The sequence below is a fragment of the Hypanus sabinus genome, unplaced genomic scaffold (genome assembly GCF_030144855.1).
Source record: "Hypanus sabinus isolate sHypSab1 unplaced genomic scaffold, sHypSab1.hap1 scaffold_306, whole genome shotgun sequence".
In the NCBI taxonomy this organism is placed as follows: domain Eukaryota; kingdom Metazoa; phylum Chordata; class Chondrichthyes; order Myliobatiformes; family Dasyatidae; genus Hypanus; species Hypanus sabinus.
In genome coordinates, this window is record NW_026781218.1 from 51,493 (window position 1) to 123,581 (window position 72,089).

General features: G+C 43.9%; 2 protein-coding genes across 2 annotated transcripts; one reads left to right on the forward strand and one right to left on the reverse strand.

Moving 5' to 3' along the window:
• Positions 1-40,717: 40,717 nt before the first annotated feature.
• Positions 40,718-56,147, reverse strand: LOC132388366 (zinc finger protein 420-like). Its single transcript, XM_059960703.1, has 3 exons — positions 55,613-56,147; positions 54,302-54,452; positions 40,718-43,242 (listed from the first exon to the last, which is right to left on the reverse strand). Exon 3 carries the CDS (start codon positions 42,918-42,920, stop codon positions 41,448-41,450), a length of 1,473 nt encoding a protein of 490 aa, XP_059816686.1. The 5' UTR covers positions 42,921-43,242; positions 54,302-54,452; positions 55,613-56,147; the 3' UTR covers positions 40,718-41,447.
• Positions 56,148-63,099: 6,952 nt separating this feature from the next.
• LOC132388371 (zinc finger protein 239-like) lies at positions 63,100-71,472 on the forward strand. The gene is made up of 2 exons (XM_059960708.1): positions 63,100-63,246; positions 68,135-71,472. The coding sequence occupies exon 2, from the start codon at positions 68,491-68,493 to the stop codon at positions 69,193-69,195; it is 705 nt and encodes a 234-aa protein (XP_059816691.1). The 5' UTR covers positions 63,100-63,246; positions 68,135-68,490; the 3' UTR covers positions 69,196-71,472.
• Positions 71,473-72,089: the final 617 nt, after the last annotated feature.

The following is a 72,089-nucleotide window of genomic DNA, read 5'->3' on the forward strand; positions in this document are numbered from 1 at the left end:
AATAAGTACTGTATTTTTAGTACTGTTGGGGAGATGAGCTACCGGATGGAAGCAAACGTTTGGCCGTGACTCTGTCACTGAGTCTGGCCCTCTGGCAAACAGGAAACACGGATTATAGTTTGCCTCGCAGGTGCCACGATCCAGGGCATTTCTGGACGTGTCCTGAAAATTGAGTGTGAGCAAACAGAAGTCCTGGTACATATTGTAACCACCGAAATAGGAAGAAAAAGGGAGATGGTCCTGATTATAAATGGAATATAGGAAGTTAGGAAAGAAGCAGCGAAGCAGAACCTCAAGGGTAGTAATCTCGTGTTTACCGCCTGAGACTGCGACAGTAAGGATGGGGATTGAATGAAGTGGAAGATATATGCGTGGCTGAAGAATTGAAGCAGGGAGCAGGGATTCGGATTTCAGGATAATTGGGAACATTTCTGTGGCAGGTGGGACCTCTTCCACAGGGAGAGTTGCACTTCAATCTAAATGGGGGGGGGGCATTATTCTTGCAGGCAGATTTACAAGAGCTGCATGCAGTGGTTTAAACTAATATGGCAGGGGGTGCGAACCAGGCTGACAGAGCTGGGGATGTGAGAGAAGGTTAACAACCATATGGTGGGTGTTACCTAAATGTAGGAAAGGACAAACCAAGGACTTACTACATATGCAGCCAGAGCAAAGAGTTAATTTGTACCGCAGAGACAAAATTCAAAATGGCGAAGAATTCAGGACTGAGGGTGCTCTGTTTAAATGCGCGTAGCATTCAGGATAAAGTGGGCGACCTCGTAGCGCAGTTAGGGATGGGTGGGTAAGACATTGTGGGCATCAATGAGTCAAGGATGAAGGAAGGCCATAGTTGAGAGCTTAACATCAAAGGATATACTCTGTATGGAAAGAACAGTCAGGAAGGCATAGGCGGTGGTGTGACTCTGTTGGTCAGAGTTGGAATTCCATCTTCAAAAAGAGGTGACATGGGGACAGAGAATTTTGCAACTTTTGGTTGCGTGGAGTTAAGAAATTACAAGGGTAAAGAAAAAAAAATCATGAAAAACATCTAAGACCTCCGAATAGTGGCCAAAGTGTGGGTTGAGATTGCCAAGGGTGCTCGAAAAGGCATGCAATAGGGTAATGACAGAATTGTAACGGGGGATCTCAATATGCAGGGCGACTGAGAAAATCAGGTGGGTTTCGGATCGCCAGGGAGTAAAATCGTTAATTACCTACTGGATGGCTTTTTAGAGCAGCCTGTGCTTGAGCCTACTCAGTGAAAGGCTGTCTTAGATTGGGTGTTGTGTAATAACCCCGATAGTTATTCGGGAACTTAACACAATGGAACCGTTAGAAGGCAGGGATCATAATATGATTGAAGTCAAACTGCAGTTTGAGACGGAGAAGCATAAGGGACATGTATCTCTGTCCCAAAGAAATAAAGGACATTGTGGGACATGAGAGACGAGGCTGCGACTCCGGTGGATTGAAAGGGAACAGTAGGGATAACGTCAGTGCAGAGCAGACTGAAGTTTCTGCGAATAGTTCACAAGGCTCAAGATAGATATACCAAGCAGAAGAAGAGGTTTACAAATGCAGTGGTCAGCAACCGTGTCTGACAACGTTAAAGGGTGCATAGAAACCGCATCTAAAGTAGGAAAATGGATAATTTCGAAACTTCTAAAATACAACAGAAGGTAACTAAAAAGCTGTAATAAAGGTAAAGATGACATATGAGGATAGACTCGTCAATAATATAAAGCAGGATACCAAGCTGCTTTTCCAGTTATATAAAGAGTAAAAGGGATGTGAGAGTTGGTAGTGGAGAATGATCCTCGTGAGGAGGCAGTAGGAGACTGAGAAATGACAGATGAATGTTATGGGCATTTAGCATCTGTCTTCACGGTGGAATATACTAGCCGTATGCCAGAGTTCCGCGAGCGTCTGGAAGCAAGACCGAGTGCTATTGCAATTACAAAGGAGAACTTGCGAGACAAACTCAAAGGTTTGAATGTAGATCAGACCCCTGGGCCAGGTGACCTCCATTCCGGAGTTCTGAGATAGGTTGCTGATAGATTGAATCCTGAAACCAAACCGAAGCATGATCTTTGGAGAATCACTTGATTCCAGCACGGCTGCGGACAACTGGAAGATTGCAAATGTCACTCGAGTCTTTAAGACGGGAGGAAGGCAAAAGAAAGGAAATGACTGGCTCGATAGCCTAAACGCAAAGGCGGGGAGACTGTTGGAATCTATTATTAAGTATGAGGATACGAGGTACTTGGTGACTAATGATGAAATAAGACAAAGACAGTATGGTTTCTTTCAAGGGAAATCTTGCCTGAGAAAACTGTTAGCCTTCTTCTAGGAAGAAACTAGCAGGGTGGACAAAGGAGCGGCAGTGGATGTCATTTCAGAACGCGTTTGATTAGCTGCCACAGATGAGGCTGCTTCAGAAGAAGGAGAAGAAGAAGAAGAAGAAGATATGGTGTTGCAGGAAAAGTGCCGGTGTGGATAGCGGGAAGGGTGACAGCCAGGAGGCAGCTGGTGAGAATACAAGGGCCTTTTCTGGTTGTCTGTCGGCTAGTAGAGGTGCTCTTCAGTGGGGTCAGTATTGGGACCACTGTTATTCACGTTGTTTGTCAAAGATGATGGAATTTATGGCTTTGTGCAAAGTTTGAAAATAGGTGGAGTGGTAAGTCGTGCTGACGAAACAATGCGATTGCAGAAATTGGAAGAATAGGCAAACAATTGGTAGTTGGAATACAGTATTGGGAAATATATGAGAATGCATTTTGGTAAAAGGAACAACACTGCAGACTATTATCTAAATGGGGAGAAAGTTCAAACGTCATAAGCGCAAAGGGACGGATGAGTCCTCCTGCAGTCGCATCGCTTCCTCTGTCCGACTGACCCGTCCACCCAGCAAGACTCCCACACGGTGAACCTACAGGCTGAGTCTGTAGATAGGAAGGCAAGTCCCATGTTCTATTTATTTCCAGGAGTACATAACATGAAAGCAAGGATATATTGATGAGCACTGAGAAGGCACTATTTAGGCGGCACGAGGAGCATTGTCAACCGTTTTGGTCACCATATCTCAGAAAGGAGGTGTTGTCAATGGGGAGGGTCAGGGCGAAATTCCCGAGGAATGAAGGGGCTCGAACATGAGGAGCAGCTCGAAGATTCAGGCCCGTACTCACTGAAATTTCGAAGAATGCGTGGGGATATCATTAAAACCTACGGGATGTTGAAAGAGCTAGATAGGATGGATGTGGGGAAGATTTCCCTCTGATGACCTTTTCCAAAAATAAGAGGACAAAGCCTCAGAAATGAGGGGAGACCCCCTTTAAAACAGAGGAGGATTAATTTTAGCCAGAGAGCAAAGTCATCTGGACTCCTGAGGTGCAGGCTAAGTCCGCGTCTATATTTAGGGCGGAAGCTGATTTTTTTTTTTCTGATCCGGCAGGGCACCGAATGATATGAGGAGAAGTCAACTGTATGAGGTTAAATGGGGTCCTAGATCAGCCAAGATGGAATGTCAGAGTAGACTCGATGGGCTAAATGGCCTTATTCTGTTCCTTTGTCTCATGGTCTTAAAAGACCTTGCAGTAGATTCGGATCTGCGGGCATATCTGGGTCTGAAAACTCGATAGGAAGTTTGGAAATGTGAAGGGTCTGAGGGCCGAGAGTTTTTACTGATCAGCAGTGGAGCGGTACGGAGTTTGTGTAATAGATTGTTTTGTTTGTTATATTTATGATCTCACAGATCGTTACTGTGAAGAGAGGATTGTCGAGGAGGAGAGTAAACGGGGAAAATACCCGGAGATGAGCAAGTCGGACAAGGTATCGGGAAAGTGACGGTGATGTGGTTTCCTGCGTCAAGGGTATAGGCAACCTTTGCAAGTGAGGAGTTTGCGTGAAGATGCAGCTTCCCTGGAGGTGGAGGAAAGAGGACACACTAACAGGTGGAACCAGTGGTGGGAAAACATGGTTTGCTGGTCTGACAGCGACCTTAATATACCATAACCACGCAGAATCAGAAAACCATATTGAGGCGATTTGAAATGTCAGAAGCAGGAGTGATGTGATCACATGTGCAGAGTGCAGGGTTTCTGACTCCTTCAGACCTGAGTTACAAGTTACAATGTGCAGGGATGAAAGTTCAGCGCTGGGGCCCCTGATTTCATCACTAATTCTGACACAGTGAGGTGGTTAATGAAGAAACGTTAATTGAAGACATATAAAGTGCATCAATTGCCAGAATGATATGTACATTAGTACACGCAGTAGGCGTTTCGGGTCGAGATCTATTTTCATGACCGGATAGGGAGCGGGAAAGACTGGAGAGGACGAGTTACAAGCTCGCTCTCCTCTCAACATTGATACTTCAGTACGGTCTGGCTCTCTCGATACAGATATGTGCCTACGACGTCTGCATGTTTCCCTATGTTCGAAGTAAATAGGCAACTCCATGTTTGCCTGTCGGGTGTGGGGGTGGAATCGACACCACTGGCCTCAACGAAAATCTTTATATAGAAACGCAGAAAATGATCGAAGTGTTAAATGAAATCATCTCATCTGCATTTACTCCTGAGACCGACATAGTTTGTGAGTTCACGGGAGAGGATGGTACTGCCTGAGGCATATCAAAATTAGAATGGATGAAGTGTTGGAGTTTTTCATGAATGCCCTCAGATCCTCGCCATCCTTAACCCAGGATATTATGGGGAGGAAGAGCAAAAAATGTTGTGACGTTGGCAGTGATCTTTGTGCCTTCCTTATCAAAAAGTATCGACCCGAAATTCCAGGAAATAGCTAAGTTATGCGGTCTTATAAGGGATGCTGAGACAAGCCAGGGATTCTCTGGGAGATGAGATTTACACGGTGGCGAGTCAGCTAATGGATGGGATTCAGACTGGCAGAATTTACCTGCAGAGGCAAATCGTGTCGCCGGCAGGGTGCTAGTTTGACCGAGTGGACAAATAAGGGACAGGTGGAATACAACGTATGGCCGTGTGGGGTGTGCAATATGGAGACATCGAGTAAAATCGAGAGAAGTTGCCAACAGAAAATAAAATTCAGAATTAAAAGATGTATATAGAGATATGAGTCTTTGTCTGGATTCCATGAAGGCTAACTTGCAGGTGAATTTTATGGTAACGTAGGCAAATTCAATGCTGACATTCATTTCAACGGGGGTCGAATTTAATGTGACAGAAGGTGCGGTACACAAGCCATTGGATGTAGCGAAGCAAATGGTTGAAAAGTTCTTGACTGGTGTCGGGGTCAATGGCTTCCGACAACAAGAAGGATATTGTGGCTGTGCAGGAGAACACACAACAAAGAAAGGCTGAAGAGTTCCCTGGAATGAACAGCCCAATCCCGCTCCTGTGTCCTGTCGATTTGACCGTCACCTCATGCTAAATGACAATATGACTTAACCATCGGGCCCTCGCTTAAAATCTTGCTAAAGAGGCTACGGACGGCTTCGACAGTTGGTGTTCGTTCAACTTCTTTGTTAGCTCCTATATATATATATATATTAAAAAAAAAACAAGAAATGAGAAATTACGGCGCCAACCTCACAACGAGGGAGCTAGGGCTTTACTCTTTGGAGAGAAGGAGGATGACAGGGGACATGATAGAGGTGTAGAAGATATTAAGAGGAATGGACAGAGTGGACTGCTCAGTACAAGAGGACACGGCTTTAAGTTAAGGGGAGGGAAGTTCAAGGGGGATATTAGAGGAAGGGTTTTCACTCAGAGTGGTTGGTGCGTGAAATGCACAGCCTGAGTCAGTGGTGGAGACAGATACACTAGTGAAGTTTAAGAGACTGCTAGACAGGTATATGGAGTAATTTAAGTTGGGGGTTATATATGAGGCAGGGTTTGAGTGTCAGCATAACATTGTTGGCAGAAGGGCCTGCAATATGTTGTACTATTCTATGTTCCATGTCGTGGAAGCAGCCTTGTTACATCGACTTTCTGCAGAGAATAATTGGACCCTGCGCAAGCAAAACTATCATAAAGTTGATACCAACTCACTGGAGTTAAAGTTAAGAGCTCTGTAAAAGTAAATGCAGTCTGCTCATAGCCGTTGAATAACATGCCGATGTTGGCTGTAATCAGCACAATTAACTTGTAACGCTGCCTACTCAAACCGAGCAGGAACCAGTGACGACCTGCTCTTCGCAGCACTCAGTGTGAATTCCGCCATTTATTCTTATGATCGCAATATTTTCCCGAGGAAATTCGTTTCCTCTCTGGTACCGAGAAGCAACGGCTTTCAGGTCACCTGACCAATGAACAATCGCACTGGAGTGCGGGATTCATCGTGGAAATGGGGTGTGGCGGTAAGGAGAGAGGGCATATCGTGAGAAGATAAACAATTGAAAGGTAGGGTGAAAGGAGATGGAGGTCGCGGACTGCGGGTGCTGAAGGATCTGTTTCCGAGCTGTGTCTCTATCGGGCTCTAAACCAAGTTTATCCTCGCCTCTGCCACGTTTCCTGATGTCCGCCATTTCTGTTGTATCCAAATGGAAAACACTGCAACAGCCTCTGAGAAGATCTCAGGTATTTATTTTATTAATCAGTTGAATAATTGACGTGAGCGGATATTTCGCTGCGCTGATGAACTGCTCTCTGAACTTGGACTGAGTTACCCCATAAATAAACGTGTTTGTGCAGCAACTTAATATCAGCAACATGCCTCCCGATTGTTGAAATATAGTTTCCGATTCATTGTAATTATTTGGATCCCGTCCGGCAATGAGGTAATAAAGGAATTCGGTAACATACACCGACCACAGGATGATGAAGCTTCCGGAGATGGAGAGAAGTAAGATCACAGACCTCCTCCTGCTCTCCATCTCCGGGTCACTGCGGTTCTCCGCCTTGTTCTGACCCCTCAACCCCTTACGGACGCGACTTGTGACTAAAATGTGTCTGACTGTCAGAGCGTTGAACAGTAGTATTAACACGAACGGGAGTAATGGCGTTAGGACTGTGGTAAACCAGTCATATCCCATCCACCCCGGATCCGTATAGTAGCCCTGCTTTATAAGACAGTCCCAGGGTATATTGTCAATCACTTTCACCTGATGATATATGAAGAAGATGGGCACATTTGTAATACAGGACAGAACTCCAGTTGTTGTCAGAACCGCAGCCGCAGTTTTCCCGGTGCAATACTTTGCTTTCCGCTTCTGACAGCAGATGGCGACAAACCGATCAAACGTGAAAGTGACGGTGAACCAGACAGAGCAGTCTGTTGATGCCTCTCCCAGGGTGGAGATCGCACTGCACACCGGGGTGATGTCCAGGAATGTTCCGGGGAAGTAATGATAACTGACCCGCCACAATATGAGTTGAAAGATGATGGTAAGAAGGTCCGCCGTTGCCATGGCCACCAGGTAGCGAGTGGTGCAGGTGGAGATGCCGCATTTGCCCCGGGACAGGATCACGATTGCCACTAAATTCACTGGGGGAGCAGCAAAAAAAAAAACAAGAGTTAATGGCCGTTTCCTCGCTCTCTATGTCGCAGGGCAGAAATAAGCGGGTAACTGAGAACAGTGAAACTTTGCAGGTAACTCGTTTCTGGAGGATTCAGAGTCGCAGAGCGGGAGACCCGAATGCCTCAGTCGAGTACAATCTGCGCCATAGGGTCCGGTATTCGGTTCAGGGAGGATAAGCCATCCAACTTCCAAAGGAAAGACAATATAGACATTTCAAAATATTTGCCACTTTTAGTGGTTACTCCGAATGACCGCAGCATTATTCCAAATGCTTCGACGCGTATGGTTCCGGAGCGGAGTTTCGCATATCCTTAACCCGACTGACCTCTAAAGGAAACCCCTCTTCACTTCATGAATGATAAGGCGCGAAGAAAAACAAATTAGGTTGACTAAAATGCGGGCAGACACTTATTCTAATGTTAGAACCTCCTCACGATGATACGGAGTCAAACTCGCAAGTGATTTCTAACGTTCTCCCCGAATCACAGCGGTGATCCGCTTCCCGCATTCCCATCAACTCTCAGCAAATCCTCAGAATACAGCGCAATCCGCTCCAATTGGAATAAAAGCGAGTTTCACTTTAATACGGAGAAAAGCAAGTCGGCCGTAAAGGTGCCGAGTGCGCAGGGTTGTCGGAGTTAACTTCGACAGCGGCTTTACGCTGACAAATGAAAGTTCCCTTCAAGGAATCCATCTCCCAGATCTTCCGCTCCGCGTCCATTGCAACGGCCAGTTGAATTTTATCTGAGAACACAGATTAAATACCAAGGGAATTTCTGAACAAGCACTGAGTTTCTTCACAACGTCTGCACCGCACTCACTGATATATCGGCCTCACAACTCGGTCACTAACTGAAGGAGTTCAAAGAGCGCGCACACGGAACTGCAAACATTTGTTCACCTATGTTCTTACCAGGAACACCAGTAACGGCAATGATCATGTAATATATCTTTCTCGCACGGTATAACGCTTCTAGCATGCTGCGTGAGATTCCGCCTGTCTTCCAGCTACCCGCGATCTCGCCCAAGGAACTCTGAGCTGATGAATCTCCACGGTCATTCATTTATACTCGCTCCTGCACACTGACTCTTCAATTCTACACAAGGATGACGTGTCTTCCAACAGCTGGGGTAAAAATAAAGATGATGCTATTCAATTAAATTCCCAGTTGTGATGAGGTATGGAGAGGTTGACACGAAATTGCAACATCTCAAAGATGAAGAAATGACGATTAGTGAAGTCAGTGAATGTTGTTGTGAAACACTGTCAGGCTCATCTCTCGTTTCTATGATTGTTATTGTTGATTTTGGCCATTTCGAGGATCCATTGACTTTGTCACCATAGAGCAATGTTATACGGTCAATGGGCTGTTCTGTTACACTCTGAGAATTGTCTCGGTTATAGATTTTGCAGTAGAAATATAGAATAAGGTATAAGATATTTGCACGTCCCTGTAACACAGTGAAGAACCTAAAACTAATATCATATTCAGGCTTACACAGATAGTGAATGCACATAAACGTTTAATCAAATTTACTGCAACACGCTCAAAATGCTGGAGGAACTCATCAGGTGAGGCAGCATCTATTGAAATGATTAACCTGTCCACCTTTCTGGTCATGAACTTACTTCAAAGTAATTCACACTTCGTCGCACCTCACCTCCATCAACAGAAGCGAGATTTTCCAGTGGCAAACCATTTTCTTTCCGATCCCCGTTCACGGTCCGATATGTCGATCCGTGGCTTCCTCTCGTGCCACAATGAGGCTACTCTCAGGCCGGATGTGCTACACCTCAAATTCCGTCCCGGTAGCCTGCAATCTCATGGCAAGAACATCCGTTGAGTTCATCACCCAGACTGTTATTTCGCCAACCTGGCAACACCCATTCCCTTCTAGCTTGTCCTTCCCTCTCCCCAAGCGGTTCTTATTCTGCCATCTTCCTCCTTCCTTTGTATCCCCTGATGAAGGGTCTTGGCCCGGAGCGTCGTCTGTTTGTTCATTTCCATAGATGCTGCCTGACCTGCGGAGATGCCCCAGGCATTTTGCATGTGAATACAATTGATATGCATGCAGTATTTCGTGTAGTAAACCAGCAGCCACCAATACTCGCACTGGTATGAAGCAAAGTAATTCAACCGCCGTACACATGACCCTCGAATTTGTGTATATGTTTAAACCGACATAGCAACTGCATTCATTACATTTGTAACAAGAATTGTTTGGCATTTGCGCTAAATTGCTAGCGTTGTTAATAGTGTTGTAGACAATGGCATTTGCCTATTTGACACTTCCATTGTAAACACAACACAACATTGTTTATTCTGTTTTTATGTTCCTAATATGCCACCTCGGTTTACTTACGTATTGAATGGCCTGAACAGAATGGCTCATGAGAAAAGCCCTTCACTCAATGGGTCGTCGGTTGTGGGATTAAATTAGTCATTTTGTCAGCTAGTCAAAGAAGGGCAGACAGGGGTCAACATTGAGGTACGAGGTTACCTTCCATGGGTGAGTGAGTATGGCTGGGATATTCACAAAGTGTGACGGCGTTCTCGGGAGCGCTGATGTGGACACGAAGAAAGAAATGGAAGTCCAAACATCAATAAAGGTATGGAAGCAGATTGACAATGGGGCATCCAGTACGTTCTGAGCAGATGCCGTCACCGACGGGAAAAGTCATGATGTAATAATATATAATAGTAGTCTGATTTTCTGCTCCCCGTGAGTGATGGACGTGATTGTTGTGGAGCCGCTGCACAAGTGTTTCACCAGGAAATTGCCGAACATGGAACATTTCCGATATCAGCGGAGAATCTGTCATTCTCTCCTTGAAGCGGAGGACCAGGGGCTGTGTCACACAGAAGCTAAACAAGTATAAGCGACATGCAGAGGCTTGCAAAAATCTGGAGCACCACTGGTCAAAATTTATGTTACTGTGAATATTTAAGTGAAGAAAAGTTGAAATGATCTTCAGAAGTCATAAAGTTAAAGATGAAACTTTTTTTTCAACATTTTAAGCAAGTTCAGTATATTATTTTTGTTTTGTACAATTTTACAGTGAAAAGTAGGAAAGGAGCACCATTCAAAAGTTCGGGCACAGCAAGAGATATGAGCTCTGAGATAACTTTGACCACGGTCTCAGACCTTAATTAGCTTGTTAGGGCTATGCCCTGCCGACCGAGCCTACTGCACTTTCAGGGTTCACAATGATGTCTCCACTACATTGGAAAATAAAACACAACCTGGATTTGATCGGACTGCGAGCATGGTTGATCCTGAGCTCATCACAATTTAATGCTTAATCCACTGATATTCGGACTTCTTTGCTCTGTCTGGGGCCTTCTCCACTGCCATCGTAGGCATAACATAAATGAGGAGAACGGCATCTCATCTTCCAATAGACACCTCACAACGACAGAGAACACACTGCTTTTTTTTTCTTATTCCGGCTGACTTATCTTTCATTGTTTGTCCGATGTTGCCCATGACACCTTCCTGCCCCGATACCGTATAATCCTAAATAACGGCCTATATTTCGCATAAAGTTCCATGGTCTAATTGATCTTTCACCGCCCTGTCATCTCCATGTTGAAAATTAGCACACTTACACCCTTGAATCAATCATGTGGGTTAGGGTTAACGGGGATTCACTTTCTACAGACTCTGCTACTTTGGAGGTGTTCTAACAATTTTTTCTCTTTCACACCTTGGAATGACATCGTAGCGATACACACTTTGTGGAAAAATAATATGGTCTACATTGTCAAATCCCTGAGGCCAAAACAGGCCGACCTATGGAAGTGGGTAAAGTGGAGGCATTGGTTGATGTGCAAACACGAGGAAATCTGCAGATGCTGGAAATTCAAACAACCACACACACAAAATGCTGGAGGAACCCAACAGGCCAGGCAGCATCTCTAGTGAGAAGCGCTGCCGACGTTTCCAGCCGAGACCCTGTTTGACGTGGTGTAATGACAGGTGAATCACATTCAAAAAATCGCGAGAATTCCTCGAGGATGAAATGCACATTATGGAAAGCGACTGTGTTATAAAAGAAGGGTAAATACCTGTGTGTGCGCCCAGTAAGTTTGTACCCGCCACAAAGAGTCAACGCATGGGAAAGGTAATACTGGGGGAAAATAATCCACGCTGGCTGGGCGCTCCTCGTCATCCTGATACAACCTTCAAGATCCCAGTTTTGGGTAATTCACTTCCGCGATGGCTGGACTCCACAGAGTTGTCGCTGCGTGTACTCCTGAAAACCTCTATTCCTATCTTTCCCTTATCACATTAATCTAATAGCTTTCAATTTCGTTGACTCAAACTTTATGGCCCTTTCCCCCGACATGTGAACTTGGTAACTGATTTTGTCCTTCCCAACTTAGACTGGTTCAAGCCAAACACTCGGCGCAGACCACCAAGTCACAGGCTGTTCCTTCTCATCTGAAAATGGTTTGCTTTCGATCGGCAAAAACAAAACAACTCATTGTGTCCACCTGTAGTTGTTTTGTTGAAGCCGTCCCTGAGAACGGACCTCCATTCCTGCGATCACATGGCAAGAACAAAAGCATCTTCTTTGACTATTTCGATTGCCATTGCCTCGTTTCTGTCAATTGATTTGCAGATTATGGTTTTCTGAACAACATATATGTTCGTCTGTCGATATGCGTGACTGCACATCTACCTATCTATCCATCTATCTCTCTATCTATCTGGCCATCTGCCGGTGTGCCTGTCCTCTGCCTGCCTGTTTCTCTGTCTGTCTGTCTGTGTAACTATATATCGTTCATCTACTTCTTCCCAGATATTGTGACTTTGTTCAAGCGCATTTCACAAGCAGGTGGACAATGAGAAGCCGTTTTGAATATTTAAATACCTCTTTTCTCAATCTTACTGGATTGATATCCACAATATAGATCCGCGGTGACATGGGAGTGATGTCAGTTCATCATTCAATTGTCACTTCAAGGGTATTTACAAAGGCCGACTGAATTTCATGATCCAGCGGACAGCGAGTCGGCAGAGTGCAATCCCTCACTTGCTGTCCCAGTTTTAAATGTATTGATGATATATGGTTTGTTGGACATGGAGTACAACAATGAAGTGAAGGTTCACGTTAACTGGCTGAGAAAATGAAGTACAGTGAGTGGACAATCAGCTCAAATGAAAGTACAAGTTCTCAGCCCTAATGTGGTGTCTGGACATACAACGTGATAATGTAAAAGAATGAATGCCGTTCTCCCATATCAGACTGCCTATTATTGCTGTCATGTTTATTCATGGAAAGTCCCTGCATGAAGTCCTCGTACTGAGCGCTCAGAGCTCAATCGGAAGAGTTGCATTTTTCGTATTACTGTTTGTTATTTCACCAATGGATTGTGTTTATATCGTTTTGTTAATTTTTAGTCTGAGTCTGAGCTAATTCCAGGCTTTTCTCTGCATTTGAGTTCATCCTGTTCCAAACATCTCTCTTTACGTTCACAAGATCATACGGCTCCTTTGTCATCCAGTCTCTAGATCGCTGTGTCGTTCGTCCCACAACCGATATAAAATCTGACCAGGAAGTGGAGGACTTTTAAGTGGAACCGAATCAACAAACTACTAGTGGCCGCGAACGTAGCAACCTTGAATGACTCCCCGAAAGCCTTTTGAAATTTGGAGGAAAATAAAATGCCTGTGAGAAACACAGACGACGGCAAGTCGAATACGCTGCACAGTAAAATTCTGATGTCAAGATCTAATGTGATAGTTGTCTATATGGTCGTAGTTTTGCATGTTGCGACATCCCGAATCCACTAGCAAAGATTATCCTTGTTAATACACACACACACACACACACACACAGACACACACACACACACACAGTAGTGGACTTGGATCAATTGTGTTAATTACTTCGTCAAAACACAACGCCGACGGGAACCATCACAGCTGGTACACGTAAACATGGTAAAACCGTATTTCGGTAAATCATGCACAACTGTGACCAGGTTGCAAAATAACAAGGAGTCGGACAACCTTGGGAACGAATTGGTTGACCTGTCTGAGGCTCATCATAAACCGAACATTGTTTCAGCTAAACTAACGAACTCAAGTATATTGAATTCGATTGAAGAGAAATCTGCCGATTTACAGCAAGACACTGACTGGAGATGAAACAGTTAGCTTTGAAGTTTAAGAATTTATTTTCCGATCACCCAAAACGAACGGCAATAGCTTTACTTGATGTCGATGTCGGTCATGCTAAACTGATTAAACAATATGCTTGTCACATGACATGTAAAAATGTAAACTTGCTGAACAAGAAATTGTGTATTTGCTGAAAAATGGTATTATTCGGCCTTCTAACTCAGAATGTTCGCCTTGTGTTATTGTGCCTAAACCAGGTGGTAGTGTTAGGTTTTGCATTGATTATAGAAAGGTGACTACTTTAACAAAAAAAAACGCTTATCCTATCCCCAGAGTGGATGATTGCATAGACAAGGTTGGAAAAGCTAAGTTTCATACAAAGATTTGCCTGTTTAAAGGGTACTAGTGTGTTCCATTAATGGATAGAGGTAAATAAATTTCAGCATTTGTAAGACCTTCTGCGTTGTATGAACACAATATTTTGCCGTTTGGAATGAAAAATGCACCAGGGACATTCCAGAGAACGACTCATTCTGTAATTCAGAGGTTCAAACACTCAAATGCCTATATTGATGATTTAATTACAGAAAGTAACAGATGGGAAACACATACTTCTGCAGCGGAAAAGTTGTTTGAAAGGCTTTCGAAGGCCAATCTTACAGTTAACTTAAATAAGAGTGAATTCGGCCGTGCCGCTAGTTTAGGAAAATGTCTAAGAAGGCAAACCAAACGCTAATTAAACAACAAAATTTGATTCTGTAGGAATATGATATCATGATAATTCAGATTAAATGCCAAGATAATATCATCGCCAGTTGTCTTTCCAGATGTGAAGTTCACAATGTTCTTTGTATGATGATATTTGTATACGCTTCTGCTATGTATTGTATTAGTCTGTAGTATGCTGTACATAATTACCAAACATGTACTGTATCTGATACTGTAATTTGCAATTAAAAGTTTGCTCTTTTAGATGAAAATTTTCCTTGAGGTCTTTAAGTGCGCCTGAGTGGAGCTGGACTCTGACGTCAGTCACAAGATGTCTGTGCAGATGTGAGAGAGAGAGAGAGAGAGAGAGAGAATGGAAGCCGATAGGTTCAGCTTGTCGCAGCTGGGTTCGGAACTCTCCTTTGCAGTGCATAACGTAAAAGTGATTGTCACCGTATAATACAGAGGTGAGTATTTTTAGGTTATCCAGTGGGACAACTTATGCCTTGATCCTTGCCTGGATATGTTGTGTGGTAACCCCTCGAAGGCGATATTCCTGTGACAGGTCACTTTTTGTGATAATCCGTATGTGGATTCGGAGCGACTCGACAGGCAAGATCTTTAGTGACTGTTATCACTTAACCAGCGTGGAAACTGTGGAATTCGACGTGAAGTGAACTCTGTCTTCATTCCACTCTGAAGAACAAAATCTCGCTCCAATCATCAGCTATTGCGTGCCTTACTGAACCTTACTAATTTGCCGTTTGAATCTTAAGACTTTAATAACTGTTCTTAAGGTTGATAGTTACACACGTATACACGGAACACTGTTAACTTTAATTATATAGTTAAGTGACCATGTCATGAGTAGATACTAATAAATATAATAGTTTTAACATTGAAACCTGACTCAGTGCATAATCTATTGTTGCTGATTCGCTTCTAAACCCTTATGATTCGAAACAGTAACTACGTTGTTCTGTGCAGCACCGAGAGAGTTTTGGAGTAGGATTGTCAGGGAAGCTCAAGTTTGACATTTGGAATCATCCAAAGTTCCACATTGCAGCAGGTGGTTGACTGATGAACTCTGGGAAATTGCTGTCACTGCTACGTCACTGCTCATTCGGGAATGTTCCGCGGGTCAGGGACAAGGCTGGTGGGAGAGTTTGTTCCGGTGATACAAGACACCATGTCCTATTTTACACACGTCAGTGCAGATGACATAGATGAACAACAACACACACAAAATGCTGGTGGAACACAGCAGGCCAGGCAGCATCTACAGGGAGAAGCGCTGTCGACGTCTCGGGCCGGAACCCTTCGTCATAAATGAATGTAGGTGAATGGACAGAAGATGCTGAATAGATTGACATTACAATGTGAACACATCACCTGGACATGTTGGGATCATGGAACAGTAGAGAACAGGAACAAGCCCTTTGACTCACTACTTCTGCACTGAACAAGATACCGAACAAGACTAAACTCTGATGACAGTACATGACCCATCTCCCTTCATTCACTGGATGCTCATGTGCTTTGACTGAAAATTTACCGTTATGGGAATCGAGAGGTTGTATCCCAATAAAAGGCAAACCTTCATCATCACATTGATGGGTTTACAAGGTGGAGGCTCACTTAAAGACATCCCGGAAGTGAGCAGGGGTGCTGGTGAGTTAGCCAAACTATAATCTAGATAGATCGTGAAATTGAATCCAGATATAGAGGGAGGAATGACAGAAAAACCAGCAAACTGTACACATATGGACTTTGTCATGACCCAGCAACAGGATCAGGACTTAGCAAAGGCTCAAACAGGAGAGAATTCTGAAGATTATGGGAAATATCGATGGATACAGGCACGGATTTGGATTATACTTGATAGTGGTAAATTTGAGGTGCGGAATTGTGAAACAAACCAGATGATGTATTGGCACCATGACATTTGTAGGCATCAAGGATCAGATAGATCTGTGGAACAGTTGAATAATCTGTGTTGGTGGCCAAAACTGCGAGGGGATGTACATTAATGTAAGATTTGTTTAATTTGTGCCCTGTGAGAACCCAGATAAATCGGCTAGAAAAACAGTTTCAGGATACGTCCCGTAGAAGGACCATGTGTTATCTTGCAGGTTTATCTTGTTGGATCGACCGCTCCATCCTCTGTAGGACTGAAATATATCTTCGAGATAGTGTATGCGTTCACCAAGTGGAGAGAGACTTTCCCAAATAGTTAATGAAAACCGCTGACGTTGCAGCCAGGATTTTGATGGACAGAGTTTCTACCAGTTGGGTATTGCAAAGCTCTCTAGCGACACAAGTTGGTATCCCTTATCGACCATAATAGAGTGCAATTGCTGGACTGGTGATGAGAAATTTAAGGACAATGTTATCTAAAATAAAACGGTTAGAATCCCTCTTTGGGCTAGATTTTTCACAGACCGTTTATGATGTTATTGGAAAAGACAAATGCAAGCAGCAATTAATTGCCTCTATTAAGTAGGCTCATTATGATGCCGTCCATAATAAGGGACGGAAGCAACAGCAAAACAAAGCTAATTTCGAGGTGCGAACAAAACAGCGTGAGTCGGAAATAGGACAGCAGTTTAGGAACTCACTACATCAGACAAACCCCGTTACAGCTTCGCAATTTGCAGGGACACATGATGTCGCTGACAAAACAAGTACATCAGTATATTGAATCCAGGCCGCTCCAAACAAGTTAGGGTGATATCATATTGACTAACTCAAGCTCATTGGAGATAGTCAATGTCCTCTAGTAGCTGAGTTCCAGAAAACATATTGTCAATAGGATGCCCTGGACCGAGATGAGATGATCCTCCTGGAGTTATGTCTCAGGTAATTAACGGTGATGTGGATGAAGGAGCTGGGTAACCACTTCCAGATTGCCCCCGGAGGATGAGGATAATTCACATCTTTACACTCACGCGAGCTAAGGTGGAGACACTGGAAGAGAGAAACAGATGGGAGAACGTGTTTGTTGCGTGGTCTTCTGGAAATAAAGTGGGGGTTAATTGATCAGATGTTAATGGATTTTAACATGGCGTTAAGGTTAGTCGTGATAGGACCATTCATAACGTCAGAAGGTTTGGTATCCAGGGATACAGAAGGCAAAGTAAAGGCAGGGGTGATACTTTCTCGAGTTAACCGATTGCTGCACAATAGTACGAGATCCATAATGGAAACAGAGTGATGAGACTTTCTCCAATGAGCCGAGGCCCGCTCATCGGTACGAGAACCACAATCGGCACGGAGCGGTGCAATGCAGAAGCCGAAGGAAGTGTGATTGACAGGTGTGCTTGAACACATCCGCGGTTCTGCACATACTGATAGTGACGCTCGAAAGGCAACATACCTGACAGTAAATCAGGGGGAAAAATACAACTTCATGGCAAATGATACAACAGCCCGGGAACCTGCGGTTAGCTCACATAATTGAATTCATACTGAGAATGGATGGAGAAATAATAATAGTAGAATGTGGCTGGTTTGAGAATATAAATAAAGTTAAATAGACGGCATCTCACATCACGGGAATGGGAGGTCACGTCATTCACTGGCAGGGATCAGGACCCTGCCAAACGGCCCATGTGTGCGCTGGAAAACATTGTTCTTCCATCTGTCCTCAGCCCTCGCTAATCTCCCGAGCACACGCTCCCTTTTTTTTCACAGGTCTCTGGAATATCGATGTGGATCTTTTTCAGTGTTTGTAGGAATATGTACAGTGTATTTTATTTTAACACGTGTCAGCTGTTACTGTGATTTCCATCACTCAAGCCGCCCGGAATGACTGGAACGAAAGAAGAAAAGATGATGAATGATCCCCTTTAATAAAGAAATGTTCTCCATTTCCCCTCTCAGAACAAATTCCTTCCCTCAATTTCAGAAGCGAATGTACTCCGTCAAAGGATACAAAATAAATCGACTTCAAGGTGAATGTCTACTTTAAAAGCAACAATGAAATAATCGTATCCTATTTGAATAGCTAAAGCCAGGTATCATGGAAAATAACATGGGAAATTCGCATCATATTTTATTTTAAAGTACATAGATTAGAATATCCCTTGAGGAGTCAAATTCATGATGGGGACAATGAGTAAAAATAGCTTAACGTAAGTGTTTGTGCATTTGGTTGTCACTAATGTCCCTGACGTGATCGTCACGCTAATTGCCTCAGTAGAATTGCTCTCTCCTCAATAGAAGTCTGCTAAACAGATCACCAGTCCATCTGAGCAGATGAAAATTTCCGTACCACTGAACGCTGCTTCTGACGGAATATGGGATATTCGACGATTTACTACATCGCGAGCATTTTCTATCCCACTCTTGTAGCGGTTGGTGTCCCCGGTAAGATGCCGGAGCTGGTTTCTTTATGTATGGTGTCGCCGTTACTCAGCTGCGGTATCCTCACGGTTACTGAACACAGATGTTACCATCGGCCGTACCGTGTTTCAAGCATCTAATAGTTTTATTTTCAATTATCGTAATTTGATCGAATTGTTTTTTCTTTTGTCAGTTATGTATGTGCGGACATTGACATTGTTTCATAATTTCACCTCGCTAGGCTTTCTGAAGTGATGCTCGTCTCTGCTTTTCTAGGTCCGAGTCTCTATCAGTGCAGACACTCCGACATTATAGCAACGAGGCAGCTTATTTAAATGACGGTCCAGTCTATTTGCGACACGTAGGTCTGTTCTTCTGTAAGTCAGTAAATGAGAACTCGTGCTTTATATCTCCCTGACTCCAATTTTTCACCGCTACAAACAATCCCATCAGCTATTTCACAGCTAATAATGGAAATGTTATTGTTTACAGGAGTGATCGACTGATCACCGGTCCGTGAGTCGTGGAACTCGGATGCCTCGCTCTAAACTGTGGGAATGTCGCCAATCCACTGACACTCACATCCGTCATTGTCCTCCAGCCGGAGTGTAGTGTCCGAGACCGCACACACTGGACTCTCGCTTGCCACTTCCAAACAGGTCATACCCTGCATAGCATCGGTAGAATGGAGGCATTCAGGGAACTGACACTCCGACATTATAGCAGCATGGCAGCTTATTTAAATGACGGTCCAGTCTAACTTCGACACGTCGGTCTGTTCGTACATATGTCAGTGAATGATAAATTGTGTTTTGTATCTTTTGATTCCACTTTCTCACCGCTGCAAACAATCCCTTCAAATATTTCACGCCAAATACTGGAAATGGTGTTGTTTACGATCTTCCGTTCACCGGTACGTGAGTCGTGGAACTCAGATTCTTTGCTCTAAGCTGTCCAGCCGGAGTACAGGGACTGAGACTGCTTTCCTTTTCCAAACAGAACATACACGTGGTCAAAGAGATGCTGCTGACCAGATTTCTACTTTGCTTTTAAATTTCTTGCAGTTAATTTAACGGCGATTGTGATCCTATCTCGGGGAAAATGCGGACTCTCCAAATGAATCACCCGTTACCTGGTTGGAATGGCAACAGCGGATCTGATGGTGGTTATCGTTGCTGCTTTAGTGGAACAGACCAACAATATTTACATTTATTCCAGATCCCTGCTCATCACTCCTGTATGCACTCTGACACTTGTAATTCGGGCTGTAACGACCGACTGTTCTGTTTGGTTTACCGTCAGTTTTACTTTCGATTGCTTCATCGCAATATGTTCACAAAAGTTGCGGGAACGATACTGCACCGAGAGAATAGCAACGGTGATTATCGTGACCGTGGTTATAGTGAGCTGCGGGAGATGTGCCCCGTTATACTTTGCCATTGAACCTTACGTCATCATTGACAACACACCGTGGCGGTGCATCGACTCATATGAATACGTTACTTCACCCGTGTGGAGAGGATACGAATTACTGGAGAGCATTTTAACACCATTGCTACCAATCGGCTTAATCCTGGTGTTTAACGGGTTAACTCTACGGTATATCGTTGTGGCAAATAGAGTCCGCAGAAGGCTTCGGCACAGCAGCGACAATCAGAAAGATGTCGAGGTGGAAAAACGCAGAAAATCGATGATTTTGTTGTTTTCTATATCAGCTAATTTCATATTATTTTCGCTGCCCAATGTAGCCCATTCACTGAAATGGCAAACGCAAAACTTTTTTTTATCTGGACAGATATTTGAGTTCCCAGGTATACATCCTACAACAATTTGGGTTCATGTTGCAATTACTCAGCATGTGCCCCAATGCTTATCTATACAATGACACAGAGAAAATTCAGAGTGGAGCTGAGGAATGGACTGAAGTATGTGTTTACATTGAATGGCCATCTGTGTAGATAACGCCCGTGTCTGACAGCAATTCAGCGGAGTTTTCAAATAAAGCCATTTTACAATGGACAGGTTTGGCAAATATGTCATTAATTCAAACTTTCATATATCTGGTCATCCAGGAGTTGCAAACTTGGCGGACGGTTGCTGACGTGACAGTGTTCAGGTCGGTAGCAATACCAACGTTCAATGCTGCTACTGTGATTGTTACATTGGTTGAAGTATGTTGCAAACTATCACAGACACTCGCCTGTCTGTGAAAGGTACATAAGATTCGCTTATGTACTGTTACGAACTTGTGGGTATATTGTACTTGTCACGTGACAACGGTGTTGAGGGACTGGACATGAGGTGATGGTTCTGTGACAGGGGAGGTACGTCATTTCTCCGCCAGTAGAGGTCATGTGGTAGTTTTTTTTTCAACAGGGTATAAAAGGAGGACCCTTCCATTTGAGGAGGGGCAGTTCGTGGCTGAATTCGCCGCTGACTGCATTCCGATATTATGACGCAGTTTCGTTAAAAAGTGGAGTTTTACTTTCTGCCTTAAGTTTAAAAGGTTATTGCCGGCAGTTTCGCCGTAACATTTCTGGTCAAGTCATTGGAGAGGAAGAGTTGTCGGAATTCTGAAGTCCAGAAGAATCGGGAAAATTAATGTCGGCGGTGAAACAGGTTCGATTTTATTTGATCGTCATTCGGAAGGAATTCGTTCGCTGTGCCCATGATGACCCGTGTTCTGCCAGAAGAATAGAGGGGTGGGTAATGTTTCACCATGGAAATGTCAATGCCTTTAAGCCGTTTTATTTTCCCCGATCGTAAGTCCTCCGGGGAAAGTATTCTTCGACGGGAATCAGAAGTAACGCCACGAAAGAGAATTTAAAGCCTTTCAAGAAGTCTCTTCTTTTCACTGACTGTGTAAAACCTTGGACCTTCGCATTACTACTTCTAAGCATTGTTTTTGCATTCTCACTTTAAGAACTGTTTTCACAGTATCGCTGTAAGAACTGTTCAAGCTGCCGCACAGCAGCTGACTTCCGATTAAGTTAGACGTTTGTTTACTTTCATATTTTTTTAAGCAGTGTTTAATAAATGTTTATTTGTTATAAAAAAAACTGTCTCAATTATATATTCATTGTTACTGATTTGTTACAAGAGTCCCGTTAGACTCTGTCTGGGTGGCTTCATTTAACTGTTTTGGACTAGCCAGGGTTTAAAGACATGAATACGCAAGGCTGGAGTGGGCAGAGACACGTAAAATATGTTGGCTGCAGCCCTATACAATGATCAGTAACCAGGTGACCCAGGTAGGTAAGGTGACCTTGAGCCAATGGTTTGGTGATCCAATGGTTCCATTGATGAGGAACAATATAAAATTCCGGAGCTTCAGATATGCAGGGATGATAACTCTCCAGCGGCCAGAGACCAACCATTGCCGAAAAGTAGGACCACACGGACACGTGGAGATCGGAAACATGAGGATCGGAAGATGATGAGACGCATTGACCGTGTGGATATTCAGAGGCTTTTCCCAGGGCTGAAATGGTTGCCACAAGAGGACACAGGTTGAAGGTGCTCGGGAGTCGGTACAGAGAAGATGTCAGGGGTAAGTTTTTTTACTCAGAGTGCGTGGAATAGGCTGCCGGCAATAGTGGTGGAGGCGGATACGATTGGCTCTTTTTAAGAGACTTTTGGATAGGTACATGAAGCTTAGCAAAATAGAGGGCTATAGGTAGGCCTAGTCATTTCTAAGGTGGGAACCTGTTCGGCACAACTTTGTGGGCCGAAGGCCCTGTATTGTGCTGTAGATTTTCTGTGTTTTCTATGTTTCTATGGAATGACTTGCCAGCGGAGACTCTTTTCCCCGGTAGGAACATTTCGCTTCATTGACTTTTTATGGAGTGTCAGGGTTTCCAGTCGGGTGCACACAGGACGAAAGTGTGTAAATCCACGTTCTTTTAGTAGAAATAATAAAAGATACTTGTTGGTAAATACAGATTCTCTGTATTTCATTGATCATTGGTACAAGGGATGATTCTTGTCACAGTGGCGTCCATCATTAACATTGCCCACTAACAGGACGTGCCCTTGACACAGTGTTACCACCGGGGAGCAGATACAGAAGTCTGAAAGCTCAGGCTCAGCGATTCAGGAACAGCTTTTTTTCCTGCTGCCACCCGTATTTCAGTTTTGTTTTCTGTATATTTATTTATCCTGCATTTCATTGTACTGCTACCGTAAAGTTAACAATTTCGCGACGTATGTAAGTAATATTAAATCTGTTTCTGATTCATTAAGTGTACCTTTGAAATCTTTGATATTGATTCAGATGCGGGGGGGGGGGGATGTGTTAGATCGAATCTAAATTAGTTGAAAGCCTATCCAAACTCGTTTACTGTGCTGTAATATTCTATGTTCTGGGCTCGACCGAGCGTACCTTATCTTGCTATAGTAAAGTAAGTCGATTAATTATTTAAAGCTTGCTTGTCCAGACTACTCTCAATGCGTCGGATAATAAAGTGCAGGAGAATTTAAAAAACAATAGGCCATAAATATCAGTGCCGACCGCTGGATGATCTCGATATCTTTGCTTGGAAGGGACTCGCCAAGGTGTTATGTAATGATGAATTGCCCTCTATGTTCAGACTACGCTGGTCATAGGGTATAAAGGGAAGTATCTGGACACACAGGAACATTAGCGATAGTCAGGATGGGCCAGTGCGTAGCAGATCTCTAACCAACCTCACAGAGCTTTACGAGGTTGTTACCAGGAATGGTGTGGAAGGCAAGGCAGTGGATGCCGTCTACAGGGACTTCAGCAAGGAATTTCTCAAGGTCCTGTCGTGGAGGATGCTCGAGAAGGTACAGTCGCTTGGCTTTCACGATGAGGAAGTAAATTGGATTCGCCATTGGGTACGTTGGGGAAGCCAGAGTGTGGTAATGGATGGTTGTCTCTCTGACTGGGGACCTGTGACTAGAGGAGTGTCGCAGGGATCGTTGCTGTGTACGTTGTTATTTGTAATCTACAGCAACGATCTCTGTAAAAATGTAATTAACTAGATCACCAAATTAGCCGATGGCACCAACACTCTGGGTGTAGTCCACAGCGAGGAAGACAACCGGAGCATCAGGCGAGATCTGGACCAGCTGGAGAGATGGGCTGTAAGATGGCCGATAGGATTTAGCCCAGGCAAATGTCCTTGAGAGGACCAGACAGTGTTGGTCCGGCACAATGAGAAATAGGGCACTGAGGAGTACGATAGAACAAACGAATCTGGGAATGCAGGTCCATATTCAATGACAGCTGCAGCGCAGTTAGACAGGGTCGTAAAAAAAAATAAGCTTTTCTCACATTTAACTTCATAGACCTAAGTACTGAGTACAGAAGTAATGAGGTCCAATTTGGACTATTGTGTGCGGTTGGGCTCAACTACCTACAGGAATGAAGTAAATAAGTTTGAAAGAATATAGAAAAAGATAACACTGTTATTACCGGGACTGGTTATATTGAATTGAAAGGAAAGATTACATATGTTAGCCCTTCATTCCCGAGCGAGTAGAAGAGTGAGAGGAGATTTGATAGAGGTGTACAACATTATGAGGCGTATAGAGAGTGTAAATGCAATGAGGCTTTCTCCACTGATGTCGGGTGAGAATGCATCTGGAGATCAAAGGTGAAGGGTGAAATGTGGAATGTTTAAGGGAAACATGACAGGAAGCTTCTTTACCCAGTGAGTCGACAGAGTGTAGACAGTGCTACCAACGCAAATGGTAATTGAGATTCCGATGCAACGGTTAAGAGGTGATTGGATAAGTACATGGGTGAGAGGGAGATGGATGGACATGTCCGGGTACAGGTCGATGGGAGTAGGCAGTGTAAATAATTCCGCACTGGCCTGACGGGCTGAAGACCCTGTTTCTGTGCTGTGGTTTCCTGTGGCTGTCTGACTGTATGTCTGGGTTAGAACGTTAACGTCTCACAGCATTGATCTATCTAGAAAGTCGGTGATACTGTTCGATTCCTCTGTCCTTGCACACACCGAAGCTTGGAGACTGAATGAAATGGATGATTACGGCATGAGAAGATGGAGACGCCGATGTGAGATTATGACGGGAGTATCACACTACAGGTAAGGCGGTAAACACAGTAGTTCCGGTGGGTGTGACAGTGGACCCAGTACAGTAAACAGATCTGTTGCTTCATCGGTTGTAATGGGGATCATTCGCCCCGATACTATACACCAATGGGTTCATTTAATCTGAATACTATCCTTGGTCAGAAACTGGAGGTCAGAAATACCGGAAGTCGTTGGAGGTTTGGAGTTGTGGGGACGACATGTTTTAATTATGTTGAATATTAACTCGTGGACAATACGATACCTGCTGTGGCTCTTAGAGTCGAAAGGGTTTAATAAGTGTTGTATGATTCCAATGACAGATATTTGTTATCCATTGAACAAATAAGAGCATGTCATTTTCTGCGATATATTGAAAATATTAATGCATTGCTCTTTTAAAATATAGCAGGATGTTTGGACATAGGTGAGTTCAAATGCAAGAGAAAGAGAAAGATTACGGCCATGAATAGCTTTATGTGAGTTGTGTGTTTCTTTTGTTTGTGATGGAGGGGGGGTGACTAAATTAATAATTTTCGTCTCTATGCACGTGATGAAAATTTGTGTCACATTGCGAGAAGTGATTTCCAGGAACTGGTGTGAAATTAGAAGGATGCATATCTTTCCGAAATTCTATGAACTGCTGGCCTCAGGTCTCCACATCTCACTCTCCCAAGTTCGTTAGAATACGTGCTAGAAGCGTTTTGCTTTGGAAATTGTTTATTCTGTATTCTCCGATTGTCTGCTATGGTGTTGAAGGAAGACAAGGTTGAGACCGGTATTTACTTTTTTCGCTATGTTTTTAGTTTGGGTCGTTTTGTATATTTCATTTATTATTCATTTCAGAGGGAGACACGGATTTCACAATGGCTATGTGGACTCAGGGTTAATTGATTCGAGGTTTGATTGTTTCTACACCCGATACCATAAAACCACGATTCAGAGGTATTGGGATAAATTGTCATTCTCTAAGGCTGCTCCCTATTATCTTGCTTCAACAAATGAATAACATTTACCAACCTCTAATCTTCTAGTTCTACTTCCTTGGCCAGGGAAAACACAAATACCCTGTCCAGAATCTCAGCAATGTATTCGTTTCCCTTCCTAATTCAGCTGGACTATATCCCTTCCGGCGCAGTGGAATTATCTATCATAATGTTTTCCAAGTTTCAAGCGCATCCTCTTTCTCAGTGTCGGCATGTTCCAGCATATCCGCCTTTTTATGCTATGTTCACAATCATCACTGGATTTAGTGAGGAGCTTCACCGCCTCCTTGGACTCCAGACACAAGTTTTCCTCTTTTTCCTCTGATCTGACCACACACTTCCCAGTCACCTCCTGTTTTTCACAGTGCAACTCGTCAAGGACTTCTCAAGTACCCTACTAACTCTTCTAAGTCCATTATTAAATTATCTCCTGTCTATATTGCGACCTTCCACAACCCTACCTGATCCTTTCTCTCTGAACCTTAAGTACAATTCTTTCTTCCTCTTGACGAGTTGTTACAACTTTATTGTCACCCAGGGTTACCTTATGCGATTATCATTGCCCTGCGACAATGAGATAAGCCCTTAGTGAACCCCATGACAGTGCTCCCTAAACAATCTCCACATATTCTGCACAGTTCTGTTCACCGAATTATCGGAAAGATATCAGTAAATTAGAGACAGTACAGAGAAGATATAATAGAATTTTACCTGGGTTTCAGCACCTAAGTTACAGGGAAAGATTGAACAAGTTAGGTTATTCTTTGGAGCGTAGACGTTTGAGGGTGGACTTTATAGAGGTATTTAAAATAATGAGGGAGATAGATCGAGTTGACGTGGATAGGCTTTTTTTCCATTAACAGTAGGGGAGATTCAGAAACAAGGAGATGAGTTGAGAGTTCGGGGGCAAAAGTTTAGGGGTAACACTAGGGGGAAATTTCTTTACTCAGGGCGTTGTGGCTGTGTGGAATGAGCTTCCAGTAGAAGTGGTAGAGGCAAGTTCAGTATTTTCATTTAAAGTTAAATTGGATAGGTATATGGACAGCAAAGGAATGGAGGGTTATGGGCTGTGCAGGTAGGTGCTACTAGGTGAGTGTAAGCGTCGGCACGAACTAGAGGGGCCGAGATGGCCTGCTTCCGTGCTGTAACTGTTATATGGTTATATCTATCGCGTATTTCCCTGAGTGCATCAATTCCTAAGTTCCTGTCAGGTAGAACCACACATCGCGGACCCCCAATTAAATACATTCCATGCTTCCTGGTCCTATACTTGTGCAAGGTAAATGTCGGGGAGTTCTGCCCTATCGTTCTGAAATGCTGAACCGCGGAGAGATCTGTCACCTGACCCGTTTCTTTTTCCCAATATAAGATCGGCTATGAGCTTTTCTCTCGCCCGCCTTTCTTCTGATAGTGAAATGAATCCATCCCAGACACAACTGAGAAATTATGCCATGCCTAAACATTTTACCCTGGGGAGGTGCCGAAGAATATTATGGATGTTTCAGTTACCCATGTGAATAACATGGAAATTACCAAGTCTCGCTTCTCGATCGGTTCCACACTGTTCCCGTTGCAGTTTCTTTTTTGTCAGAGAGTCGGCTGTCCAGAATACTACAAATGGGGTGATCACGTTTCAGTGTTTGTCTCACAGTCTACTAACAAAGGAACGCTCCGCGTTGTCCTCCCTTTCTGCAGCAGCAATACGATCCCTGGTTTGCCATCGCACACCCTTTACACTCTGTTACCAGACCCTGTCTATTTTGAAACATCTAAAACGCGGAAGGTCGTGCAGCCATCCCTGCCCTTTGACAGTCGAGTGTCTGTGATAGTTTGGAACATATTTCAAATAGTGTAACAGTCACGTCAGAAGCATTGAGCGTTTGCATTGCTAGCTGCCTGAACTGTATGAAGCAAGCAATCTTCCGCCAATTCTGCAATTTCCGGATGACCAGGTATATGATTGTTTGAATTAATGACATATTTGTCAAAACTGTTCATTGTAAAACGGCTTTATTTGAAAACTCCGCTGAATTGCCATTAGACACGGGCGTTATCTACACAGGTGGCCATTTAATGTAAACACACACATCATTCCATTCCTCAGGTCTTCTCTGAATTTCCTCTGTGTCAGTGTATAGATGCAAGTATTGGTGCATATGCTGAGCATTTGCAACATGAACCCAAATTGTTGTAGGATGTATACGGGGGAATTCAAATATCTGTTCTCGTAAAAATAGTATTGCGTTTGCCATTTCAGGGAATGGGCTACAGAGGGCATCCACAATAATATGAAATTAGCTGATATAGAAAACAGCAAAATCATCGATTTTCTGTGTTTTTCCACCTCGGCATCTTTCTGATTGTCGCCGCTGTGCCGAAGCCTTCTGCGGACTCTATTTGCCGCAATGATATGACTTACGGTTAACCCGTTAAACACCAGGATTAAGCCGATTGGTAGCAATGGTGTTAAAATACTGTCTAGTAATTGGTATCCTCTCCACACGGGTGAAGTGGCGTATTCATATGTGACGGTGCACCGCCACGGCGTGTTGTCAATGATGACGTAAGGCTCAATGGCAAAGTATAACGGAACCCTTGTCCCGCAGCTCACTATAACCACAGCCACCATAACCACCGTTGCTGTCCTCTCGGTGCAGTATCGCTCCCGCAGCTTTCGGAAACATATTGCGATGAAGCGATCGAAGGTAAAACTGACCGTGAACCAGACAGAACAGTCCCTCGTTATAACCCGAAATACAAGTGTCAGAGCGCACACGGGAGAGATGAGCAGGAATCTGGAATAAATGTAGATATTGTTGGTCTGTTCCACTAAAGCAACAACGATAACCACTATCAGATCCGCTGTTGCCATTCCAACCAGGTAACGGTTGATGCATTTGGAGAGTCCGCATTTTCCCCGAGAAAGGATCACAATCGCCGCTAAGTTAACTGCAAGAAATTTGGAAAGAAATTAGAAATATGATCAGCTCCCTGAATGCCCCCACTCTACCGATGCTATGCAGGGTATGGTCTGTTTGGAAGTGGAAAGCGGGAATCCGGTGTGTGCGGTCTCGGTCGCTGCACTCCGGCTGGAGGACAATGATGGATGTGAGTGTCAGTAGATTGGCGACCTTCCCACAGCTTAGAGCGAGGCATCCGAGTTCCACGACTCACGGACCGGTGATCAGTCGATCGCTCCTGTAAACAACACCATTTCCATTATTAGAGGTGAAATAGCTGAAGAGATTTTTTGTAGCGGTCACAAAGTGGAGTCAAGGAGATATAAAACACAAGTTCTCATTTACTGACTTACAGTAGAAGAGACCTACGTGTCGTAAATAGACTGGACCGTCATTTAAATAAGCTGCCACGTTGTTATAAGGTCGAAGTGTCTGCACTGATAGAGACTCGGACCTAGAAAAGCAGAGAAACTCTAGCGAGGTGAAATTATGAAACATTGACAATATCAGTACCAACTTAATTGACAAAAGAAGAAAACACTGCGATCGAAATATGAAAAATGTAAATAAAACCATTAGATGCCTGAATCCTCCATTCCGGAAACACATTTCAGCTAGCGATAGCATCTGTGCTCAGCAACAATGCGGATACCGCAGCAGAGTAACGACGCCACCATACATAAAGTGAGCAGCTCCGGCATCTTACCGGGGACACCAACCGCTACAACTGCGGGATAGAAAATGGCCGCGATGTAGTAAATCGCCGCATATCCCATATTCCGTCAAATGCAGTGTTCAGTTGTACGGAGCGTTCCAGCTGCTCAGATGGACTGGTGATCGGTTTAGCAGACTTTTATTGAGGAGAGAGCAATTCCACTGAGGCAATTAGCGTGGCTATCACGTCAGGGACATTAGTGACAACCAACTACACAAGCACTTACGTTAAACTATTTTTATTCACTGCTCCCATACCCCCTGATTGACTCCTCAAGGGATATTGCAATCCATTTACATTAAAATAACACATGATGTGGATTTTGCATGTTATTTTCCATGATATCCGGCTTCAGCTCTTTAAGTAGCATAATTTTATATCATTGTTGCTTTCAAACAGCCATTCTTCTTGAAGTTAATTCATATTATAATATTTGATCGTACGCATTCGCTTCTGAAATTGTGGGAAGGTGCTGGTGTCTGAAATGAAGAGCACTTCTCTAACAACGGGGAATATTCATTCATCTTTCCGTTCGTTAAAACAAAATATGATGTGATTTTTTAATGTTATTTTCCATGATACATGGCTTCAGCTATTTAAATAGGATATGTTTTTCATATCTGGTAGCTTTCAAGGTAGGCATTCATCTTGAAGTCGATTTATTTTGTAACATTTGACGGGGCACATTCGCTTCTGAAATTGAGGGAAGGAGTTTGTTCTGGCGGGTGAAATGGAGAACACTTCTTTATTAAAGGTGACTATTCGTTCATTCTTTTGTTTCTTTCGACCCAGTCAGTCCGCGGGTTATAGTGATGGAAATCACAGTGACAGCTGGCATGTGTTACAATAAAATGCACTTCCCATATTCCTCCAACACTTTAAAAGATCCACAGCGATATTCCAGAGATCTGTGATCAAAAAGGGAGCGAGTCATCGGGAAATTAGCGAGGGCTGTGGACAGTTTGAAGTACAATGTTTTCCAGCGCGCACATGGGCCGTTTGGCAGGAGCCTGCCCTCTCTCAGTGAATGACCGGACCGTCCCACACCCGTGACGTGCGATGTAGTCTGTTTAAGTCTAAAGATATTCTCGAACCTGCCACAATATTACCACTATTTTTCCATCCATTCTGTCTTTGAACAAATGTAGCAAGTGAAATCTATGAACAATCTGCACGTTTCCAGACTGCGATATTATTTGCCATTACATAGAACATAGAATAGTACAGCACATCGCAGACCCTTCGGCCCACAATGTTGTGCCAACCCTCAAACCCCGCCTCCCATATAACCCCCCACCTTAAATACCTCCATATACCTGTCTAGTAATCTCTTAAACATCAGTAGTGTATCTGCCTCCACCACAGACTCAGGCAGAGCATTCCACGCACCAACGACTCTCTGAGCGAAAAACCATCCTCTAATATCCCCCTTGAACTCCCCCCCCCCTTACCTTAAAGCCATGTCCCCTTGTACTGAGCAGTGGTGCCCTGGGGAAGAGGCGCTGGCCGTCCACTCTGTCTATTCCTCTTAATATCTTGTACACCTCTATTTTGTCTCCTCTCATCCTCCTTCTCTCCAAAGAGTAAAGAAGCTCCCTTAATTCTCTGATCATAATCCTTACTCTCCAAACCAGGCAGCATCCTGGTAAATCTCTGTACCCTTTCCAAAGCTTCCACACCCTTCCTATAGTGAGGCGACCAGAACTGGACACGGTACTCGAAGTGTGGCCGAACTGGAGTTTTATAGAGCTGCATCATTACCTCGCGACAGTTAAACTCTATTCCTCCACTTATGAAGGCTAACACCCCATAAGTATCATGTATTACCTGCATATCTCTATGCACTTTGGGCTTAAGCGCAATTGAAACATATTAAAAAAAAAGACTACATTGAATAAAGTAAACTACGTTTTCCCTCATTGTCAGGCTGCAAAGATGGAATACATAGATGAGCTGGCCCGCAATATTAAAGACGATACCAAATTTTTCTTCAGGTACATATATTGTAAGAGAGAGGCTGAAGTGGATATCGGACCACTGAAAAATGTTGCTGGACAGCTAGTAATGGGGTGGGGGTGCAAGGTGATGGCAGATGAACTGAATAAGTCTTGTACGTCACTCTTATCTCTCGAAGACACTGGCAGGAATATGGAAGTCCGAGATGTCAGTGGTCAGAATGTGTAAAGTTCCGTTACACGGGAGAAGGTTCTTTGGGATACAGAGATGGTCTGAAGGTAAATAGGACACCTGGACCAGATGGTGTACACCCCAGAGATCTGAAAGAGGTAGCTGAAGTGATGTGGAGGCATTAGCAACGATCTTTCGAGAATCGTTAAGGAAATAAAATCCAAAGAAGATTTTTCCTTCACTGCTCCCCGTCTCCCAGTTTCACCCATCACCTACCACATCTTCCACACCTCCAACACCCACACTGCTTCCTCTGACGTCTCATCTTTTTTTGTTCCCAGTCCTGATGAAGGGTCTGGGCCCGAAACGTCGACTGTTTGCTATTTCCCATATATGCTGCCTGGTCTCCTGGGTTCCTCCAGCATTTTGTGTATGTGTTACTTGGATTTCCAGAATCCACAGATTTTCTCCTGTTTTTGATAAAAGCAAAAGCGGGGTCACGTAATATAGCAAGAAAACAGTGGGAAGTGAGAGGATTGGAAATCTTTTACATACCCAACAGGAGACAACAACAAAAACACACACACACACACACACACACACACACACAGGAGAGACATGATGAAAAATTACGGTAATTGAGCCAATAATATCAGCTATCAAAAGTTGTTCAGATATATAAAGAGTAAAAGAGAGCGAAGAGTTGATATTGTACCACTGGCGTGTTAGTAATAGAACAAAGAAATCGCGGCTGAATGTAATAAGTATTTTGTGTCAATCTTCACTGTGTAAGACACTCGCAGTACAAGACTATCAGACATAGGAGCAGAATTAGGCCAGTCAGACCCATTGAGTCTGCTCCACCGGTCTATCATGGCTGATCCCAGTTCTCACTCACCCCCATGCACCTGTCTCCTCGGCATATCCTGTAATGCCTCGACTGATCCATAAACTATTAGCTTTTGCCTGAAATGTACACACCGTCTTGTCCCCCACCGCCGTCCGTGTCAGAGAATTCCACAGATTCACTGCTGTCTGACTAAATAAAATCCTCCTCAACTGCTCTAAAAGGTTGCTCCTCAGTTTCCAGGCTGTGCCCTCTGTTATGGCTACCCCCACCATAGGAAAAGGCCTCTCCTCATCCACCCTATCCGACCTTTCCACATTCGGTGGGTTTCAGTGAGATTCAAGATTCAGGATGAGGTTTATTATCACCGGCATTTGGCTTGAAATTTGTTGACAGCAGCAGCAGTTCAATGCAATACATATTCTGGCATAGATAATAATAATAAATTAATTAAAACAATAATCAAACAGCAGTTCAATGCAATACATATTCTGGCATAGATAATATTAATAAATTAATTAAAACAATAATCAAACAGGAGTTCAATGCAATATATATTCTGGCATAGATAATAATAATAAATTAATTAAAACAATAATCAAACAGCAGTTCAATGTAATTTATATTCTGGCATAGATAATATTAATAAATTAATTAAAACAATAATCAAACAGGAGTTCAATGCAATATATATTCTGGCATAGATAATATTAATAAATTAATTAAAACAATAATCAAACAGCAGTTCAATGCAATACATATTCTGGCATAGATAATATTAATAAATTAATTAAAACAATAATCAAACAGGAGTTCAATGCAATATATATTCTGGCATAGATAATAATAATAAATTAATTAAAACAATAATCAAACAGCAGTTCAATGTAATTTATATTCTGACATAGATAATAATAATAAACTAATTAAAACAATAATCAACAAGTAAATCAATTATGTGTGAGGAATAGTTCATTAAAATGTGTAAAAACAGAAATACTGTATATTGAAGAGTGTCCAAAGCTTTCAAAGTCCATTCAGGAATCGGATGGCAGAGGGGAAGAAGCTTTTCCTGAATCACTGAGTGTGCGCCTTCAGGCTTCTGTATCTCCTACCTGATGGTAACAGTGAGGAAAGGGCATGTCCTGGGTGCTGAAGGTCCTTTATAATGGACGCTGCCCTTCTGTGATACCGCTTCCTGAAGATGTCCTGGATACTTTGTAGTCTAGTACCCAAGATGGAGGTGACGAGATTTACAGCCTTCTGCAGCTTCTGAACACCCTCCACCTACATTTACTAAACATAAGTCAGTTCAGGAGTACAGGCCCAAAGCTGGGAAACACTTCTCGTGCTTAACCCCTTCATTCCTGGAATTATCTTCTTGAAGATCCTCTGGACTCTCTCCAATGACAACGCACATTTTCTAAGATAGAAGTCCCGCATACTCTAACTAACGGAATGTTAGCCTTCATTGGTAGAGGGATTGAAGTCAAGAACAGGGAGGTAATGCTGCCACTATACAGGGTACAGGTGAGGCCGCACCTGGAGTACTGTGTGCAGTTCTGGTCTCCGTACTTGAGGAAGGATATACAGTACTGGCTTTGGAGGCAATGCAGAGAAGGTGAACCAGTTTGATTCCAGGGATGAGGGGGTTACCCTATGAGGAGAGATTGAGTCACCTGGGACTTTTCTCTCTGGGGTTCAGAAGAATGAGAGGGAATCTTATAGAAATACCCAGAATATTGAAAGGGATAGATAAGATAGAAGTAGGAAAGTTGTTTCCATTGGTAGATGAGAATAGAACTCGGGGACATTGCCTCAAGATTCAGGAGAGCAGAGTTAGGACGGAGATGAGGAGAAACAGTTCTTCCCAGAGAGTGGTGAATCTGTGGAATTCTCTGTCCAGGGATGCAGTTGAGGCTTCCTCACGAAGTATATTTAAGATTCAGTTAGAGAGGTTTTTGCAGAGTAAGGGAATTAAGGGCTTTAGGGAAAAGGCAGGGAGATGGAGCTGAGTTCAGCCATGATTTTATTGAATGGCGGGGCAGGCTCAATGGGCCAATGGCCGACTCCTGCTCCCATTTCTTATGTTCTGACATGCGGCCTGAGTAGTGTCTTATAAAGTAACAGCATTATCTCATTGCTAATATATTCTACTTCACTTTAAATAAAGCCAGCATTGCAGTTGCCTTCGTTACCACAGACTCAATCCGTAAATTAATCTTCTGGGAGTTTTGCCCAAGGTCCTGGTGGCATAGTGACGTCATCGCCGGACTTCGGTAATGGAGGTCCCCGGGTTCGAATACAGTCGGGCGTCTCCCTTCTACGCTTTCCATCCGTGCCGGATTGAGTGTTGAGCTCGCAATTCGACCTCACAAAATAAAGATACTGCGAAATGTCTGTGTGAGGAGTAGCGCCCCACACAAACTTCCGATCCGCGCCTTGTAAGGCATGGAAATGCCCGACGCTGCCCTGAGTCAGTCCTGAGTCGACGACGTCATCATCATCATCATCATCACATTTCCTTCTGTACTTCTGTGGCTTGAACCTTCTCCCCAATCAGATAACAGTTCACTATTGTTCCTTTTGCCGAAATGCACTATCGTACTTTTCCCAATATTGTATTCCATCTGCCACTTTCTTCAAACTTGTGTCCTACTGCAATCGCATTACTTCCTCAGCACTACCATCGCCTCCACCTATCTTTGTATCATCCGCAAACCTTGTCACAAAGCCATCAGTTCCATTATCCAAGTCATTGACAAACTATGTGAAAAGTAGCGGACCGAATACTGACCCCTGAAGACCACAAGTCACTACTGGCCAACCAGAAAAGGCCCCTTTTATTCCCACTCGCTGCCTCTTGGCTGTCAGCCATTCCTCTATCCATGCCAGTATTACTTCTGACTTTTATCCTGTTAAGCAGTTTCATGTGTGACACCTTATCAGATGCTTTCTGAAAATCCAAGTAAATGATATCCACTGCCTCTCGGTTGTCATTCCTGCTTAGGACTTCCTCGAAGTCAGGCAAGATTTCCCTGTATAGAACTTATGCTGGCTTTGACATTATATCATTAGTCTCCTAGTACCCCAAAACCTCATCTGTTATCCTGACTCCACACTTTCCCAGCCACTGAGGTTAGGCTAACTGGACTATAATTTGCTGTACTTTGCCTTCCTCCCTTCTCAAAGAGTGGATTGACATTTGCAATCTTCCTGTCCTCCGGGACCATGCCAGAATCAAGTGATTCTTGACGTGTCATGAACAATGCATCTGTTATCTCTCCAGCAACCTCTCTCAGGACTCTGGGATGTAGTCCATCTGGTCCAGGTGACTTATCCACTTCAAGAACCTGTGTTTGCCTCAAACGTTTTCCTTTGTAATAGCAATGGCACTCACTCCTGTTCCCTGACACTCATAGATCTCTGGCACACTGGTGGTGTCTTCCACAGACAAGACGGATACAAAGTACCTATCAAGTTCACCTACCATCTCTTCCCCATTTGTACCCCATAAGCATCATTTTCCAGTGGTCCAATATCAACTCGCGCCTCCCTTTCGTATATTTTATAACTGGTTGATATTATTGTATAGTTTGCTGTCATATTTCACCTTTCGCCTTATAGCTTTTATTTTAAATTTGCCTGTTGTTGGATGTTAAAAGCTACCCAGTTATCCAACCTACTACTCATTTTTGCTACCTTATATGCTTTTATACAGTCCTTAACTTCCTTTGTCAGCCACGATAGTCCAGCCCCGCTGTTTGAGAACTACGTCTGTGGGACATATCTATCCTGCACATTATGAACTATTCCCAGAAACGTCAGCCATTTCTGCTCTGGCGTCATCTCCACCAGCATCCTCCAATCCACCTGGGGAATCACCTCTCTCACGCCTCTGTAATTCCCTTTCATTCCATTGCGATACTACACATGTGACCTGTGCTTCTCCCTCACAAATTGCAGTAGGAATTCAATCATATTATGTTCACTGCCTTCTAATGGTTCCTTTACATTAACCTGCCGAATAAGATCTGGGTTATTACACAACACCCAATGTAAGATAGCAGTTCCCCGAGTAGGCTCAACCATCAGCTGCTCTAAAAAGCCATTTCGTTAGCATTCAATACATCCCCTCTTTTGCGATCTCACGCCAATCTGACTTTCCCAATCCTCCTGCAGAGTGAAGTCACCCACTACAGTTGTGTCATTAAATTTATTACATAAATGCCAAACATTCAGCAGTACCTGGGGCAGAAGTGAGGATACATGCTTTTACCAAGGAGAGAAGGTGTTTCTGAAGCTGAAAGGCCTGAAGGTAGATAAGACACCGCGGAGTTCAGAAAGAGGTAGCTGAAGAGATTGTGAAGGCATTGGAGTCATAAAACACTAAAACACAGGAAAATGCCATTCGGCCAGTCCAGTCCATGCTAAAGCATTAATCTTCCGAGCTCCAGCAACTTCCACCTGGACCATAGCCCTCCATATGCTTCTCATCCGGTGACCTAAGCAAACTTCTCTTAAAGATTTCAATCGTCCCTGCCACTTGCTCTGGCAGCTCGGTGCACACTCTCCCAGCCTCTGAATGAAGAAGTTCCCCCGTAGTTTCCTCTTCAAGTGATGAGTAATGATCTATCACAAATCACTAGATTTTAGAACGGTTCTGGTAGATCAGAAATTTGCAAATGTCACTCCACTCTTTAAGAAGAGAGGGGGCACAAGAAAGAAAATTATTGGACAGTTAGTGGTCAGGACCTTAGTGGTCAGGAAGATGTTAGAGTGTACTAAGAGTGTGTTTTTTGGGTACTGTAATTGGGGAAACATGATGACGTAGGCCAAAGTCAGCCGGATTTCTTCAAGGAAATCTTGACTGACAAATCTCTTGGAATACTTTGCGGAAATAACAGGCAAGGTAGATAAAGCAGAGGCAGTGTATGTTGTTTGCTTGGATTTTCAGATGATCTTCAACAAGGTACCCCAAGCAAGGCTGATTGAAAAAGTAAGGAAGCATGGGATCCAAGGGCACATTGCTTTGTGCATCCAGAACTGCCTTGCTCACAGAAGACAAAGAGTGGTTGTATACTGGTCATATTCTGCATGGAGGTCGGTGACCAGTGGTCTGCCTCAGGGATCGGTTCTGGGACCCCTACCCTTCGTGACTTTTATAAATGACCTGGATAAGGATGTGGAGGTAGGGGTTAGTAAATTTGCTGATGACACAAAGGTTGGGTTAGGTTGCAGGGGGATATTGATAGTCTGCAAACCTGGGCTGAGAAGTGGCAAACGGAGTTCAACCCAAAGAAGTGTGATGTGGTTCATTTTCGTCTGTCAAATATTATAGAATATAGTATTAATTGTAAGCCTCTTGGCAGTGTGGAGGAACAGAGGGATCTTGGGGACGGAGTCCATAGGACACTCAAAGCTGCTATGTAGGTTGACTCTGTGGTTAAGAAGCCATACTGTGCATTGGCCTTAATCAACCGCAGGCTTGAGTTTAAAAGCCGAGATGTAATGTTGCAGCTATATAGGACTTTGGTCAGACCCCACTTGGAGTACTGTGCTCAGTTCTGGTCGCCAAACTACAGGAAGGATGTGGAAGCCATAGAAAGGGTGCTGAGGAGATTTACGAGGATGGTGTCTGGATAGGAGAGCATGTCTTTTGAGAATAGGTTGAGTGAACTCAGTCTTTTCTCCTTGGAGTGATGGAGGATGAGCGGTGACCTGATAGAGTTGTTCAAGAAAATGAGAGACATTGATCGTGTGGATAGTTAGAGGCTTTTTCCCAGGGCTGAAATTGCGAGCACGAGGGCATAGTTTGAAGATGCTTGGAAGTAGGTACAGAGGAGATGTCAGGGGTAAGTTTTTTACACAGAGAGTGGTAAGTGCTTGGAATGGGCTGCCGGCAATGGTGGTGAAGGCGGACAAGATAGGGTATTTTAAGAGACTCCTGGATAGGTACACGGAGCTTAGAAAAACAGAGAACTGTAGGTAACCCTTGGCATTTCTAGAGCAAGGACATGTTCGGCATCGCTTTGTGAGCCAAAGGGCCTGTAACGTGCCGCAGGTTTTCTATGTTTCTAAGGTGCTGCACGTGAGGCTGCTTAACAGGATCACAGCTCATGGAATTACAGGAAAGAAACTTGTACTGACAAGGGAGAAAGAGTCAAAATAATGTGGGCAATTCTGTTTTGCTGTCGGTAACTCATGCTGTTCTGTAGGGGTCAGTATTGAGACCGCATCGTTTCATGTTAAATCTGAATGTTATGGATGACGGAATTGATACCTTGGTGACGAACATTGCAGTTGATACAAAGATCAGTACGGGACAGGTAGTTGAGAGCAAAGCGGGAGTCTGCAGAAGGACTTCGATAGGTCTGGAGAAGGCCAGCAAAGTAGCAGTTGAAATACAGTGTATGCAACTCATGTACATTTGGTAGAAGTATTTGGCGTAGAAAAAAAAATGGGAGAAACTTGAAAAAATTAGATGTGCATAAGTGCTTGTGAGTCCTTGAGCAAGAGGCCCTAAAGATTTGCTTGCAGATTGAGTTGATTAAGGATGACAACTGCAATGTTAACAATATAAGAGCAAGGATGCGATACAATAGCTATATAAAGCATTGGGCAGATCACTGTTGGTGCATTATGAGCAGATTCCGATCTGTACTTACGTCTTATTATCTGAGCAAAAGATGTGCTCGTAATTGAGTGGGTCCGGAGAAGTTTCAAAGAATGATTCCAGGAAGACCAAGATGAGGAAGTACGTGAAGGGATGCACTCAGTCATCCAACCTACAGAAATTTATCAATATCCACTGCTGCTGATTTCCACAAATAAATCTAAAGGGATATGCCCGATCAAATAGCTAATTAATCGATCAATAGCCCCCAAAACAACACGGCCCAGCCGGACACATAACAGTTTACTTTACATCTCACAACAGTGGATTCAGTAATGAAACCCGTGATTAATGTTGTTGTCCCTCTGAAATCATAAGAAACGCACATTAAGGTGCATTTAAATAAGAGCGCATCCCCACAGGTGACGTCGCACAGACCCCCCTCGCGCCTGACGTCACGCATGGGCTTCCCACACCGGGATCAGCCCTTACGTGCACAGCGTCTTACGTCATCCATGCGCTGGTGAGCTCGGGCTTTATCAGTTTAATAGCTGGGCTAATAGTCACGTGACCAGCCCTCCCCCCCCCCCCCCCACCGCTGTCAACAAAGGATTCAGGGGCTGCGCTATTCCCATTGGTGCAAAGCGATGTCAATCACTTGTTACCACCAGTCGCAGAGGTGGACAAGTCCAGAGGGTGTTACCCCCGCTGAGTTCGCCTCCCGCTCCGGCCTCAAACTCCACATCACAGCGGAGTAAATGTCCGTTTTTTGATTTATTTCCATTTCCCTCCAAGGGAAGTTGGGGCGTTTGTGAAGTGTCTCCTGCAGCCGGAGTCTGATATGTCGCCGAGAGGTGGAGACCGCTCGGCCTGTCGGTTTGATGCCAATTCCCTGGGGAGGGAGAGGAGGGATTTAATTGAAAGGAAAAAGATGGTGTGAGAGGGAGCGGACAAGATGTTTGCCCCGGTGGAAATCTGTGGAAATGTCTGAGCCCACGGTGGTGGCGAGCAGAGGGATTCACATAGGGGAGGAAACACCGACAGACGGTTGACCTGCAAGTGGGGCCAATGATGGGGGTAGGAGGTGAGTTGTTGGGGCAACACGGGGCTGCAGAAGATGGACATTTTTTGCACAGAGGATTAAAAAAGTGATTGGAGAGTATTTGTATTAGAGAGTGCAATGAAGTTTCAACAGACTGATCCCTGAAATGGTTGTGTAATCATATAAAGAAAGATCAAATGTGATAACCCTTTCATTTAGAGAATCGAGGACTGAGAGGTGAACACATTGCAATGCACATCATTACTGGTTGAAACAGGGATCCCAGTCTCTGAACAAGGGGGTGGATGCCTATATTTTATAATAAAACCCCTATTGGTTTACCTTTACCTCCCCTCCTAGTTTTATGCTTGCCCTGGTCCTTCACACCCCCTTACCTGCTTAAGATTCAGCCCATTAGCAACAGTCAGCAATTCATTCTTTTTGGCTTTTCCTAATGCCTTAGGGGTTGGCACTTCCAGAAATTTATAAATGTCCATTGCTGCTGATTTCCACACACAAATAAATCAAAAGGGATTTCCCCAATCAAATCGATAATTCATCGATTAATAGCCCCCAAATTTGTTCATATCCCAGACGCAGGCCCCAAATTTGTTACAAACCATAATGCTTTAGAAACAAGCTAGCAGCAATAGACTACACCTGGAGTCTGGTTTTGATGTTAAATCTGTCTTTATTAGAATCTACTTGTAAAATTGCAACTTCAACAAGATAAACAGAAGTTAACAGTGTTAAGTTTATAAATGTGTGTAAATGTAACTCCCAAACTATTGAGCTCAGGGGAAACAAGGCTTCCAGTCTTGAGATGGTAAAGTATGAAAGTTCAGTTGAACTACAGAATAGGCGATGAGAGAGAGTGAGTTATGATCCAGGGTAAATGGCGAGAGAAGTCAAATATGTAGAATTGCACAGGTTCTACGGTGGTAAAACGAGAGAACAGTTGCTGGAGATTTTATCCGTCATTGTTCCAAATCCACATACAAATTATCATCGAAAGTGACTTGTCACAAGGGGTATTGTCTTCGTGAACTACCACACCACAGCCAGGCGAGGGTTAACACATAAGTGGTCTCCACAGGATGCGCCAAATCCGATCCACTCTTAAGGATCAAACGAGATGACAACCACACATTCGATGTACGGTGAATCGACAATTAACCCGTCCTTGTGGGCATAGGAAAGTTCCAAACAGTGACCCTTGGCCACTAGTTCCCTGGTTTCAATCCTTCCATTTTTCCTCCTTTGTCTCTGTCTGTCTCTGAGTGTCTGTGTCCTCGGTTAAAACTAAACAAGCTGCGAGCAATGAAAACAAGCAGCAAGTCAGACTGAGTTGGCATCCTAATCCCTGTCTCTCTCTCTTAAAATGACAGTCCACATCAAACAAAACCCAGGGATTCATAACAACGGCCAGTCCCCACTGTGAACTGACTGGTGTGCCAGTAGTTGTGATGACCGAGTGAATACTATCCCACAGTCTAAGCAGGTGAACGGCCTCTCCCCAGTGTGAAATCGCTGATGACTCTGTAAGCTGGATGACTGAGTGAATCCCTTTCCACAGACTGAGCAGGTGAATGGCCTCTCCCCAGTGTGAACTCGCTGGTGTCTCTGCAGGGTGGATGACCGAGTGAATCCCTTCCCACATACTGTGCAGGAGAACGGCCTCTCCCCAGTGTGAACTCGCTGGTGACTCAGTAGGGTGGATGACCGAGTGAATCCCTTCCCACATTCTGAGCAGATGAATGGCTTCTCCCCAGTGTGAACTCGCCGATGATTCTGTAGGTGGGATGACCGAGTGAATCCCTTCCCACAGACTGAGCAGGTGAACGGCTTCTCCCCAGTATGAACTGACTGGTGTGCCAGTAGTTGGGATGACCGAGTGAAACTCTTCCCACAGTCTGAGCAGGTGAATGGCCTCTCCCCAGTGTGAACTCGCTGATGACTCTGTAGGCTGGATAAATGAGTGAATCCCTTCCCACAGACTGAGCAGGTGAACGGCTTCTCCCCAGTGTGAACTCGCTGATGACTCTGTAGGATGGATGACCGAGTGAATCCCTTCCCACAGACTGAGCAGGTGAATGGCCTCTCCCCAGTGTGAACTCGCTGGTGTCTCTGTAGGGTGGATGAGTGAGTGAATCTTTTCCCACATTCTGAGCAGGTGAACGGCTTCTCCCCAGTGTGAACACGCTGATGACTCAGTAGGGTGGATGACTGAGTGAATCTTTTCCCACATTCTGAGCAGGTGAACAGCCACTCCTCAGTGTGAAGTCGCTGATGATTCTGTAGTTGGGATGACTGAGTGAATCCCTTCCCACAGACTGAGCAGGTGAACGGCTTCTCTCTAGTGTGAACTCGCTGATGACTCTGTAGGTGGGATGACTGAGTGAATCCCTTCCCACAGACTGAGCAGGTGAATGGCCACTCCCCATTATGAACTGACTGATGTGCCAGTAGTTGGGATGACTGAGTGAATCCTATCCCACATTCTGAACAGGTGAACGGCTTCTCCCCAGTGTGAACTCGCTGATGATTCTGTAGGTTGGATGACTGAGAGAATCCCTTCCCACAGACTGAGCAGGTGAATGGCTTCTCCCCAGTGTGAACTCGCTGATGACTCTGTAGTTGGGATGACTGAGTGAATCCCTTCCCACAGACTGAGCAAATGAACGGCTTCTCCCCAGTGTGAACTCGCTGATGACTCTGTAGGTGGGATGACTGAGTGAATCCCTTCCCACAGACTGAGCAGGTGAATGGCTTCTCCCCAGTGTGAACTCGTTGATGTCTCTGTAGGTTGGATGACGCAGTGAATCCCTTCCCACAGACTGTGCAGGTGAATGCCTGCCCCCTGGTGTGAACACGTTGGTGTGCCATTAGGTCAGATGACCGAGAGAATCCCTTCCCCGAAATTCAGCAGATGACCAGCTCTGCCCAGTGTCATCTGAGCGGTGTGTCCACAGGTGGGATGCCCGACAGAATCCTTTCTCACACACAGAACAGATGAATGGCCTTGCCCAGTGTGAACTTGCTGATGTACCTTCAGTTGAAATGACCAAGTGAATCCCTCCCCACAGTCTGAGCAGGAAGGATGGTTGATTGAATCCCTTGCTCCACTTCTTAAATATCTGGACAGAGACAAAAAAACTGTTGTGCCGTGTTTCAGATTCCTGGAGACATATTCCTTCCCGTTTTTAACCTGTAAAAGATTTACAAAATCCATCAATGAGTGTAGGACAACATTTCAGATGAGATTACTTGAGTTGCTAAGATTTGATTTGGTATCACACTGTTACAGTGAGGTTAAACCCAAGTTGGAAGATAAATCATCTCCTGACTGGGCAGAGTGCTGGCATCTGGAATGACCATCAATTCCCATATGCATTTCAAGTTCCAACTCCTTACAGTGCAGGGTTACAAGCTGCAGCTGGATGCACTTCTTGTAAGTGAGGGCATCAGGGACACTACAGGTTTCCCCATCTTCCCTCCAATACCCCCTCTAATTTGTAATAACCAGTGTGTACATAAATCTTGCACTGTGCATTTTTTTTACCCAGTGACAAGATGTGCACAGTGAATTTTATATAGAGAGGTATTCATTTTCACAGCTAGAAAATCACAGTCAATAGGAACTTTGATCTCCTCTGGGTTCAATCCAGTTCATCTACACTCTCACACAACCTATGTAGCAGGCCTGTAATGGGTAATGAAGGATTTTCTCACCAAAGTTTTTGCATGTTGTCCCTATATTGTTTGCTTGCTAAGTTATGCTTTAACAAGTCAGATTTCCAAATATCATTCCACTTCTTCCCACTTGCAAATTCTCCAGCAACTTTTGCAACACCAGAATACACACAAATATTACCAGTTTCTATATTCTACATAAATATTTCCCCTGAACCCTCCCCCCCCCCCAATGACTGACAGTGGTGAACTCAGTTTCTATCCTCCCTTGAAGCCTCCCCCAATTCTCCAGCAACGTTTGCATCGCCACAATACACACATCAGACAAAGACTAACAGTGGTGAACTCAGTGATGGCAATGCCAATGAATATGAAGGGAAGGGCAGTAGTCTTTCTGTCTCACTGGAGTCGGGCACATTTGTGATGTGAAAGCTACTTGCTGCCCAGGGCAAAGGTGCTTGATATCATTCAGTACCCAGAGAGAATGGGACAAAACATGCTCTCACCGGTAGAAAAGTCCAGAACAAGAGGAGGTAGAACAAGCAACAGACACAAAATGCTGGAGGAACTCATCAGGCCAGGCAGCATCTACGGAAAAGAGTACCAATGCTGAATTCCTCCAGCATTTTGTGTGTGTTGCTTGGATTTCCAGCATCTTCAGATTTTCTCTTATTAGTGATTGGAGGTAAAACAAAGGTGATTTTCTCAACTGGTGATGTAAAAGATTTTGTTCCCTTTCTCTGAGTTCCTAGTCCTTGCGTTTAGATAGCTGGAGCTCAGCTCTGTCTGAGAGATCCATCGGTTCCCATTCACTCAGCAGCCGGAAGCTCCCCGGGGCCCGTGTATGGATCGTGGTGCTGAGAGACAGGGACAAGAGCAGGACTGTCCCGGGATTGTTGGCCATGGTGTCCAGATTTCACAGGAATTGTCGCGAAGTCGGTGTTTAAGATAAAAACACGGAGAATCGCTATTACCTGCACCCGACATTTTTAAAGCCTTCTGTGTACTGCGCGCATGTGTGATACTCAGGGACGTCCTCAGCCTGACACCTGCGCATTTCATCAGCGCTTTAGCACTGGCAAAATTCTTAATGCATGGCCCTATGGGTAATCACGATGCCATTAACCATTTCTGCAAGCACCGGTTCAATGTCCATACCTCATTTTTTTTATAGTGTGTATAGAAAAATTCTACAGCTGTTTTAACGTAGAAAGCAGCTCCCATAAACAATATACTCAATATCAACGTGTATCTCACGCCAAAGTAAAATGCAGATATAAAACACAGGAGATTCTGCAGTTGCTGGAAATACAGAGACACACACACACAAAACGCTGGAGGAACTCTGCAATTCAGAGAGGAACTAAGCAGCGGAGTACACAGTCCAGGCATGCTGAAGGGGCTCAGCCTAAACATTGTCTTTTTATTCCTCTCCACATTTGCTGCCTGAAATTAACCACCTTTTTTTCCGGTCAACCAGTTTCCAAATGTTTCTGACCTTCCTTTTGTAGCCACATCCTGCTGGTCTGATTCCTCCTCCTCCTGGTAAATTCTAGACCCCATCGCTCTCTGGAGCCCCAAAGCCCTGACTCAGGCTGGCAACTTTTTTGTTTTTGACTCTGCACCATCGAAGATTCACTCGCTAGTCTGCTGTCAGACTTCAGAGGTGCATTGTGTTACGAGACCACAGGTTCGCTTACTGTGAGTGTCACTTTGTGCCTGAGTGAGGCGGGGCTGTGACGTTAGACACAAGGAGAGAGAGAGAGAGAGAGAGAGAGAGAACGTAAAAACCACAGTGAGCTCATCGTCTTATTCACCCTGGAGAAAATCATGCAAGTGCATAAGATGATGAGAGGCATTGGTCGTGTGGATAGCCAGCGGCTTCTTCCCCAGGGCTGAAACAGCTAACACGAGGGGGAATAGGTTTAAGCTGAAAAACTTAAAACTTGTTGTAGTTCATCCATGCAATTTTTAAATGCTTGCCATTGCCTTTGAATGTTGCGGAACCAACTAGAGAGCAGGCCATTCTACATTGTGCATTGAGCAAAAAGAAAGGGTTAGTTAGCAATCTTGTCATGCGAGGCCCCTTGGGTAAGAGTGACCATTATATGGTGGAATTCTTCATTAAGATGGAGAGTGACATAGTTAATTCAGAAACAAAGGTTCTGAACTTAAAGAAAGGTAACTTTGAAGGTATGAGACGTGAATTAGCTAAGATAGACTGGCAAATGATACTTAAAGGTTGACGGTGAATATGCAATGGCAAGCATTTAAAGCATGGATGAACTACAACAATTGTTCATCCCAGTTTGGCAAAAGAATAAGCCAGGGAAGGTAGTGCACCTGTGGCTGACAAGGGAAATTAGGGATAGTATCAAGTCCAAAGAAGAAACATATAAATTAGCAAAAAAATGTGCCACACCTGGGGACTGGGAGAAATTCAGACACCAGCAGAGGAGGACAAAAGGCTTAATTAGGAAAGGGAAAAAAGATTATGAGAGAAAGCTGGCAGGGAACATAAAAACTGACTGTAACAGCTTTTACAGATATGTGAAAAGAAAAAGATTGGTCAAGACAAATGTAAGGACCTTTACAGTCAGAAACAGGTGAATTGATCATAGGGAACAAAGACATGGCACACCAGTTGAATAACTACCTTGGTTCTGTCTTCACTAAGGAGGACATAAATAACCCTCCGGAAATAGTAAGAGACCGAGGGTCTAGTGAGATGGAGGAACTGAGGGCAATACATGTTAGTAGGGAAGTGGTGTTAGGTAAATTGAAGGGATTAAAGGCAGATAAATACCCAGGGCCAGATGTTCTGCATCCCAGAGTAGCCCAAGAAATAGTGGATGCATTAGTGATAATTTTTCAAAACTCCTTAGATTCTGGATTAATTCCTGAGGATTGGAGGGTGGCTAATGTAAGCCCACTTTTTTAAAAAAGGAGGGAGAGAAAAACCGGGGAATCATAGACCAATTATTCTGACGTCGGTGGTGGGAATAATGCTAGAGTCGGTTATCAAAGATGTGATAACAGCACATTTGGAAAGAGGTGAAATCATCGGACAAAGTCAGCATGGATTTGTGAAAGGAAATTCCGGTCTGACGAATCTTATAGAATTTTTTGAAGATGTAACTAGTAGAGTGGATAGGGGAGAGCCAGTAGATGTGGTATGCTTAGATTTTCAAAAGGCTTTTGACAAGGTCCCACACAGGAGATTAGTGTGTAAACTTAACACACTCAGTATTGGGGGTATGGTATTGATGTGGATAGAGAATTGGTTGGCAGGAAGCAAAGAGTAGGAGTAAACGGGAACTTTTCAGAATGGCAGGCAATGACTAGTGGGGTACCGCAAGGCTCAGTGCAGGGACCCCAGTTGTTTACAATGTATATTAATGATTTTAGATGAGGGAATTAAATGCAGCATCTCCAAGTTTGCGGATGACACGAAGCTGGGCGGCGGTGTTAGCTGTAAGGAGGGTGCTAAGAGGATGCAGGGTGACTTGGATAGGTTAGGTGAGTGGGCAAATTCATGGCAGATGCAATTTAATGAGGATAAATATGAGGTTATCCATTTTGGTTGCAAGAACAGGAAAACAGATTATTCTCTGAACGGTGGCCGATTAGGAAAAGGGGAGGTGCATCGAGACCTGGGTGTCATTGTACACCAGTCATTGAAGGGAGGCATGCAGGTACAGCAGGCGGTGAAAAAGGCGAAAGGTATGCTGGCATTCATTGCAAAGGGATTTGAGTACAGGAGCAGGGAGGTTCTACTGCAGTTGTACAAGGCCTTGGTGAGACCGCACCTAGAGTATTGTGTGCAGTTTTGGTCCCCTAATCAAAAGGTTCACCAGATTGATTCCTGGGATGACAGGACTTTCATATGAAGGAAGACTGGATCGACTAGGCTTATACTCACTGGAATTTAGAAGATTGATGGGGGATCTTATTGTAACATATAAAATTCTAAAGGGATTGGACAGGCTAGATGCAGGAAGATTGTTTCCGATGTTGGGGGAGTCCAGAATGAGGGGTCACAGTTTAAGGATAAAGGGGAAGACTTTTAGGACCGAGATGAGGAAAAACGTCTTCACACAAAGAGTGGGGAATCTGTGGAATTCTCTGCCACAGGAAACAGTTGAGGCAAGTTCATTGGCTATATTTAAGAGGGAGTTAGATATGGCTCTTGTGGCTAAAGGGATTGGGGTTATGGAGAGAAAGCAGGTACAGGGTTCTGAGTTGGATGATCAGCCATGATCATACTGAATGGCGGTGCAGGCTCGAAGGGCCGAATGGCCTACTCCTGCACCTACTTTCTATGTTTCTATCCACCGTCAACCCTTTAAATATCATTTGCCAGTCTGTCTTAGCTACATCAAGTCTCATATCTTCAAAGTTGCCCGTCGTTAAGTTCAGAACATTTGGTTCTGAATTAACTATGTCACTCTCCATCTTAATGAAGAATTCCACCATATTATGGTCACTCTTACACAAGGAGCATCGCATGACAAGATTGCTAATTAACCCTTCCTCATTGCTCAATACCCAGTCTAGAATGACCTGCTCCCTAGTTGGTTCCTCGACATGTTGGTTCAGAAAACCATCCCGCGCACATTCTAAGAAATCCTCTTCCTCAGCACCCTTACCAATTTGGTTCACCCAATCTATATGTAGATTGAAGTCACCCGTTATAACTGCTGTTCCTTTTTTGCACGCATTTCTAATTTCCTGTTTAATGCCATCCCCAACTTCACTACTACTGTTAGGTGGCCTGTACACAAATCCCACCAGCGTTTTATGCCCCTTAGTGTTACGCAGCTCTACCCATATCGATTCCACATCCTCCAGGCTAATGTCCTTCCTTTCTATTGTGTTAATCTCTTCTCTAACCAGCAAGGCTACCCCACCTCCTTTTCTTTCCTGTCTATCCCTCCTGAATATTGAATATCCCTGGATGTTGAGCTCCTATCCTTGGTCACCCTGAAGCCATGTCTCTGTGATTCCAACTATATCATATTCATTAATAACTATCTGCACATTCAATTCATTCACCTTATTACAAATGCTCCTTGCATTGACACACAAAGCCTTCAGGCTTATTTCTACCACACTCTTAGCCCTTATAAAATTATGTTGAAAAGTGGCCCTTTTTGATTTTTGCCCTGGATTTGACTGCCTGCCACGTTTACTTTTCACCTTACTACTTTTTTGCTTCTACTGTCATTCTTCACCCCTCTGTCTCTCTGCACTTGTTCCCATCCCTCTGCCACATTAGTTTAAATCCTCCTGAACAGCAGTAGCAAACGCTCCGCCTCGGAATAGGAAGACGGACAGCCCTCTGTGATTCCTGTGTATGCTCCCTGGAAGCCTCAAGAAATGATAATGATCATGAATCAGGCCCCAGATAGAAAAGAAAAAACAGCGCAGTTTGCTCAGTGTGTCCACAGTACCATACAAATGTTTAATGCGACTCCTCAAGATTTAACTGCTGCATGATTCTCTCAGCTGATGAGAGGCAAAAAGGGAAGGCAGAATTGAGATACAGGAGTTACAGCTATCAGGAGTAACAGGCGGAAAACCATAATGAGAATGAACAGACTGACCAGATTATTCAAGCCTTGGAAAGGGCTCTCCAGCAACCTGTAAACATCACTAAAGTACTTGAATGCAAACCTGAGCCTGGGGAATCGGGACCAGACTATTGGGAGTGACTTGTGGCCTGCTACTGCACCTTTGCAGGAGACCAAGCCTTTAATGATGGGAATCTTTCCCTCGAGTTCAATGCCCTACTGCTCCAATGCTTACCAACTGAGTTAGCCAACATGATTAAAACAAATAATATGGATTGGCCTGACAATGACCAAAATCGAATGCGATGAGCTTTGACATATCATTAGGACCCAAATTTCGAATCCCGATCAACCCCGAAGGGAACTAATATTAAAGGTGAATATGCTCAGCGGGAAGGACGCAAGCGGGCTATATCTGAGGAACAGAAATGGGAACAAAAACCTACCAAGTGACAGGTGGGGACAACAACCCGTTTAGAAATTGACAAGAAGATCCTTGCAACCATGACTGCCAACCCTCAGGAAGAGCCCAATGTAATATTGCAAGTTGCTGGAAATCCAGTTCCATTTATGATTGATATGAGGGCAACCACAACCATTCTCGATCAGGAAATAGTATCGGAAAAGGGATTCCAGCTATCAGACGCTACAATCACTCTGTCAGTGTTCGAAGGCACGGAACGTACGTATTCACGTACCCAGCCACTGCAGGTGGAATTCCAGGGGAACCAGTGTGAGGTTTCATTTACTGTCACCACCAGACGGGGGTGTAATCTCGTAGGGAGAGACTTGCTCTGTCTGTTGGAAGTTGAGATTCTATGCATGGACAAGGATATCATGCTGGAACTGCGAACAACTGATAGCTTCCTCTGACCACCCAGTGGTGGGCACTTTATCTGGACTCCAGTACATTTGAACCCCTTCTTCCAGTGGCCGACTCTCATGTGACTCTGTGCTATGACCCTACGTGGTGCTCAACTGAGGAAAGCCAATATTATGCACCCCGAGGGACAGAAATTCCCAGTCACGGTGATTGGAGAGGTTAAAGGAAGAGACTGCATTGCATTTCTGGCCGAGGTCCCAGATTTCTTTTGGCGACAGACAGGACTGGAGGTTCCCAATACCACCTTCAGGGTCTGACCTGGGTTCAAGCCAATGAGCCGAGTGCTCCTGGCCTACACCATGACGAAACAGGCCTCCAGCACCAAGGGAGACTGGCAAGACTTGGCCGTGGGCCAACTCCGATACTAGAAGGAGTCTGAGGTGAAGACGGGACATCTGGTAAGACATTCTTTTAATAGTGACTGAACCCAAGATGTTGTACCCCATCTCTGGGCAATTTCAGTCCATGAAGTCTGCCCTCCTGTCTGGATCACAGTGAAAGAAGGACAGACTCTCCCAACCATTCTGCAATACCCTCTCTAGCCCATCCGGATCACTGTGAAAGAAGGACAGACTCTTCCTTCCATTCTGCAATATCCCCTCTAGCCCGTCCGGATCACAGTGAAAGAAGGACAGACTCTCCCATCCATTCTGCAATACCCCCTCTAGCCGATCCGGATCACTGGGAAAGAAGGACAGACTCCCATCTATTCTGCAATACCCCCTCTAGCCCATCCGGATCACTGGGAAAGAAGGACAGACTCTCCCATCCATTCTGCAATGCCCCCTCTAGCCCGTCCGAATCACTGGGAAAGAAGGACAGACTCTCCCATCCATTCTGCAATGCCCCCTCTAGCCCGTCCGGATCACTGTGAAAGAAGGACAGACTCTCCCATCCATTCTGCAATGCCCCCTCTAGCCCGTCCGGATCACTGGGAAAGAAGGACAGACTCTCCCATCCATTCTGCAATGCCCCCTCTAGCCCGTCCGGATCACAGTGAAAGCAGGACAGACTCTCCCATCCATTCTGCAATACCCCCTCTAGCCCGTCCGGATCACTGTAAAAGATGGACAGACTCTCCCATCCATTCTGCAATGCCCCCTCTAGCCCGTCCGGATCACTGGGAAAGGACAGACTCTCCCATCCATTCTGCAATACCCCCTCTAGCCTGAGGCAACGTTTTATGAGGATGGAAGCTCTTTTGTGGATCCAGCAGGGAAACGATGCGATAGTGACAGACAGTGAAGTAACTGAACAGGCCTCTTTTGAAGCAGCTGTCTCCGCCCAGAAGGCTGAGCTGTTTGCTCTGACTCGTGCCTGTATCCCAGCAACAGACAGAAGTGGGAACGTTCACCCAGACTCCCATTATGCATTTGGAATTGCACATGACTACGGGGCTCTCTAGGAACATGGGGATTCTTGACTTCCTCTGGCCACCCCATTAGTAATGACAACTTACTCACTGTTCTGCAGCTACCTCGAGTTTTGTTCTTCTCAGGGGGACGCCTCTGAGGAGGAGTGAAAACTGTGGTCCCATATGGGGTGCAAGAAAGTCCCCGGCCTAAGTTTTTGGATCACCTAGTGGGACAGGTTTGTGTTCCAACACAATTTTTACCAATACAATTTTTGACACACCTGGGAAAGGAGGGAATGGTTGGTAACCTGTACCCTGCACATCGGGTACGACTCCCTTGACAGGTGGATCTTTTTCATGTCTACAAGTTGATTTTATTGAATTGCCTAGAGTACATTGCTATAGATACTGCTTAGTTATTATAGATGTGTTTAATAGATGGATTGAAGCTATTCCAACTACCATTAATACTGCTGTGACTGTTGTGAAGGTATTATTATGGGAAATAATTCCCAGGTACAAGCCAGAGATGCTGAGTTCAACAATGGCCCACACTTTATGGTGAAAGTAAATGAAGGAGTATGTAACAAACTAGCTATCAAGCAACAATTCCACTGTGTACACCACCCACGGGCCGCTGGCAGTGTGGAAAGAGCCAATGGCACTCTGAAGAGTAAACTGGCCAGACTAACAGTGGAGACTGGACTCACTTGGTTGAAGGTCCGACCATTAGCCCGATTCCACATGAGGGTTACCCCACAGAGGAAAACAGGGTTGTCACCAGCTGAAATCATTTCTGGACGGCCCATGAGTACACCCTGGGAACAAAGTCTCAGGATTAAAGCCAAAGTGTATAAGAATAAAGAACCTTGGTTCTCGATGGATATTGGAACTCTGATAAAGAAGAGAGAGATGTATGACATGTGTAAGAATCAGGGAGCAAAGAAGGTACTTGAGGGGTATAAAAAGTGCAAAAAAATACTTAAGGAAGAAATCAGGAGGACTGAAAGAAGACATGAGGTGGCGTTGGCAGTCAAGGTGAAGGATAGTAAGAGCTTCCACAGATATATTAATAGCAAAAGGATAGTTAAGGGATAAAATTGGTCATCTTGAGGATCAGAGTGGTCGACTATGCATGGAACCAAAAGAAATTGGGGAGATGTTAAATGTTTTTTTTGTGTCTGAATTTACTAAGGAAACTGGCATGGAGTCAATGGAATAAGGCAAACAAGTATTGAGGTCATGGAACCTATACAGATAGAAGAGCAGGAGGTGCTTGCTACCTTGAGGTGAGTAGATAAATCTCCAGGACCTGACAGGGTATTCCCTCGGACCTTGAAGGAGACTAGTGTTGAAATTGCAGAGGCCCTGGCAGATATATTTAAATGTCGTTATCTACGGGTGAGGTGCCAGAGATTTGGAGGATAGCTCATGTTGTTCCGTTGTTTAAAGCAGGCTCTAAAAGTAATCCAGGAAATCATAGGCTTGAAAGTTTGATGTAGGTCATGGGTAAGTTATTGGAAGGAGTACGAAGAGATAGGATCGACAATTATTTAGATAGACAGGGACTTATTAGGAAGAGTCAACACGGCTTTGTGCACGGTAGGTCATGTTTAACAAATATATTAGAGATTTTCGAGGCGGTTACAAGGAAAGTGGATGAAGGCAAGGCAGTGGATGTTGTCTGTATGGACTTCAGTAAGGCCTTTGACAAGGTCCCGCATGGGAGGTTAGTTAGGAACATTCAGTCACTAGGTATACATGGTGAGGTAGTAAATTTGAATGGGAATTGAGAAAGGGAGAAGTCAGAGAGTGGTCGTGGAGGATTGCTATTCTTGAGTGGAGGCCTGTGACAGGTGGTGTGCCACAGGGATCAGTGCTGGGTCCATTGTTATTTGTCATCTATATCAATGATCTGGATAATAATTTGGTAAATTGGATCAGCAAATTTGTTGATGATACAAAGATTGGAGGTGTAGTGCACCGTGAGGAAGATTTTCAAAGCTTGCAGAGGGATCTGGACCAGCTGGAAAAATGGCAGATGGAGTTTAATACAGACAAGTGTGAGGTATTGCACTTTGGAAGGTCAAACCAATATAGAACATACAAGGTAAAAGGTAGAGCACTGAGGAGTGCACTAGAACAGAGGGATCTAGGAATACTGATAGAAAATTCCCTAAAAGTGGCATCACATGTAGATAGGGCAGTAATGAGATGGTACAATGGCCTTTATAAATCAAAGTACTGAGTATAAGAGTTGGAATGTAATGGTGTGGTTGTATATTGCAATAGTGAGGGGGAATTTGGAGTATTGTGTGCAGTTTTGGTCACCAATTACAGGAAGGATATTAATAAGGTTGAAAGAGTGCAGAGAAGGTTTACAAGGATGTTGCCAGGACTTGAGAAACTGAGTTACAGAGAAAGGTTGAATAGGGTAGGACTTTATTCCTTGGAGTGTAGGAGAATGAGGGGTGATTTGATAGAGGTGTATAAAATTATGATGGGTACAGATAGAGTGAATGCAAGCAGTCTTTTTCCACTGAGGCTAAGGGAGAAAAAAAACCAGAGGACATGGGTTAAGGGAGAAGGGCGAAAAGTTTAAAGGGAATATTGGAGGTGGGGGCTTCTTCACAACTGTGTCTGACTGGTACTGGCATAACTGGTTCTTCTGGGCACATTCTGTCTCACTCCCAACTATTTTGTACCTTCCTTTGTACAGGTATGTAATGCCTAAAGGACCAGTGTTTGAGTAAATGAGACTCACCAAACTTTCTCCTGACTGAATCACTGGAATCTCCGAGTCATATGGGTCCTCTCCAGTCAGTGCTCTCAATCCTCGGGCTGGTTCACATGTTGCTGTTCCCTCGTCTTCAGTCATGCGTTTTCTTCCAATAAATCTCTCACCGCAGTTTTAACTTTAACATGAAAGATAATGAAGCACGTTAACAATGAAAAGGAGGACCAAACATTTCTGCTTAATGTTACTAGGAAGAAAACTCACTGAAATTTAAACGTTGAAGGCAAATATAATGATCTCAGTGAACAATCTTTTATTGTCCCTCACATGACACAGACGATACGGGATAAGAAGGAGCCATCATTCAGTCACGGTAAGATATAAGACACAGGAACAGAATTAGGTGATTCAATCCATCTGGTCTGCCCACCATTCAACCACGACTGATTTTTATTCCAACACCATATTCCTGTCTTCCTCCTGTAACACTGAAGCTACTCAGCAATCATCAGTATATTAATCTTCACAAATATACCCAAATGGCAGCCTCAAACAAATTCTGCGGCAACAAATTCCAGATATCAGACATCTCTTGGCCAAAAAATTTTTCTCATCTCAGTTTTAAAGGGAAGCAAGTTTATTCTGAGACTGTGCTGTCAGATCACAGACTCCCTGTCTAATGGAAACATCCTCTTCATGTCCAGGCTATTCAGCATTTGGTAGGCTTATTTAACCATACATCCCTCCACCACCCCCACCGTCCCTCTGAACTCCATCGAGCACAGGTCCAGAACCATCAAATGCTCCTCACACATAAAGCCGATCATTCCTGAGATTATTCATGTGAACCTCATTAGCAACAACTGTACTGAACACATTTCCAGCAATAACAGACAAAATGGTACCAGATAATTGACAGGGAAAAGTTGTGCTTTCTTTACTGTTATACTATCACTCCATTTCCAGGTTAAAACTGGTCCATTTCAGGAAATTTGTATTACAGATCCTAGGATACAGATCTTGTCTTGCCTATACTGGAGTGACCGCCGGCGCTGGGCTATAAACGTGCAGGAGTAATGTGTGGCTAAGTGCCTTGCTCAGGAACACACCACGCTGCGTGGTGCTGAAGCTCGAACCATTCATCCCCTTGACATCCCAGTCCATGGCTAAAGCAGGCAATGAAATCAAAGATCCCCACAACCTGGGACGTTCACCTTTCACACCCACCCCAGTCCGGGAGAAGACACAACAGCCAAAAAGCCCCACGACAAAAGCGAGGAGCCCCAGGACAAAAGCGAGGAGCCCCAGGAAGCGAGGCGAGATCAGGGAAGTTAATACCTGAACACAGTCAGTGGCCAAAATCAACCACGTGATCTGGCGTCACAAAGCGGAGGCGGGGCGAATCTGCGGCACAAGACACAAGTGACCTGTCTGCGAGTCTTCCATTTCAATTCTGCTGAAACAGACAGCCTGGGCTCCCGGTTTGGATCGTTCAATGCAGATTAAGTTAAGTCGACACATTTCTGACGAGCCCAGATAGCTGGAAAATAGATGATTAACTGGCCCTCAGTTCCGGGCTCACGGCCAACATCAGATCTCCCCGCTCGGGATCGGTCTCAATACCGAAGTATTGAAGTGATATCTTCGGCCCGCAGAGAGTGATCTCGAAGGAAGAGTCGAAAGTCTTTCCCGAACACACGGCCGACCCACTTCAGCTCTGAGCGGAGAGGATAACACCGTCCACCCGGAGACTGTGAACATGCGCGAAGAGATTGTTACATCATCGGGAGGCGGGGCCACGCAGATGCTGCGGTTAAATGGGAGGGGCAAATGGGATTACTCGTCAGGATTGGTGACACCTCCCCCCCCCCCCCCCCCCAGGCAGAGACTCCAGCTACTCATTAGTCAGTGGAAAGAAGCAAACTTGCCGCTCACAACTCCTCTCACCTTAAATGTATTAGACATTTCAACCCCCAGGAAAAATATATCGTCTGTCCACTCTATCTATTCCTCTCGTAATCTTATAAACGTCCATCCAGTCTCACCCCAGCCTGCGCCGCTCTGGAGAAAACAACACAAGTTTGTCCAGCCTCTCGTTATAGCTCATGCCCTCTAATCCAGGCAGTGTCCTGGTAAACCTCTTCTGTGCCCTGTCCAAAGCCCCGACATCCTTTCGAGAATGGGGGCGACCAGAACTGTATGAAACACTCCAGATGTGGTCTAACTAGTTTTATAAAACTGTGTTACGAGCTGCAACGTTTTAGAAACGAACCAGCAGCAATAGAGTTCACACTGGAGTCTGGTTTTGATGTTAAAATCACTCTCTTTATTAGTATCTATTTATAATATAGTAACAACGAAATAAAGGAAAGTTAACAGTGTTAAGTGTATATGTGTGTAAATGTATTTCCCAGACTATCGAGTCTGAGGGAACAAAGCTTAGAGTCTTTAAATGGTAAAGTAGGAAAATTCAGTAATCTACGGAATAAATGATGGGAGAGAGATGCTTGTAATCCATGGAGAAACGTAAAGAAAAGGCCGTTACTTCAAAATAACCGTCGACGAAGTTCTTATCCGTTGAATCCGTCCACAGACGAATTATCAGCGAAAGTGACCTGACAGAGGAATACCGTCTTCCCGGGGTTACCACACAACATACCCAGGCAAGGGTTAACACAAGATATTCCAAAACCCACTCCTATGGATTATACGAAGTGACAGCCACACACATTCGTTGTGCTTCCGTGTACCGTGTACCGTGGGCCGAGGAGACTCTCAACCCTCAGCTGCGAATAACTGAAGCGATCAGCTTTTGCAGTCTCTCTCTCTCTCTCTCTCTCTTTAGACTGGCCGACTGCCTGTCTGCAGTTCGCTCTCTCTCCCTCTCTTCTGGTTCAGTCCACACTCAGCGCTATCAGCCTGTGACTGACGTCATAGTCCCGCCTCCTCACGCCGGCGCTCTTAAAGAAACAGTCACAGTACGACCGCAGGCTCGTAACAGCCGCAACACAACCTCCCGACTTTTGAACTCAATGCTTCAACTAATAAAGACAACCACGCCAATTGCCTTCTTAACCACTGGATCAATCTGTTTCAGTCTCTTTCAGGGAGCAATGAACTTGGAGTCTACGATCCCTCTGATCATCGACACTGTTCAGGGTTTTGCATTTAACGGTGTACTGTCTCATACATTCGACCTACCGAGCTGGCAAGATGATCATCACTAATCAAATTTCACTGAGATTTCTCAGGTCCTGTTGAATTTATTGCCAAGTGCACAAGTACGGGAAGGTACAGGTACAGAGGAACACTGACTTGTGGCAGCATCACACGCAAGTACATTCACATAACACACAGAACACAAATTATACGATGCTCTGTCAGTAACAATCTCTAAATATGTTTTATATCATTAACAATATATAAAATACATTGTGTCATGATCAATAGTAAAATGTGCATTTTGTGTCAATAACAGTCTGGAAATGTTGAATTTGGTCCCTGTCTCCATTCCTCCTGCAATCCACAACCAGCTCCTCTTTTTTTGTCACAATGAGGGAGAGGTTGTTTTCTTGTGTCGGGGTGATGACGTCTTCTCTGTAGGCTGCCTCGTTATTATTTGGGATTCGGCCAGTCAGTGTAGTGTATTCAGCAAATTTAATTAACAGATTGGAGCTGTGGGTGGCGACACGTCATGGGAATACAGAGAGTAAAGTAGGGGGGCAAAGAGACACCCCTGTGGGGTATGTGTGCTGAGGGTCAGAGAGACAGAGGTGAGGGAGCCCACTCTTACCACCTGCCGACGATCTGACAGGAAGTCCAGGATCCAGCTACGCAAGGCAGGGTGAAGGCCGAGGTCTCTGAGCTTCTTGTCGATACTTCACGCCTTCGTATGGCTACTGCTCTGCCCATGACTGCAGAGAACTTTGGAGAGCAGAGAACATCAGGGAAACAAGCCTCCCCTCCATGGACTCTTCCTACTCTTCCCCTGCCTCGGAAAAGCAGGCCATGTACTCAAAGACCCTCACATTACCTGGACATTCTTGCTGCAAACCCGCTCTCCCATCGGGGAAGAGATACAAAAGCCTTAAAGTGCGACACGCCCGGCTCAAGGACGGTTTCCTGTCTACAGTTACAAGCTAAATGAATGATAAAATGGACTCGACCTCACAATGTAACTCGACGTGACTCTGCACCATATGTCTAGTGATTGTTTTGCCAGTTTCATTTTTCATTTTTAGAATCTTTTTTATTGATGCTTAATCTTCTACAGCTATATAATGATGCAAAACGTCAATAGATTAGTATGTACACAGTTAATAAAGCTGAAAAAAAACTGATCGTAAAATATAAAAATGGAAACAAATATATATATATATATATATATAGAAAAATAAGGGAAAAAAGTGTCCCATCTAACGCGGAAAAAAACCCAGTAACCAGAAAAAAAGGGGAAAAGTCCATTAGGAATGAACCCTCCGGAGCAATACGTTTGACCATTACCTAATTTTTTTTAAAAAGAATCATCAACCGTCATTTCACACTTATAAAAAAAATAAAATTGGACGGAAAACATACAGCAACATTCAAATTAAATGATAATATTTGGCAAAAGAACCCCATCTTCTCTCAAAATCGAATCGAGGATCAAAAGTTCTACTTGTATTTCTTCCAAACTAAGACATAACATTCCTTGAGAAAACGATTCAATGAATGTAGGGGAAGAAATATCTTTCCGTAATAAAATAGCCCTTCTTGTCAGTAGAGTAACAAATGCAATTACATGTTGATCTGAAGATGAAATACCCTGAATATGATGTGGAACTTTACCAAATAGAACAGTCAACCTATTAGGTTGTAAATTAATTTTCAGAGCTTTAGAACTTGTAGAAATAAAAGATTTCCAAAACTATTTTAATGAAGAACTTGACCAGAACATACGTGACAAAGTAGCTACTTCAGTTTTACATCTATCTCAGCATTTGTCTATACTAGGAAATATTTTAGATCGTCTCTCCTTTGTTAAGTAATAACGGTGAACAGTTTTAAATGGAATTAAACAATGGTTGGCACATTCAGAAGAGGAATTTACATTTTTAAAAACTCGAAGCCAATCTTCATTAACAAAGGTCATATTAAGTTTTCTCTCCCAATCTTGTTTAATCTTTAGTGATAGGTTCTCGTTTGGTAACAAAAATAAATGATACATTCTGCCAATGGAACCTTTCACAAAGGGATTCAATTTCAAAATGGCATCCAACAAATCAGATTCTTGTAAACATGGAATCTTAGGTAAATAATGTTGTAAAAAATGTCAAAACTGTACATATTGAAATACTTGTGTATGAGCGAGAGAAAATTTGTTAATTAACTCTTCAAAGATCATCAATCGGCCATCACAAAATAAATCTGTAAAAGAAAGGATCCCTTTATTTTTCCATAGGAGAAAAATGGGGTCAGTTGTTGAAGGTATAAATGAGAAGTTTCGATGTAAAAAACTAGTCATCTTAAATTGTTTAAAATTTTTTGAAACACGAAACTGAACCCAAATCCGTAGAGATTGTTTAATAACCGTGTAAAAATTTAAATTTGGAATTTTAAAGAGCTGTAAAAGTAATGGAGCTCCTAATATTGAAGTTAAATGAAATTGTTTAACTGCTTTTAATTCCAAATCAACCCACAATTGATTTTAGTTCTTATCAAGACAATATAACCAAAAACAGGATTCTCTAATGTTCACAGCCCAATAATACAGTCTTAAATTAGGAAGTGCAAGTCCACCATCTTTTTCAGATTTTTGTAAATGATACTAATTAATTTATTGTTCCAAATAAAGGAAGAAATAAGTGAGTCAATTTGATCGAATTTTTTTTAGTTAAAAAGATAGGTATATTTTGGAAAACATATAAAAATCTAGGTAAAATCATTTTCACAGCATGAATACGACCGATTAAAGAAAAAGTAAGTGGATTCCATCAGGAAAATTGTTGTTTCCTGGAGACCATTAAAGGAAATGTATTCGCTTTGTAGAGATATTTATTTTTTTTACAAATTATAATATCTAAATGTATAACGTTATATAAAATACATTGTGTCATGATCAATATTAAAATGTGTATTTTGTGTCAATAACAGACTGGGAAATGTTGAATTTCATCCCTGTCTCCATTCCTCCTGTAATCCACAACCAGCTCCTGTGTTTTTGTCACAGTGAGGGAGAGGTTGTTTTCTTGACACCACTGTGTCGGGGTGATGACTTCTTCTCTGTAGGCTGCCTCGTTATTTGGGATTCGGCCGATCAATGCAGTGTAGTCAACAAATTTAAATAGCAGATTGGAACCCGCCACTGCAGATCAAGAAGGAACAATATACGAATCTTGGGTCTTCCTGAGTTGGTCGAAGGCAATCGACCTTCAGAATGTTTTCCAAAGCTGTTCGCTCGTTTGTTTTCTGACGTTTTGGAGACTCCGCCTGGAATAGACCGGGTACACCGAGCCCCGGTGTTTAACTCCTCTTCTCAACAGAAACCTCGACCTGTGACCATTGCTTTTCATGACTTTCAAACAAAGGTTACCATAGTTCGCCAATATCGTCGGTTAGGTATGATGAAGAAGATAAGATAAGGCTGGTCGAAGATTATTTGCCCGGGGCATTAAGTGAACGTTTTAAGTATGAAAGAAAAGTCATGGCTGCGTTATATAACAGAGACTATAAACCTTCACTAAATTACCCCGCTCGCCTCAGGATCATTTTGAAAAATGAAATGTTGTCTTTCATCCACTGACATTCTTTGTAAACTTTTAACAGTGTAAAGAATTCAAAGGATTTGTCGATAGGAATATCAAACACAACAACACGTTATCTCCGCTGTATCTATCAGGTCACCAGCGCTTGAGTGCCACCGGTCCTTGAAAGTGGAGACGGAGATGCTGGAGAAGACAGCGCCCCTCTCGCTGCAAGGAGAGCGCGAGCACGTGTCCATCTCCGTGATCTGATTGGATACATCGCCATGACGTTTAGCAGTGTGACGTCATTCACTGGCTCTCATTTTGGAAGGGATTCAGTGGCACATCGCAGATACACCAACAGCTTCGCTCTGGGAAGCGGCCGTTCACCTGCTCCGTGTGTGCGAAGAGACTCATTCAGTTAACCCACCTTGTGATGCTCCGGTGAGTTCACAATAAATAGAGGCCACATTTCTGTCCGGAGTGAGCAAAGAGTTTTACTCAATCATCCCAGCTGCTGCAACACCAGCAACTTCACATCAGGGAGGAAGTTCAAATCAGCTCCGTGTTAAATGTTTAACCATCACGGTGACTGAAGGCAGCTGCTCATCGTAGCCAGGACTGAACCCTGGACTCTGAGCATTGGAGGAGTCCGTTCTGCTGATGTTAGCCTTAAACTAGACTGATGTTTAATATTGTGGATCTGTGAAAGATAAATCAGTTTTATCAAATCCCGTGTGTCAGGTACTTACCGTCTCCACTACACTCACTATGTACACTAGAGAGGGCACTCGGCCCATCTGGTTTCAGCCCATGTTTCTGTTCCGTATCAGTTTATGAAAATCTATCCCTGCCGTTCCCCTCTCGCTCTCCCTGAGATGACAGGTTGCAACTAGTCACCATTCCGTGGGATAGGAAATTCCCCTTGAATTCCATAGAATCACAGAAATCTACAACACATTACAGACCTTTTGGCCCACAATGTTGTGCCGACCACGTAAATTAGTCTCTAAACTGCTTAGAATTACCCTACCGCATAGCCCTCTGTTTTCCTAAGCCCCATGTACCTATCTAAGAGTCTCTTAAAAGATCCTATTTTATCCGACTCTTCCACCGTCGCTGGCAGTGCATTCCATACACAATCGCCACTGTTGTTTAAAAATCTTAGCTCTGACATCTCCTCTGTACCTACTTCCAAGCAGCTTAAACCTATTCCCCCTCGTGTTAGCCGTTTCAGCCCTGGGAAAAAGCCTTTGACTATCCACACGACCAATGCCTCTCATCATCTTATACACCTGCATGAATTCCCTGCATGATTTTTGCCCGGGCTGAACAAGACGATGAGCTCACTGTGGTTGTGACGTTGTTCAGGGCTCCGGACGAAGTTGGTTAAACTCCTTCTTCCCCGCTCTTTTCAATGTTTTCAGTCATTCTCACTAATTTCAAAGGTCTTCGCTTCGAACTGCTGGGTTGTTAATGAACATCTGAAGTCTGACAGCAGACTAGCGAGTGAATGGAGCAGAGTCAGAAACCAAGTTGCCAGTCAGGGATTTGGGGCTCCAGAAAGAGATGGGGCCTGGAGTTTACGAGGAGGAGGAAGAAGAGAAACTGAACCTGTAGGATGTGGCTACGAATGAAAGATCAGACACATTTGGAAACTGCTTGATTGAAAAAAAAACTGGTTAATTTCTGCAAAATACTGGAGGAAATCAACAGATCAGGCAGCAAATGTAGAGAGGAATAAATAGACTACGTTTAGACCGAGACCCTTCAGCATGCCTAGACTGTGTACTCCTCTGCTTAGTTGCTACCTGAACTGCACAGTTCCGCCAGCATTGTGTGTGTCTGTGTGTGTGTGTGTGTGTGTGTGTGTGTGTGTGTGTGTGTGTGTGTTTCTAGCAACTGCGGAATCTCTTGTGTTTTATATCTGCCTCTGTAACAGGGTTATACGAGAGGCATTAGATAAATAGAATGCCTGTTGATATTGAGTATATTGTTTTTGGGTGCCGCTTTCCACGTTAAAACAGCTGCTGAGTTCTCTACACAGAAAAAAAAACCCTGAGGTGTGGACATGAAACCGGTGCTAGCAGGAAAGTTTAATGGCACCGCGATTACCCATAAAGCCCTGAGTTTAAAATTTCGCTGTTTCTGAAGCAACGATCAAAAGTGCAGGCATCAAGGTCGATGACGTCACCGAATAGCACGCATGCGCGCCGTACACAAAGGACCTCCGGAGGATCGGTAAAGGTAAGAATGATTTTTCGGGCTGCTATCTTAAACACCGACTGAGGGACATTTGCTGTGAACTCTGGACATCATAGTCCGCAATCCTGGGACAGTCCTGCTCTCTTCCCTCTCTCTCAGCCCCGCGATCCGTACACGGGCCCCGGGGAGCTTCCGGCCGCTAAGGGAATGGGAACCGATGGATCTCTCAGACAGAGCTGAGCTCCAGCTATCTAAAATGCAAGGATTAGGAACTCGGAGAAAGGGAACAAAATCTTTTACATCAGCAGTTGAGAAAATCACCTTTGTTCTATCTCCGATCACAAACAAGAGAAAATGTGCAGATGCTGGAAATCCAAGCAACACACACAAAATGCCGGAGGAACTCAGCATTAGGACTTTTTTCAATAGATGCTGCCTGGCCTGCTGAGCTCCTCCAGTATTTTTTGTCAGTTGCTTGAGCTACCTCCTCTAGTTCTGCACTTTTCTACCGGTGAGAACATGTTTTGTCCCGTTCTCTCTGGGTACGTAATGATATCAAACACCTTTGTCCTGGGCAACAAGTAGCTTTCACATCACAAATGTGCCAGACTCCAATGAGGCAGACTACTGCCCTTCTCTTCATATTCATTGGCATTGCATTCACTGAGTTCAACACCATCTGTCACTTGGGAGAGGGTTCAGGGGAAATATTTATATACAATACAGAAACTGGTGTTACAGTATTGTGGTGATGCAAAATTTGCTGGAGAATTTGCAAGTGGGGAGTGATATTTGGAAATCTGACCTTTGAAAGTATCATTTAGCAAGCAAATCACATATGGACGGTTTGCAAAAGTTCTAGTGAGAAAATCCTTCATAACCCACAACAGGCCTGTTACATAGTTTGTGTGAGAGTGCAGATGAACTCGATCAAACCCAGAGGAGATCAAAGTTCTTATCGACAGTGATTTGCTAGCTGTTAAAAGAAATACCTCCCTATTTAAAATTCAGTGTGCATGTTGTCAGTGGGTAAATATTGCACAGCACAAGGTGTTTCGGCACACCGGTCATTACAAATTAGACGGTACATTGGTGGGAAGGCGGGGAGACCTCCAGTGCCCCTGATACCCTCACATACAAGATGTGCATACAGCTGCAGCCTGTAACCCTGCATTTTAAGGAGCTGAAGCTGGAAATGGATGAATTCTGGATCATCTAGGAGTTGGAGGGGGTGATAGTTATAACATCAAGAGAGGTGAGTTACACTCAAGGTGCAGGACACATTAAACTGGGTGAGAGTAAGGAAGGGGAATGAGGTTAAATAGCCAACACAGAGTACTCTTGGGGTCATCTCATACAACAACAGGTGGACCACTTTACAAACTGTTGGGGGGACGGGTTACCTGGCAGAGGAAGGTCAAATGTTCGGAAATTAAAACTAGCAGAGATCTAATATCCTAGTGGTAAGGCTTGCTATTGCTAGTGTGTGGAGTGGAGGGTGTTTGGTGAAACTAAATTTGCAGGGGGGAATTGGAGTCAGAATGCCAGAACAGATGGTGAAGCGGGTGAAATGAATTGACTTATACCATTCATATACATGAGGAGTAGAAATCTTCATATTACTTCTTCAACTAAATGTGCAATGTGTAAATTACAATAAATAGTTTATACTTAGGACAGTCATTATAACAGAAACACAATTGTATCAGCATAAATTAATCAGTCTGTTGCCCTGGTGGAAGAAGCCGTCCAGGAGCCTGTTGGTCCAGCTTTTATGCTGCTGTACCATTTCCTGGAAGGTCGCAGCTGGAACAGTTTGTTGTTGGAGTGACATGGGTCCACAATGATCCTTTGGGACTTTTTACGCACCTGTCTCTGTAAATGTCCTGAACAATGGGAAGCTCACAACTACAGATATGCCGGGCTGTCCGCACCACTCTCTGCAGAGCCCTACGATTGAGGGAAGTACAGTTCCCATATCAGGCAGTGATGCAGCCAGTCAGAATGCTCTCAATTGTGCCCCTGTAGAAAGTTCTTAGGATTTGGGGCCCCATCCCAAACTTCTTCAACCGTCTGAGGTGAAAGAGGCACACGGCCACGTACCACACAGCCGGTATGTACAGACCACATGAGATCCTTGGTGATGTTAATGCTGAGGAACTTAAAGCTGTTCACTCTCTCAACCCCACATCCATTGATGTTAAAAGGGGTTAGCCTGTCTCCATTCCTTCTGTAGTCCACAACCAGTTCCCTTGTTTTTGTGACATTGAGGGAGAGGTTGCTTTCTTGACACCAGAAAGATGTTGTTCAGACCTCAGATAGAGTCAGCAGACAAAAGGTTAAGCATGGTATGATGAACGTGCTGAGCTGTATATATCACAATGCAAGAAGCATTGTAGGAAAGCCCGATGAGCTCATGACAGGGAATTTGATATTGTAGCCATTATTGGGACTTGGTTGCTCCCAACACTCTGAGAGATTTAGAAAAAAAAAACTTTGTAGAGATCGCAGACTATGCTTAGAAACAAAGATTGATATAGTAAGCGATTTTAACTTTTTATATATTGAGTGGAATTCCCATACTGTAAAAGGACTAAATGGAGTAGAGTTTGTCAAATGTGCTCTTAATCAGGACGTCGTATTCCCGACATAGAGGTGTGCGGTAAGCTGTTAGGAAATGATCTTGCATTAGTGACAGAAGTTTGTGTATGGGAACACTTTGTATCTAGCGATCGTAATGACATAAGGTTCCAAGTAAATATGGAAAAAGAGAGGGCTGGACCATGGTTTGAGTTTCTAAATTGGAGAAAAGACAATTTTGATGGTATCAGAAAGATCTAATAAGTGTGGATTGGGACTGGCGGTTTTTCTAGCAAAGGAGTACTTGTAAGTGTGAGTTCTTCAGAAGTGAGGGAGTAGAGTTTGTATGTGCCTGCCAGAATAAAAGTGGTAAGGTAACTGGTACAGTGAAACTTGGGTTTCAAGAGATATTGAGACCTCGGATATTTTGTTCCTCTAAGTGTCTCAGACTGCTGGGCGCTACCAAGACTCATTAATGACTGACTCATTAATCATCATTCCAAGCCCTGAGCTTATCTGACTTTTTGTTTAGTCGTCTTCTGTTGGTTCCTAGAAGCTTCCCAATAGTTTTTTTGTTCTTTTGTTTGTCCTGTCTTTGTCTTTTATGTTGGTTTTGGCTTCTCATTTCAGCCATAGTTGTGTCCTCCTGCCTTTCCAATGCTTCCATTTCTTTGGGATATATCTGTCACTCAGCTCCCAAATTGCTCCCAGAAACTCCAGCCATTGCTGCTACGTTGTCACTCCTAACTTTTCCCTCCCAAACACGTTTGGCCAGCTCCTCTGTTACAGAAACATGGAGAAGTTCAGTACAGAAACAAGCTATTTGGCCCATCTGGTCAATGCCAAAAAAAATTTAAGCTGTCTAATGCAACGACCTGCACTGGGAACATCGCCCTCCATACCCCTACCATACAGGTACCTATCAAACTTCCCTTAATTGAGAAATCGAGTTCATATTCACCACTTGTGCTGGCATCTCTTTCCACACTCTCACGACCATTTCAGTAAAGAGCTTTCCCAAATGTTCCTGTTAAACTTTCACCATCCCCACTTACCCATGACCTCTGGTTGTCATCCTACCCACCCTCAGTGAAAAAAGCTGCTTGCATTTACCCTATCTGTACCCTCATAATTTTGTAGACTTATAACAAATCCTCAAAGCAATGTCTAATTTCCTTGTTTATGTTTAGAGCCTTTTTTAGGTTTATGAAATGATGAGGGATGTTGATCGTGTGGATAGCCAGATGCTTGTTATATCGGCCTTTATAAATCTAAGTATAGAGTATAACAGTTGGAATGTAATGGTGAAGGGGTATTAGACATTGGTAAGACTGAATTTGGAGTATTCTGTGCAGTTTTGGTCACCTAATTACAGGAAGGATATTAATAAGGTTGAAAGAGTGCAGCGAAGGTGTACAAGGATGTTGCTGGGACTTGAGAAAGTGAGTTACAGAGAAAGGTTGAATGGGTTAGGACTTTGTTCCCTGGAATGTAGGAGAACGAGGGGTGATTTGATAGAGGTGTATAAAATTATGATGGGTATAGATAGAGTGAATGCAAGCAGGCTTTTTCCACTGAGGCCAGGGGAGAAAAAAAACAGTCATGGGTTAAGGGTGAAGGGGGAAAAGTTTAAAGGGAACATTAGGGGGTGCTTCTTCACTCAGAGAATGGTGGGAGTGTGGAATGAGCTGCCAGATGAAGTAGTGAATGCGGACTCACTTTTGACATTTAAGAAAAACTTGGACAGGTATATGGATGAGATGGGTTTGGAGAGATATGGCCCAGGTGCAGGTCAGTGGGACTAGGTAGAAAAATGGTTCTGCATAGCCATGAAGGGCCAAAAGACCTGTTTCTGTGCTGTAATGTTCCATGGTTCTATAGTTGAAATTTCCCAGGGAAGAAATGGCTAACATGAGGGGGCATCATTTTAAGCTGCATGGATGTAGATACCGAGGGGATTTTGGAGTAAGATTTTACACAGAGGGTGGTGGGTGCGTGAAATGCACTGCCGGATATTTGTGTGAGAGTGCTTCAGTTACTGTGGGGCCAGCAACCCATGCAGCTCAGTTGGAACAGGGAGTAATACCAATGGCGAGAGTCAAACTGAGCCAGGTCACAGATTGAAGATGGCAGAAATGCCCCATTCTTATAGAGACAGGAGGAGCATCTGAGAGTTTGATGGTCATTTCAGATACCAGCAATCTGCCCAGTTAGAAGATGATTTCTCTCTCCAACTTGGGATGAACTTTACTGTAACAGTGTGATGTCAGATCACACCTTGACAACTCAAGTGATCTCATCTGAAATGTTGTCCTACCCCATTGATGGATTTTGTAAATCTTTTTTACAGGTTAAAAATGTCAAGGAATTTGTCTACGGGAATCTCAAACACAACACACCAGTTTTGCTGTCTTTGTCCAGATATTTAAGAAGTGCAGCAAGGGATTCACTCGATCATCCTTCCTGCTCAGACTGTGGGGAGGGATTCACTCGATTGTCCTTCCTGCTCAGACTGTATGGAGGGATTCACTCTGTCATCTAACTGACTGGCACACGCATCGTTTTACATGGCCATTCACCTGCTCAGACAGTGGGAATGGATTCACTCGGTCATTTCAACTGAAGGTACTTCAGCAAGTTCACACTGGGCAGAGGCTGGTCATCTGCTGAACTTGTGGGAAAGGATTCACTCGGTCATCTGACCTAATGGCTCACCAGCGAGTTCACACCAGGGAGTGGCCGTTCACCTGCTCAGACTCTGGGAAGGGATTCACTCGGTCATCTGACGTAATGGCTCACCAGCGAGTTCACACTGGGGAGAGGCCGTTCATCTGCTCAGACTGTGGGAAGGGATTCATTTCGCCATCTAAACTGAAGATACATCAGAGAGTTCACACTGGAGAGAGGCCATTCACCTGCTCAGATTGTGGGAAGGGATTCACTCAGTCATCCTACCTACTGGTACACCAGTCAGTTCACACTGGGGAAAGGGCGTTCACTTGCTCAGAGTGTGGGAAAGGATTTACTCAATCATCCACCCTAATGGCTCACCAGCGAGTTCATAGTGGGGAGCGGCTGTTCACCTGCTCGGACTGTGGGAGGGGGTTCACTCGGTCATATAAACTGAAGGTACATCAGCGAGTTCACACTGGAGAGAGGCCATTCACCTGCTCGGACTGTGGGAAGGGATTCACTCAGTCATCTCTACTGAAGTTACATCAGCGAGTTCACACTGGGGAGCGGCCGTTCTCCTGCTCAGACTGTGGGAAGGGATTCACTTGCTCATCTCAACTGAAGGTACATCAGCGAGTTCATACTGGGGAGAGGCCGTTCACCTGTTCAGTCTGTGGGAAGGGATTCACTTTGTCACCTCACCTACTGAGACACCAGTTAGTTCATACTGGGGAGTAGCCATTCACTTGCTCAGTCTGTGGAAAGGGATTCACTGAATCATCTTTCCTGCAGAGACACCAGTCAGTTCACACTGGCAAGTGGCGGTTCACCTGCTCAGACTGTGGGAAGGGATTCAATTGGTCATCTCACCTGCTGTCACACCAGTCAGCCCATACAGGGAAAGGGCTGTTCACCTGCTCAGTCTGTGGGAAGGGTTTCATTTCATCATCTCAACTGAAGATACATCAGCGATTTCACACCGGGGAGAGGCCTTTCTCCTGCACAGACTGTGGGAAGGGATTCACTATGTCATCTCATCTGAAGGTACATCAGAGAGTTCACACTGGGGAGAGGCCATTCACCTGCTCAGACTGTGGGAAGGGATTCACTTCGTCATCTCAACTGAAGGTACATCATAGAGTTCACACTGGGGAGAGGCCGTTCACCTGCTCAGACTGTGGGAAGGGATTCACTCGGACATATCAACTACAGAGACACCAGCGAGTTCACACTGGGTAGAGGCCAATTTCATGCTCAGACTTTGGGAAAAAATTCTCTCAGCTAAATCAACCAATGTATATCACTGTTGACACTGGGGATATTCCGTTCACCTGCTGTGAATATGGGAATCGATTCACTTAGTGAACTAACCTTATGTAACTCTTGCTTTGGCTAGTAGCTTAATATAACGGGTGATAGACCCCAGCCTGGCTAAACTTAAGAAATATCATTTGGATGGATGCTGTGTGATGTGTCCCCTGCTACAAATCAGAACCCTGAAATAACAGTAAACAACATGTGATTAAACAATTGAGCTTTGTAATTCATACTTTGACCAGTGGGTTAGTAAAGAAAGCAAATTTAAGAAAAAGAAAAAGGACCCATTCTCTCCATTTGCATTTTCTCATCTCTCCCTGGCAAAAGACCATGAAAATCTCTCTTCCAGACTCACAAGAAAGAACATTTCTGTCATTGGATAGCCCCATAGTCGTAGCCTAAACATTGCTGCTACTGAGAAACCATTACCTCAGCTGGGAAACTTTACTGAGAGGTCCTTACATTAGCAGTGAAACCTTACAGCATGTAAGACTTGTGATACACTACTGGGTTCACACTGGGGAGAAAGTTTCAATGAGCTGCATGCTGGATATTTGTCCATCACCATTGCTGAATGCAACTTCGAGACTGACTGTCGGTGCTGAACTCTGCAATTATTGCTGCGGCTCACCACACCCAGTTCTGCACCCTGGTCACTGGGCATGGGAGGAGTTTCTTCTGCTGCACATTCACCTTTAATGGGACTGGAGTTTAATATTCTGGATCTGAGACAAATAAATCAATTATATTTTAAACTCTGTCTCTGGTACTTACTGAATTTATAACACACCTAGTGTACAGTAGAGAGTCAATTCAAGCCAGCTGGACCCTGCCAGTGATCCAGTTCCACAACAGTTCTTTTAAATCTTCTCCTGTTGTTCATCTCTCGCTCTCCCTGGGTGGTGAGATCCACCACTGGATCCATATTCCAGTGGTGACGGATTCCAAACAGACACCACTCTGTGGTGAAGAGGTTTCCCTTGAGTTTTCTGCAGAGTGAAGAAGTCGAGGAGAAGGAAATCAGAAGTGGGGTGTGGCAATGTCAGAGTTGAAACATTTTGAAGCTGATTGACAGAGAAAATCTTTTGTTTGTCTGACTGATAACACGAACAATACCTGTGTTGAAGTGCTCCACTGTTTGAGGAACTGTGTGTGTTCGGAAATGCTTTATCTATTAAGGGAGTTGTTCCTGCTTGTTTATCTTGTAATATTATATCTGGATCGTTGTTATGGATTGTCCTATCTGAAATAATGTATTGATTAATGTATAATTTTGTCATCATTTCATCTGCTCAGATTGTTGGGATGTCTCCCATGGAGGATCATACTCGTTCAACTGATTAATGTTTCCTTCCATAGTGATGATTAATTTTTCTGAGTTGGCCTCTCATTTTAGATTTCCGGTCTGTATTTCTTATCACAATTGCATATACACACATGGAGTGCTGAATCCAGTTCATTTTTGATGAAAACATATATACCTTGAAGTTTTATCTGACTGTTCTGTGATATTTTTTTATTTCATGTGTGTTATTTCCCTTCCTCCATCTGTCCAAGGTAGTGTTAATCTAAGTGGGTTTGAGTGTAAATAGTCTTTTCTAAAGCTTTCTTATTGTTTATCTTTCTAAATTTTACTAATTGAAATGGGACCAAGATATTTTTATAAAAAAATAGTCAATGTCAGTATTGATGAAAGTGTTTATTGCCTGTGTTGTATTTGTTAATTATTGAGCTCAATTTGGTAGTTTTTTTTTAAAAGTCTTGAACTGAATTTTGTCAAAGGTTTTCCCTATTTTGCAGTACTTTCTATTTTCTTTGCTTGTTGATATTCCAGATATGTGGGTATCAAGTGTCCTGGTGAAGGATCTTGGCCCGAAATGTTGATTCCCATCCATAGATGCTGCCTGACATGCTGAGCTCCTCCAGCACTTTGTGTGTAGTTCTCTAGATTTCTTGCAACTGCAGGTCCTCTTGTTTCCCAGATACTTATATGTTTCTTGAAAGAAGAAGCCAAGAACAAGCTGGTAGTGGGGTTGTGTGGCTCTGTTGGTAAAATATTAAATGAAATCATTAGAAAGAAGTGGCGTAGGGTAGGAAGGTGTAAAATCTGTGGGTAGAATTAAGGAACAGCAAATGTAAAAAAAAATCCCTGATGACAATTGTACAGAGACCCCCAAACAGTCGTAAGTATGTGGTCCTCAAATTACAATGGGAGACAGAAAATGCGTGCCAAGAGGGCAATGTTACAGTAGTCATGGGGGATAGTCATGCAGGTAATTAGGAAAATTAGGATGGTGTTGGTCTCAAGAGGAGGA

Bases quoted from the DNA above. Each gene is read 5' to 3' on its own strand.
- LOC132388371 (XM_059960708.1), top strand. From the start codon at position 68,491: ATGGCTCACCAGCGAGTTCACACCAGGGAGTGGCCGTTCACCTGCTCA.
- LOC132388366 (XM_059960703.1), bottom strand. From the start codon at position 42,920: ATGGCACACCAACGTGTTCACACCAGGGGGCAGGCATTCACCTGCACA.